The sequence below is a fragment of the Cryptomeria japonica genome, unplaced genomic scaffold, assembly GCF_030272615.1.
Source record: "Cryptomeria japonica unplaced genomic scaffold, Sugi_1.0 HiC_scaffold_394, whole genome shotgun sequence".
NCBI lineage: Eukaryota > Viridiplantae > Streptophyta > Pinopsida > Cupressales > Cupressaceae > Cryptomeria > Cryptomeria japonica.
The window spans coordinates 53,304-125,392 of NW_026729215.1; the positions used below are offsets into that span (position 1 = coordinate 53,304).

Genomic DNA, 72,089 nt, shown 5'->3' on the forward strand with positions numbered 1-72,089 from the left:
GGAACCCTAAAATTTAGATTGTGAGAGCTCAAATATTTGAGAGTACTATGTTTGCATTAATGGAGGAGTAGAATTTTCGAAAAAATCTCATCTGATCGTGACTGCAAGAGGAGAGATAGTGGTAAAATGAGAAGATCGAGAGATGATGGGCAGTGCACACATTCTGACAAAAAATGAAGAATAAAACTAATGGACAGCGGGCAGCTCCAATATTCCCAATCGTCTTGCAATGCTATCTCCTTTACTCACAATCGTTGATGCCCAAAAACAGCTCATCCAATTCATATAAGAGACGCCTTCGGCATAATAAATTCATGTACTATTTTCCCTCTTCTATAATTTCTCTCATATGAAGCATGCAATCACCATTTCTAAATAAAGCTTTTATATGATAGGATGTGGTAGTATCAATATACCATAGGGCACTACGTCACAGAACCTTTTGCACATGAAGATACCCCTAAACTTACTACTCATTTTCATATTTCTTAATCTTCTAGATTGTTAAATAGGTTCACGTATTTTATTGATGTCTATTTAATTCTTGAGATATAAGCTACTCACTATACATAATTTCTCTATTTTTTAGGCTCTCATGAAGGATTCAAATGTAAAGAATGAGTATCACATGCTAGTATGTGCCAAGGTCCATTACTCTATCTATATTAACTATTATTTGACGTCCAAGCATCTAATTTAAACGATATATTCCACATTCCATATGCTTTGAGATGTATTACTATTTTAGGATTCACATGCACGTCAATGTATGGTCAAAACATAATGGTAAAATATTTTAATCTAGTCAAACTATCCTTAGTTTTGGGTATATTATTAGAGGATGGATTAATTCAACCATATATCAAGAAATGATGCAATCTTGTCGAAATCTTGGCCCATTCTCTAATTAGCCACCCTTATTAATTTACATACACCCCCTTATATTCTATCTTATCCCGTGGATTCATGCACACATTCGTATGTATCACATTTATTATTAGATTATTCTCCATCCACACCTCAATGTCTAGGCATTTATTCTCTACATAAGTATTAGCCTTTTTTCTGTTATTGGTCAATAATGGGGCGTCCAATCAATATTGCACCATACAATACTGACCCTTGAGATTTAGCAATTTAAATTCGAATTTTTTAACTCCAAACCTTTTATTCTATCATAATTACATTTAGTACCTGTTTTATGTGATTTATTGAACATTTTGGTTTTTGAAAGAATTCAATGTGCATTTATTTAACATGCAGTCGCTTTGAGAATTCATTGAATACGAATTTGCATAAATGAAGCATTTATCATAGAAACGCTTTTGGTTGGAGCACCAAGATGAATCTATCTCCATCAAAGTTTTCATCTTGGGAAATTTGCATGCTTCTTTTCCATTTACCTAAATTGGCCAGGCTCGTGAAGCTGACCATTCCGAAGGATAACCTAGGAGAACTTGACCCTAGTGATCTACCAGGCTCCCTAATGTGATTTTAACTATTGCGAATACTTGACAATTAGTGAAGAGTTAACTTCAAGGTAAATTGACGAAAAGTGAGATTTATTAGATCAAATGTTAGGGAAGAATTTATATTCACACATATAGAACTTACGCATATCTATGGATTTGACATAAAACAATCGTGGACATGGGGAGTGATCCCTAGTTGACATGACTTTCATGCTTATCACTGATACAACTACATACCCAATTCTTAAAAGATGGATTCTTAAATTCAATTTAGATGATTTATATACTTGCATGTTCAACCACATAGATTACGCTAACTTTTATCTACTTTTTCCTTCTGGTATAAATCCTTGAGCAAAACGTTATGATAGGATATGGCAATGTGAATATATAATAGAACATTGCATATAACACTTCTGCACAAGTAAAATTGAGAAATAAGATAAATAAGAACGAGAATAAAAATAAAATTCAATTTAGATGATTTATATATGTGGATGTTCAACCACATAGATTACATTAACTTTCATGTACTTTTTCTTTCTGGTATAAATCCTTGAATAGAACTTTATGATAGGATACGGTAATGTGAATACATAATAGAGCATTGAATATAACAGTTTTGTACAAGTAAAATCTCTAAATCTTAAAAATGAATAAACTAATTAGAGCAAAATTTAAGAATGAGATAAACAAGAATGAGAATAAGTTGGAAAGCCGGATAAACCGACTAAGAATAATTATGTGTAAACTAATTTTAAATATTTTTAGAAAACTAACCCTCCGGTTACAACACGTTTTGGAATTTCGATCTGAATGGGTCCACAAAATTCAATGGGAAGAGGGAACTGGATTACGAGTTAAGTGTACGGAAATACTTAGTGAAGGTATGGACAGAAAAAAATACGATTCACTTCGAATTGCAGCAGTCTATTCTACTTCTAGAACAATTCCAGACGGGCAGAGATAGAGAAGGGGAAATTAAATAAATTCGTCTATCCTTCTAAGAGGATCGATATTGTTATGTGGACACGTCGGGGAATCTGTTGATTTTGATTTAAGGCTCCTTCTCACTCTCTCTGTGTATATATATTGCATGGAGTGGAGTAGATGAGAGCAGAAAAAGGTTTCGAGGTTTAGAAAAGAAAAAGAGAAATGGAGCGTTCAAAGCTGTTGGGTTTTGTGGTCTTGATATGCTTTACTATTCCAACGATATCATGTTCTTCGGACAGACTGTTTAGTGGTTGGCCGAAGTCTAGCAGCGATGAAAATGTAAAAATAAGGGTGAATATGACGCGCAGATCAGAGAGAGAGTTGGGTTTTTCTGAGAGATTGGGTTTGGCTGTGGATCGAAGTAAGAAGCGAATGAAGAAGATAGAGGCATTGATAAGAGGGCAATTAGACGCTGAAACGCCCGTTGAAGTAGGGGATGGAGAATTTCTGATGAGCGTTGCACTGGGAACGCCCTCTGTGAGCTTCGAAGCGATTGTGGACACGGGGAGCGATCTGATTTGGACTCAGTGCAAGCCTTGCAAGGACTGCTTCTCTCAGCCTACGCCAATCTTCGACCCCTCCAAGTCCCCCACATTTTCCACAATTCCCTGCGGTGATTCTCTTTGTGACGCCTTGGGGAGTACGCAAACCGGATGCAATCCAGATTGTACCTTTATGTATCAGTATGGCGATGGTTCCTTCACCAGCGGCGACCTGGCTTACGAGACATTGTCAATTGGGAGCAGCAAGGTTAAAGGCATTGCATTTGGATGCGGGCATGACAACGAAGGACAAGGATTCTCTCAGGGTGGTGGCCTTGTGGGACTGGGAAGAGGTGGTCTCTCCCTTATCTCACAGCTGGGTTCCAAAGCAGAGAACATGTTCTCTTACTGTCTTTTGCCCATCACCGACTCTTCTTCACAAACCAGCCCCCTCTTTTTCGGCGAGGGTGCTTCCTTGAGCGGAGGAGCCAAGACTCTCCCACTCATCAAGAGCAGTATCATTCCCACTTTCTGGTACATTCCTATTACAGGAATCACCCTCAATGGTAAGGCACTAGATATTCCTCCTGGAACTTTCGATCTGCAATCGGACGGCAGCGGAGGTATGATCATCGACTCCGGAACCACTGTTACCATCCTGGACCAGGCTGCCTACTCTCCTCTTAAGGAAGCAATTCAGTCCGCCATTGATCTCACTCCTGTAGACGGCTCTTCTACAGGTTTGGATCTTTGTTACCACACATCATCCGCTCACCTCACCTTGCCAACCCTCGTCTTCAACTTCAAAGGCGGCGTGGATTACGAGCTTCCGGCAGACAACTTTTTCATTCAGGCATCTGAAAATCTCTTGTGCCTGGCAATGTTGGGTGAACCATCGGGGAATCCTTCCATCTTCGGAAACATACAGCAGCAAAACTTCCATATCCTTTACAACAATGCTCAGAACACGCTCTCTTTCAAGCCCACTAAGTGTGATTCTCTTTAAATCATCATCTCCCTCTTCTAATTCTTCTTCTTCTCTTTTTCTGTCTCTCTCATTTCCTCTTCCTCTGTCCTTCGAATGCAATATGTGATCTCGTCTCCTGCGTCTGCCTATTGCACTGTCCGATATGCGAATCATGTAAATTTTCATCTTCGTAGCTGCTTATTTTCAGTAAAATTGTTTGGCCCCTGTTGTTCTCGGGGACCTTCATTTATGGTTCCTTATGATATGCTACACTATGTGTGTTATTTTGGCATGGAAATGAAGGTGCGATAATTGATTATCAAAATATAAATTGCGAGTTAAAACAACGACAAGAGAATTTATATAATTATAAAGCATTTGTAATGGTCTTATCTTTTCTTCAAGTCTTAAGTGTAAAATAAATTATTGTATGCCTATGAATACTTTTAATGGTATTTAACTTTAAGATCCGTGTCTGTGATTTATACATTCAAATAATACTTATTTTCAATCATGTCCGCATTTCACATTACTAAGATCAAACACAATTTAATGTAGCCTATATATAAGGTAAGGTTGTTGCTAAGAAGGTCTCTCTAATTTTCTCACAATTACTATTGTATAATTTTCTACTAGAGAAGACGAGTTCTCGAGAATTAAGAATATCATTTTGGAGCCTTTGCAATTTATTTAAAAGTGCTAATATTTAAGGCTATGCCTATATCACGATTCACGATTACCTATCAGCGCTTTATAGTGCATTCGATGACATCTTACACAAATCTTATATAGAAAACTTATTGATGGTGAATCGGGGCCTCTCATTTGAAAGGTTGCTACTACACTACAACGCACCTTAGATAATAAAATTAAATTATGTAATGTATTTGTGCTTCAGAGTATGGATGTTAGACCACACATCAATTTTCAGCCATTGATAATGTGACATGATTACTTGTTTTCAACATTTTAATAGGATTGCATTAGGTTTTGGAACTTTTTTTCGTGACCTAAAAAATTAAAATATTAGTGGACTACAACATAATAACACAATTATTGAGAAAAGTTTTGATTGCCTACAAAAAATCATAGTATCTTCACTCTTTCACCTTGTAAATCCTAACATGTTAATTTCAATTTCACATGATCTATGTTGCAGTGTCTACTTACGTATTATTATAGTCCAATGAACACAAAGGATACTAAAATCAATTATTTGAGAGAGTTGACACTTATTAGATTTTTAGATAGCCAAAAAACTTCTCAGATGAATAAAATATTGGTTGAGATAATTCTTAAATAGATATTATTATATTTATTTAAATAAACAATAATTTCTTAAAAAATATCCTTAATATAGAGGGAGAGAGAACTAATTATATATTCCAAGGAAAAAGTATTCGTAGTATTACATAGTTTACAATTGATAAAGCATTAACAAGTAAGAAACACACAATGAATAATAAATAAAACATATAAATTTAAAATAATTATTAAATCAACCTCATACTTATTTCACCTTGACAATGCAAGGAGGGTAAGAGGAGGGATGGCGGCCCAATATGCTATTCATATAGTTTCTAAGGGCATTGGACAACATCTAAACTAACATCTTAGCTTATATTTTCTTAGTTTATCCAATTGGGCGATGAAGGTGAAGAGTGGAGTGCATTTACATTTGATTAAATTCTTGTTCTAATTTCATTCTTATTATTTATTTATTATCTTGTAAAACTATTGTGCTAACTAGATAATGTGCAACCTTTGTTAAGGATTTTTCCATCTCCCTCGACCCTATCAACCACCTAAGGTGAGATGCATTTAGAGCTACAAGCGATATAAAAAATTCTATGTTTCTCAATGCTCGACAATGTATGTCACACGAGGATAATATTAGGAAGTTTTAGATTGAACCAGTTTAAACAGAGCCTCCTCTTTTCTTTTTTTATTTTATTTTGGTAATTACTCCTTCAGCAAGGCATTTAACTAGCTACAATTGCTTTGTATCCATTAATTTACTATTTTGGGTCATGAAAATAATGTATTCTAGTATAATGCCATTTCATTTTTCTTTACTTATTATTATTATTATTATTTTTCTATCGAAGATTCTTGTTGCAACGGATATAGATGCTGGAAAATATTTATTTATTATTCAATGTATAGCTAGAAAGGAAGAAGGATCATTCAATTGGGAAAGGGATAATTTTACACTCTTAACTTAAATACAATAGAGCACTACAATTATTCGGTTGGTTTACTTTTTTATGGAAGCACTCCTTATAAATCATGTATCATAGTAGAGATGTCGACATTTGAATAATTGGCCGGCACAGGCCAAACCTAATCCCAACTAACTCTTCCATCATATTGCACACGTAGACTACTTTCATATACCGTCCTAAAGAATCCCATCTCAAAGCACATAGAGGTACCATGTTTCGAGAAGTCCAATGGGAAAGTTGATCTTAGCACTCACTTGACAACATTTACTACTTTATCTATTGGCTTGATTCTTGAGGATTCTCTTCCTGCAAAAATCTTTTTCATTTCATTGAAACAAATGACATTGGATTGATTTTTCCCTTTATCTATTAATTCAATAAACTCTTTCTCATATCTTGTTAATCAATTTTTATAACGTTTAAAAAAAAATATTGGACCTAAAGTAACATTAATTGATGGTGCAGCGAAGGGGAATCCCGGACCTGCTGGATATGGGGGAGTGGTGCGTGATAATAATGGCAGGATGGTCTCGATGGTGGCCCTCTCTTTGGGTACCTAGACAAACCACTTTAGTGAGGCCTTCACAACGTATACCAATATCAAATTGGCCAAAGAGAAAGGTTTGAGAAGGGTCTTCTTGGAGTGTGACTCCCTAAACATCATTAATTGTTTAACAACTTCCTCCTCCCCTAGTTGGTCGATTAAACATATTATTGAAGATAGCCTAATGCTTCTCAGGGGATTCTACGAATTTACCATTTCACATGTCTATCGTGAAGGTAATAAGGTTGCCGATATTTAGGCCAACATTGGGGCCGACTTGCCAAGTAGGAAAGTTTGGAACATTTATGATCGGATCCCAGAGGATCTTCTTAACCTACTCCGTAATGATCATGATGCGTGCGAAGCTCAAGGGGCTTTCGGAAATGATGGAGAATGACGTCTTCCAAAGTGTCCTGGGCAAGACTTCTTCTATGAGGGGAAAGTCAAACTTTCTGGTGGCGTTTTTGATTGTTTTTGTTTAGCTCAACTCTGTTTGTGTTGCAGGTTGTTGAGAATCGGTATTTTCCAAGATTGGGGGAGATAGGAACCGTTTGGAGCCCATAGTCTATGAAAAATGATGAAATAAGGAAGCAGTATGCAAAGAACTTTCGATAAGTGTTTTTACTAGTTATATCGAGACGCTTCATGGTGCGGATGCCCTTGTTACCGAGGCCTTTGTTCATGGGTGGAAGTATGGTGTGCTCTGTGTCTATGGTATGGAGCTGGAGGTTGATGAGGAGATGGTGGATAAGGTGTCCAACATGCTATTCATATAGTTTCTAAGGGCATTGGACAACATCTAAACTAGTAGCTTAGCTTATATTTTCTTAGTTTATTCAATTGGGCGACGAAGGTGATGAGTGGAGTGCATTTACACTTGATTAAATTCTTGTTCTAATTTCATTCTTATTATTTATTTATTATCTTTTAAAACTATTGTGCTTACTAGATAATGTGCAGCCTTTGTAAAGGATTTTTCCATCTCCATTGACCCGATTAACCACCTAAGGTGAGATGCATTTAGATCTACAATGATATAAAAAATTCTTTCTTAGTGCTTGGCAATGTATGCCACATGAGGATACTATTAGGAAGTTTTAAATTGAACCAGTTTAAACATAGTCTCCTCTTTTCTCTTTTTTCTTTTATTTTGGTAATTACTCCTTCAGCAAGGCATTTAACTAGCTCCAATCGCTTAGTATCCATTAATTTACTATTTTGGGTCATGAAAATAATGTATTCTAGTATAATGCCATTTCATTTTTCTTTACTTATTATTATTATTTTTCTATCGAAGATTCTTGTCGCAACGGATATAGATGCTGGAAAATATTTATTTATTATTCAATGTATAGCTAGAAAGGAAGAAGGATCATTCAATTGGGAAAGGGATAATTTTACACTCTTAACTTAAATACAATAGAGCACTACAATTATTCAGTTGGTTTATTTTTTTATGGAAATAATCCTTATAAATTATGTATCGTAGTAGAGATTTGGACATCTGAATAATTGGCCAGCACAAGCCAAACCTAATCCCAACTAACTCTTCCACCATATTGCACACGTGGACTACTTTCATATACCGTCCTAAAGAATCCCATCTCAAAGAAAACAGAGGTACCATGTTTTGAGAAGTCCAATGGGAAAGTTGATCTTAGCACTCACTTGACAACATTTACTACTTTATCTATTGTCTTGATTCTTGATGATGCTCTTCCTGCAAAAATATTTTCCATTTCATTGAAAGAAATGACATTGGATTGATTTCTCTCTCTATCTATTAATTCAATAAACTCTTTCTCATATCTTGTTAATCAATTTTTATAACATTTAAAAAAAATATTGGACCTAAAGTAACATTAATTGATGGTGTGGCGAATGGGAATCCCAGACCTGCTGGATGTGGGGAAGTGGTGCGTGATAACAATGGCAGGATGGTCTCGACAATGGCCCTCTCTTTGGGTACCCAGACAAATCACTTTAATGAGGCCTTCACAATTTATACCAATATCAAATTGGCCAAAGAGAAAGGTTTGAGAAGGGTCTGGTTGGAGTGTGACTCCCTAAACATCATTGTTTAACGACTTCCTCCTCTCCTATTTGGTTGATTAAACATATTATTCAAGATAGCCTAATTCCTCTCAGGGGCTTCTGTGAATTTAACATTTCACATGTCTACCATGAAGGTAATAAGGTTGCGGATATTTAGGCCAACATTGGGGCCGACTTGGCAAGTAGGAAACTTTGGAACATTTATGATAAGATCCCAGTGGATCTTCTTAACCTACTCCGTAATGATTATGATGCTTGCGAAGCTCAAGGGGCTTTTGGAAATGATGGAGAATGACATCTTCCAAAGTGTCGTGGGCAAGACTTCTTTTATGAGGGGAAAGACGAACTTTCTGGTGGCTTTTTTAATTGTTTTTATATGGTTTATGTCAACTCTGTTTGTGTTGCAGGTTGTTGAGAATTAGTATTTTTTAATATTAGGGGAGATAGGAACCGTTTGGATCCCATAGTCTGCGAAAAATGACGAAATAAGGAAGCAGTATGGAAAGAACTTTCGGTAGGAGTTTTGACTAGTTATATCGAGATGCTTCATGGTGTGGATGCCCTTGTTACTGAGGCCTTTCTTAATGGGTGGAAGGATGGTTTTATCTGTGTCTATGGTATGGAGCTGGAGGTTAATGAGGAGATGGTGGCTAAGGTGTCCAAAATTCTGAACAAGGGCACCAAATTCTACAAGCATAAGAAATGTGCGATGGTGGCGATGAAAACCTTTTTCCCGCCGAAGGAAAGGGAGAAGGTGAGAAAGAATAATAATGTTGGGTGGGAGAAAAAATCACTTTCAAAGCCATGGTACGAGGTCTCAGAGGTTATCGTGCGCCGCCTCACCGTTGATGGTAAATTCTGTAGCTTACTTAGCTATCACTTTGTCATTATTAATCATTTTCGGCATCACAAGTGCATTTCCTTGGCCTTTTATTTGGTCTCATCATTGAATAATAGCATTAGGGCTCACGAGAAATGTGCATCCTCCCTTGTTCTCCATGAGGGCTTATTCCCGTTGATTATGAAGTATGCCAAGACTATCAATGTCGAGAGGAATACGAGTGCTAAAACTGGTATAGAATACAAGAAGAATGTCCATATTCATTATGGGGAAATCTCTTCTGATGAAGAGGTGGACTTCGATGGGAACGAAGTCTTTCACATTTATAACAAACAAGGACCCTCATCGTCTAAAATCCCTAACCGTACTAGCAGAAAATAAATTATTTTATCTAACGAGGAGGATGACCCTGAACATGTCCCTAATTCGGTGGACGGTAGTTCTGATGTGAAGGTTAAAAGAGTGGCCAGCGTTTCTATGTCAAGAGCTATTGACAAAACCAAAGTATTTAACAATGTCAACGAGAATTATTCTAAGCGACCGAATGCCTCTCAGATTGATTTGGACGGGCCTGCGGAGGATTAGGGTGTCAATGTTTCTATACCTACTCTTGGTGGTGGGTTTACTCCTAAGGAGATGGTTTGTCGGTCCCTGAGAATACGATTACGAATATTAACTTGAGGAATTTAAAGGATAACCAAAATGCCCAATTCACCTAGATTTTTCAAGAGATTAATAATCTCAAAGAGAAGGCCAATCCACCTAATGGGGACCTCGACAGTACTAGGTCTCGAATACGCATACCCTGGCTAATGGTATTAAAGACCTTAAGGAGGAACATGAAGAGCACATTAAGGCTTTGGAAAATGACTTATAAACATCAGCATAGTTTGAGTGTGGTGGTGGAGGTGAGTATGTCTGCCATGAACAATACTAGCATTGGTCTACGTAGACTCAATGAATAGGCTGAAGTTCTTCATTATATTTCTCAGGGCAAGTGCCCCACTGGTAGCACTGAGATGGTGAAGAAAGATAAGGTTGTGAATGCTGGTACCTGTAAGAAACTTAGGGCTCCCTCAGAGGATGTGGATGCGGATCTGGATACGAAAGAGAAGCCCCTACTTGGTCCAGCGACGAGGCTCCATAGAAAAGATAAGGGTGTGACCCGTGTTGACAACATCATTAAGAAAGTTCAGAAAATCAATGAGGATGTCATTCAGAAGAATGACAAATTGGTCAAAGTGTTGTAGTTTTGTTATGTAGAAATTCTGTATTGTTCTTGTCTGTTGTTCTATGGGGCTGCTTTTCCCTGGTTTTTATGGGTTGGTTCGCATCTGTTTTTTTGTTGGGTCCTTGAAGGTCGAGTTTTTATGATAATATTACAATAATACTAATACAATTTACATGATTTGTATAGTTTATTTCTATTTGAAAATAAAAAATTATTCTATTCTATTTACATTTTCACCATAAATTACTTGAACTATTTAAACAAATAGGTTTCTATTCAATAATATTATTATTATATATAATACATTAACAGAATAATAAGTAAATAACTTAAAACCCACTAACATAGTCATTTTAACACATACAAACATAGTAAATTTTGAAGTGTCTATAAAACCCATACAACTTTTTTAGGGTTTCGGAATTACTAGATGGTTTGATTTAGACAAATGGAAACATAAAGGTTGAGTGTACTTAGTAATTAAAAAAGGTCCCACCATTCACTTATCATGGGAAACCGTGCAACAACTAAATTGTATAGAAATAAAAAACAAGAAAATAATGACATTTATGAATTATTAAAGAGGCACACGGAACAAGTGGCAGGAACCCTAAAATTTAGATTGTGAGAGCTCAAATATTTGAGAGTACTATGTTTGCATTAATGGAGGAGTAGAATTTTCGAAAAAATCTCATCTGATCGTGACTGCAAGAGGAGAGATAGTGGTAAAATGAGAAGATCGAGAGATGATGGGTAGTGCACACATTCTGACAAAAAATGAAGAATAAAACTAATGGACAGCGGGCAGCTCCAATATTCCCAATCGTCTTGCAATGCTTTCTCCTTTACTCACAATCGTTGATGCCCAAAAACAGCTCATCCAATTCATATAAGAGACGCCTTCGGCATAATAAATTCATGTACTATTTTCCCTCTTCTATAATTTCTCTCATATGAAGCATGCAATCACCATTTCTAAATAAAGCTTTTATATGATAGGATGTGGTAGTATCAATATACCATAGGGCACTACGTCACAGAACCTTTTGCACATGAAGATACCCCTAAACTTACTACTCATTTTCATATTTCTTAATCTTCTAGATTGTTAAATAGGTTCACGTATTTTATTGATGTCTATTTAATTCTTGAGATATAAGCTACTCACTATACATAATTTCTCTATTTTTTAGGCTCTCATGAAGGATTCAAATGTAAAGAATGAGTATCACATGCTAGTATGTGCCAAGGTCCATTACTCTATCTATATTAACTATTATTTGACGTCCAAGCATCTAATTTAAACGATATATTCCACATTCCATATGCTTTGAGATGTATTACTATTTTAGGATTCACATGCACGTCAATGTATGGTCAAAACATAATGGTAAAATATTTTAATCTAGTCAAACTATCCTTAGTTTTGGGTATATTATTAGAGGATGGATTAATTCAACCATATATCAAGAAATGATGCAATCTTGTCGAAATCTTGGCCCATTCTCTAATTAGCCACCCTTATTAATTTACATACACCCCCTTATATTCTATCTTATCCCGTGGATTCATGCACACATTCGTATGTATCACATTTATTATTAGATTATTCTCCATCCACACCTCAATGTCTAGGCATTTATTCTCTACATAAGTATTAGCCTTTTTTCTGTTATTGGTCAATAATGGGGCGTCCAATCAATATTGCACCATACAATACTGACCCTTGAGATTTAGCAATTTAAATTCGAATTTTTTAACTCCAAACCTTTTATTCTATCATAATTACATTTAGTACCTGTTTTATGTGATTTATTGAACATTTTGGTTTTTGAAAGAATTCAATGTGCATTTATTTAACATGCAGTCGCTTTGAGAATTCATTGAATACGAATTTGCATAAATGAAACATTTATCATAGAAACGCTTTTGGTTGGAGCACCAAGATGAATCTATCTCCATCAAAGTTTTCATCTTGGGAAATTTGCATGCTTCTTTTCCATTTACCTAAATTGGCCAGGCTCGTGAAGCCGACCATTCCGAAGGATAACCTAGGAGAACTTGACCCTAGTGATCTACCAGGCTCCCTAATGTGATTTTAACTATTGCGAATACTTGACAATTAGTGAAGAGTTAACTTCAAGGTAAATTGACGAAAAGTGAGATTTATTAGATCAAATGTTAGGGAAGAATTTATATTCACACATATAGAACTTACGCATATCTATGGATTTGACATAAAACAATCGTGGACATGGGGAGTGATCCCTAGTTGACATGACTTTCATGCTTATCACTGATACAACTACATACCCAATTCTTAAAAGATGGATTCTTAAATTCAATTTAGATGATTTATATACTTGCATGTTCAACCACATAGATTACGCTAACTTTTATCTACTTTTTCCTTCTGGTATAAATCCTTGAGCAAAACGTTATGATAGGATATGGCAATGTGAATATATAATAGAACATTGCATATAACACTTCTGCACAAGTAAAATTGAGAAATAAGATAAATAAGAACGAGAATAAAAATAAAATTCAATTTAGATGATTTATATATGTGGATGTTCAACCACATAGATTACATTAACTTTCATGTACTTTTTCTTTCTGGTATAAATCCTTGAATAGAACTTTATGATAGGATACGGTAATGTGAATACATAATAGAGCATTGAATATAACAGTTTTGTACAAGTAAAATCTCTAAATCTTAAAAATGAATAAACTAATTAGAGCAAAATTTAAGAATGAGATAAACAAGAATGAGAATAAGTTGGAAAGCCGGATAAACCGACTAAGAATAATTATGTGTAAACTAATTTTAAATATTTTTAGAAAACTAACCCTCCGGTTACAACACGTTTTGGAATTTCGATCTGAATGGGTCCACAAAATTCAATGGGAAGAGGGAACTGGATTACGAGTTAAGTGTACGGAAATACTTAGTGAAGGTATGGACAGAAAAAAATACGATTCACTTCGAATTGCAGCAGTCTATTCTACTTCTAGAACAATTCCAGACGGGCAGAGATAGAGAAGGGGAAATTAAATAAATTCGTCTATCCTTCTAAGAGGATCGATATTGTTATGTGGACACGTCGGGGAATCTGTTGATTTTGATTTAAGGCTCCTTCTCACTCTCTCTGTGTATATATATTGCATGGAGTGGAGTAGATGAGAGCAGAAAAAGGTTTCGAGGTTTAGAAAAGAAAAAGAGAAATGGAGCGTTCAAAGCTGTTGGGTTTTGTGGTCTTGATATGCTTTACTATTCCAACGATATCATGTTCTTCGGACAGACTGTTTAGTGGTTGGCCGAAGTCTAGCAGCGATGAAAATGTAAAAATAAGGGTGAATATGACGCGCAGATCAGAGAGAGAGTTGGGTTTTTCTGAGAGATTGGGTTTGGCTGTGGATCGAAGTAAGAAGCGAATGAAGAAGATAGAGGCATTGATAAGAGGGCAATTAGACGCTGAAACGCCCGTTGAAGTAGGGGATGGAGAATTTCTGATGAGCGTTGCACTGGGAACGCCCTCTGTGAGCTTCGAAGCGATTGTGGACACGGGGAGCGATCTGATTTGGACTCAGTGCAAGCCTTGCAAGGACTGCTTCTCTCAGCCTACGCCAATCTTCGACCCCTCCAAGTCCCCCACATTTTCCACAATTCCCTGCGGTGATTCTCTTTGTGACGCCTTGGGGAGTACGCAAACCGGATGCAATCCAGATTGTACCTTTATGTATCAGTATGGCGATGGTTCCTTCACCAGCGGCGACCTGGCTTACGAGACATTGTCAATTGGGAGCAGCAAGGTTAAAGGCATTGCATTTGGATGCGGGCATGACAACGAAGGACAAGGATTCTCTCAGGGTGGTGGCCTTGTGGGACTGGGAAGAGGTGGTCTCTCCCTTATCTCACAGCTGGGTTCCAAAGCAGAGAACATGTTCTCTTACTGTCTTTTGCCCATCACCGACTCTTCTTCACAAACCAGCCCCCTCTTTTTCGGCGAGGGTGCTTCCTTGAGCGGAGGAGCCAAGACTCTCCCACTCATCAAGAGCAGTATCATTCCCACTTTCTGGTACATTCCTATTACAGGAATCACCCTCAATGGTAAGGCACTAGATATTCCTCCTGGAACTTTCGATCTGCAATCGGACGGCAGCGGAGGTATGATCATCGACTCCGGAACCACTGTTACCATCCTGGACCAGGCTGCCTACTCTCCTCTTAAGGAAGCAATTCAGTCCGCCATTGATCTCACTCCTGTAGACGGCTCTTCTACAGGTTTGGATCTTTGTTACCACACATCATCCGCTCACCTCACCTTGCCAACCCTCGTCTTCAACTTCAAAGGCGGCGTGGATTACGAGCTTCCGGCAGACAACTTTTTCATTCAGGCATCTGAAAATCTCTTGTGCCTGGCAATGTTGGGTGAACCATCGGGGAATCCTTCCATCTTCGGAAACATACAGCAGCAAAACTTCCATATCCTTTACAACAATGCTCAGAACACGCTCTCTTTCAAGCCCACTAAGTGTGATTCTCTTTAAATCATCATCTCCCTCTTCTAATTCTTCTTCTTCTCTTTTTCTGTCTCTCTCATTTCCTCTTCCTCTGTCCTTCGAATGCAATATGTGATCTCGTCTCCTGCGTCTGCCTATTGCACTGTCCGATATGCGAATCATGTAAATTTTCATCTTCGTAGCTGCTTATTTTCAGTAAAATTGTTTGGCCCCTGTTGTTCTCGGGGACCTTCATTTATGGTTCCTTATGATATGCTACACTATGTGTGTTATTTTGGCATGGAAATGAAGGTGCGATAATTGATTATCAAAATATAAATTGCGAGTTAAAACAACGACAAGAGAATTTATATAATTATAAAGCATTTGTAATGGTCTTATCTTTTCTTCAAGTCTTAAGTGTAAAATAAATTATTGTATGCCTATGAATATTTTTAATGGTATTTAACTTTAAGATCCGTGTCTGTGATTTATACATTCAAATAATACTTATTTTCAATCATGTCCGCATTTCACATTACTAAGATCAAACACAATTTAATGTAGCCTATATATAAGGTAAGGTTGTTGCTAAGAAGGTCTCTCTAATTTTCTCACAATTACTATTGTATAATTTTCTACTAGAGAAGACGAGTTCTCGAGAATTAAGAATATCATTTTGGAGCCTTTGCAATTTATTTAAAAGTGCTAATATTTAAGGCTATGCCTATATCACGATTCACGATTACCTATCAGCGCTTTATAGTGCATTCGATGACATCTTACACAAATCTTATATAGAAAACTTATTGATGGTGAATCGGGGCCTCTCATTTGAAAGGTTGCTACTACACTACAACGCACCTTAGATAATAAAATTAAATTATGTAATGTATTTGTGCTTCAGAGTATGGATGTTAGACCACACATCAATTTTCAGCCATTGATAATGTGACATGATTACTTGTTTTCAACATTTTAATAGGATTGCATTAGGTTTTGGAACTTTTTTTCGTGACCTAAAAAATTAAAATATTAGTGGACTACAACATAATAACACAATTATTGAGAAAAGTTTTGATTGCCTACAAAAAATCATAGTATCTTCACTCTTTCACCTTGTAAATCCTAACATGTTAATTTCAATTTCACATGATCTATGTTGCAGTGTCTACTTACGTATTATTATAGTCCAATGAACACAAAGGATACTAAAATCAATTATTTGAGAGAGTTGACACTTATTAGATTTTTAGATAGCCAAAAAACTTCTCAGATGAATAAAATATTGGTTGAGATAATTCTTAAATAGATATTATTATATTTATTTAAATAAACAATAATTTCTTAAAAAATATCCTTAATATAGAGGGAGAGAGAACTAATTATATATTCCAAGGAAAAAGTATTCGTAGTATTACATAGTTTACAATTGATAAAGCATTAACAAGTAAGAAACACACAATGAATAATAAATAAAACATATAAATTTAAAATAATTATTAAATCAACCTCATACTTATTTCACCTTGACAATGCAAGGAGGGTAAGAGGAGGGATGGCGGCCCAATATGCTATTCATATAGTTTCTAAGGGCATTGGACAACATCTAAACTAACATCTTAGCTTATATTTTCTTAGTTTATCCAATTGGGCGATGAAGGTGAAGAGTGGAGTGCATTTACATTTGATTAAATTCTTGTTCTAATTTCATTCTTATTATTTATTTATTATCTTGTAAAACTATTGTGCTAACTAGATAATGTGCAACCTTTGTTAAGGATTTTTCCATCTCCCTCGACCCTATCAACCACCTAAGGTGAGATGCATTTAGAGCTACAAGCGATATAAAAAATTCTATGTTTCTCAATGCTCGACAATGTATGTCACACGAGGATAATATTAGGAAGTTTTAGATTGAACCAGTTTAAACAGAGCCTCCTCTTTTCTTTTTTTATTTTATTTTGGTAATTACTCCTTCAGCAAGGCATTTAACTAGCTACAATTGCTTTGTATCCATTAATTTACTATTTTGGGTCATGAAAATAATGTATTCTAGTATAATGCCATTTCATTTTTCTTTACTTATTATTATTATTATTATTTTTCTATCGAAGATTCTTGTTGCAACGGATATAGATGCTGGAAAATATTTATTTATTATTCAATGTATAGCTAGAAAGGAAGAAGGATCATTCAATTGGGAAAGGGATAATTTTACACTCTTAACTTAAATACAATAGAGCACTACAATTATTCGGTTGGTTTACTTTTTTATGGAAGCACTCCTTATAAATCATGTATCATAGTAGAGATGTCGACATTTGAATAATTGGCCGGCACAGGCCAAACCTAATCCCAACTAACTCTTCCATCATATTGCACACGTAGACTACTTTCATATACCGTCCTAAAGAATCCCATCTCAAAGCACATAGAGGTACCATGTTTCGAGAAGTCCAATGGGAAAGTTGATCTTAGCACTCACTTGACAACATTTACTACTTTATCTATTGGCTTGATTCTTGAGGATTCTCTTCCTGCAAAAATCTTTTTCATTTCATTGAAACAAATGACATTGGATTGATTTTTCCCTTTATCTATTAATTCAATAAACTCTTTCTCATATCTTGTTAATCAATTTTTATAACGTTTAAAAAAAAATATTGGACCTAAAGTAACATTAATTGATGGTGCAGCGAAGGGGAATCCCGGACCTGCTGGATATGGGGGAGTGGTGCGTGATAATAATGGCAGGATGGTCTCGATGGTGGCCCTCTCTTTGGGTACCTAGACAAACCACTTTAGTGAGGCCTTCACAACGTATACCAATATCAAATTGGCCAAAGAGAAAGGTTTGAGAAGGGTCTTCTTGGAGTGTGACTCCCTAAACATCATTAATTGTTTAACAACTTCCTCCTCCCCTAGTTGGTCGATTAAACATATTATTGAAGATAGCCTAATGCTTCTCAGGGGATTCTACGAATTTACCATTTCACATGTCTATCGTGAAGGTAATAAGGTTGCCGATATTTAGGCCAACATTGGGGCCGACTTGCCAAGTAGGAAAGTTTGGAACATTTATGATCGGATCCCAGAGGATCTTCTTAACCTACTCCGTAATGATCATGATGCGTGCGAAGCTCAAGGGGCTTTCGGAAATGATGGAGAATGACGTCTTCCAAAGTGTCCTGGGCAAGACTTCTTCTATGAGGGGAAAGTCAAACTTTCTGGTGGCGTTTTTGATTGTTTTTGTTTAGCTCAACTCTGTTTGTGTTGCAGGTTGTTGAGAATCGGTATTTTCCAAGATTGGGGGAGATAGGAACCGTTTGGAGCCCATAGTCTATGAAAAATGATGAAATAAGGAAGCAGTATGCAAAGAACTTTCGATAAGTGTTTTTACTAGTTATATCGAGACGCTTCATGGTGCGGATGCCCTTGTTACCGAGGCCTTTGTTCATGGGTGGAAGTATGGTGTGCTCTGTGTCTATGGTATGGAGCTGGAGGTTGATGAGGAGATGGTGGATAAGGTGTCCAACATGCTATTCATATAGTTTCTAAGGGCATTGGACAACATCTAAACTAGTAGCTTAGCTTATATTTTCTTAGTTTATTCAATTGGGCGACGAAGGTGATGAGTGGAGTGCATTTACACTTGATTAAATTCTTGTTCTAATTTCATTCTTATTATTTATTTATTATCTTTTAAAACTATTGTGCTTACTAGATAATGTGCAGCCTTTGTAAAGGATTTTTCCATCTCCATTGACCCGATTAACCACCTAAGGTGAGATGCATTTAGATCTACAATGATATAAAAAATTCTTTCTTAGTGCTTGGCAATGTATGCCACATGAGGATACTATTAGGAAGTTTTAAATTGAACCAGTTTAAACATAGTCTCCTCTTTTCTCTTTTTTCTTTTATTTTGGTAATTACTCCTTCAGCAAGGCATTTAACTAGCTCCAATCGCTTAGTATCCATTAATTTACTATTTTGGGTCATGAAAATAATGTATTCTAGTATAATGCCATTTCATTTTTCTTTACTTATTATTATTATTTTTCTATCGAAGATTCTTGTCGCAACGGATATAGATGCTGGAAAATATTTATTTATTATTCAATGTATAGCTAGAAAGGAAGAAGGATCATTCAATTGGGAAAGGGATAATTTTACACTCTTAACTTAAATACAATAGAGCACTACAATTATTCAGTTGGTTTATTTTTTTATGGAAATAATCCTTATAAATTATGTATCGTAGTAGAGATTTGGACATCTGAATAATTGGCCAGCACAAGCCAAACCTAATCCCAACTAACTCTTCCACCATATTGCACACGTGGACTACTTTCATATACCGTCCTAAAGAATCCCATCTCAAAGAAAACAGAGGTACCATGTTTTGAGAAGTCCAATGGGAAAGTTGATCTTAGCACTCACTTGACAACATTTACTACTTTATCTATTGTCTTGATTCTTGATGATGCTCTTCCTGCAAAAATATTTTCCATTTCATTGAAAGAAATGACATTGGATTGATTTCTCTCTCTATCTATTAATTCAATAAACTCTTTCTCATATCTTGTTAATCAATTTTTATAACATTTAAAAAAAATATTGGACCTAAAGTAACATTAATTGATGGTGTGGCGAATGGGAATCCCAGACCTGCTGGATGTGGGGAAGTGGTGCGTGATAACAATGGCAGGATGGTCTCGACAATGGCCCTCTCTTTGGGTACCCAGACAAATCACTTTAATGAGGCCTTCACAATTTATACCAATATCAAATTGGCCAAAGAGAAAGGTTTGAGAAGGGTCTGGTTGGAGTGTGACTCCCTAAACATCATTGTTTAACGACTTCCTCCTCTCCTATTTGGTTGATTAAACATATTATTCAAGATAGCCTAATTCCTCTCAGGGGCTTCTGTGAATTTAACATTTCACATGTCTACCATGAAGGTAATAAGGTTGCGGATATTTAGGCCAACATTGGGGCCGACTTGGCAAGTAGGAAACTTTGGAACATTTATGATAAGATCCCAGTGGATCTTCTTAACCTACTCCGTAATGATTATGATGCTTGCGAAGCTCAAGGGGCTTTTGGAAATGATGGAGAATGACATCTTCCAAAGTGTCGTGGGCAAGACTTCTTTTATGAGGGGAAAGACGAACTTTCTGGTGGCTTTTTTAATTGTTTTTATATGGTTTATGTCAACTCTGTTTGTGTTGCAGGTTGTTGAGAATTAGTATTTTTTAATATTAGGGGAGATAGGAACCGTTTGGATCCCATAGTCTGCGAAAAATGACGAAATAAGGAAGCAGTATGGAAAGAACTTTCGGTAGGAGTTTTGACTAGTTATATCGAGATGCTTCATGGTGTGGATGCCCTTGTTACTGAGGCCTTTCTTAATGGGTGGAAGGATGGTTTTATCTGTGTCTATGGTATGGAGCTGGAGGTTAATGAGGAGATGGTGGCTAAGGTGTCCAAAATTCTGAACAAGGGCACCAAATTCTACAAGCATAAGAAATGTGCGATGGTGGCGATGAAAACCTTTTTCCCGCCGAAGGAAAGGGAGAAGGTGAGAAAGAATAATAATGTTGGGTGGGAGAAAAAATCACTTTCAAAGCCATGGTACGAGGTCTCAGAGGTTATCGTGCGCCGCCTCACCGTTGATGGTAAATTCTGTAGCTTACTTAGCTATCACTTTGTCATTATTAATCATTTTCGGCATCACAAGTGCATTTCCTTGGCCTTTTATTTGGTCTCATCATTGAATAATAGCATTAGGGCTCACGAGAAATGTGCATCCTCCCTTGTTCTCCATGAGGGCTTATTCCCGTTGATTATGAAGTATGCCAAGACTATCAATGTCGAGAGGAATACGAGTGCTAAAACTGGTATAGAATACAAGAAGAATGTCCATATTCATTATGGGGAAATCTCTTCTGATGAAGAGGTGGACTTCGATGGGAACGAAGTCTTTCACATTTATAACAAACAAGGACCCTCATCGTCTAAAATCCCTAACCGTACTAGCAGAAAATAAATTATTTTATCTAACGAGGAGGATGACCCTGAACATGTCCCTAATTCGGTGGACGGTAGTTCTGATGTGAAGGTTAAAAGAGTGGCCAGCGTTTCTATGTCAAGAGCTATTGACAAAACCAAAGTATTTAACAATGTCAACGAGAATTATTCTAAGCGACCGAATGCCTCTCAGATTGATTTGGACGGGCCTGCGGAGGATTAGGGTGTCAATGTTTCTATACCTACTCTTGGTGGTGGGTTTACTCCTAAGGAGATGGTTTGTCGGTCCCTGAGAATACGATTACGAATATTAACTTGAGGAATTTAAAGGATAACCAAAATGCCCAATTCACCTAGATTTTTCAAGAGATTAATAATCTCAAAGAGAAGGCCAATCCACCTAATGGGGACCTCGACAGTACTAGGTCTCGAATACGCATACCCTGGCTAATGGTATTAAAGACCTTAAGGAGGAACATGAAGAGCACATTAAGGCTTTGGAAAATGACTTATAAACATCAGCATAGTTTGAGTGTGGTGGTGGAGGTGAGTATGTCTGCCATGAACAATACTAGCATTGGTCTACGTAGACTCAATGAATAGGCTGAAGTTCTTCATTATATTTCTCAGGGCAAGTGCCCCACTGGTAGCACTGAGATGGTGAAGAAAGATAAGGTTGTGAATGCTGGTACCTGTAAGAAACTTAGGGCTCCCTCAGAGGATGTGGATGCAGATCTGGATACGAAAGAGAAGCCCCTACTTGGTCCAGCGACGAGGCTCCATAGAAAAGATAAGGGTGTGACCCGTGTTGACAACATCATTAAGAAAGTTCACAAAATCAATGAGGATGTCATTCAGAAGAATGACAAATTGGTCAAAGTGTTGTAGTTTTGTTATGTAGAAATTCTGTATTGTTCTTGTCTGTTGTTCTATGGGGCTGCTTTTCCCTGGTTTTTATGGGTTGGTTCGCATCTGTTTTTTTGTTGGGTCCTTGAAGGTCGAGTTTTTATGATAATATTACAATAATACTAATACAATTTACATGATTTGTATAGTTTATTTCTATTTGAAAATAAAAAATTATTCTATTCTATTTACATTTTCACCATAAATTACTTGAACTATTTAAACAAATAGGTTTCTATTCAATAATATTATTATTATATATAATACATTAACAGAATAATAAGTAAATAACTTAAAACCCACTAACATAGTCATTTTAACACATACAAACATAGTAAATTTTGAAGTGTCTATAAAACCCATACAACTTTTTTAGGGTTTCGGAATTACTAGATGGTTTGATTTAGACAAATGGAAACATAAAGGTTGAGTGTACTTAGTAATTAAAAAAGGTCCCACCATTCACTTATCATGGGAAACCGTGCAACAACTAAATTGTATAGAAATAAAAAACAAGAAAATAATGACATTTATGAATTATTAAAGAGGCACACGGAACAAGTGGCAGGAACCCTAAAATTTAGATTGTGAGAGCTCAAATATTTGAGAGTACTATGTTTGCATTAATGGAGGAGTAGAATTTTCGAAAAAATCTCATCTGATCGTGACTGCAAGAGGAGAGATAGTGGTAAAATGAGAAGATCGAGAGATGATGGGCAGTGCACACATTCTGACAAAAAATGAAGAATAAAACTAATGGACAGCGGGCAGCTCCAATATTCCCAATCGTCTTGCAATGCTTTCTCCTTTACTCACAATCGTTGATGCCCAAAAACAGCTCATCCAATTCATATAAGAGACGCCTTCGGCATAATAAATTCATGTACTATTTTCCCTCTTCTATAATTTCTCTCATATGAAGCATGCAATCACCATTTCTAAATAAAGCTTTTATATGATAGGATGTGGTAGTATCAATATACCATAGGGCACTACGTCACAGAACCTTTTGCACATGAAGATACCCCTAAACTTACTACTCATTTTCATATTTCTTAATCTTCTAGATTGTTAAATAGGTTCACGTATTTTATTGATGTCTATTTAATTCTTGAGATATAAGCTACTCACTATACATAATTTCTCTATTTTTTAGGCTCTCATGAAGGATTCAAATGTAAAGAATGAGTATCACATGCTAGTATGTGCCAAGGTCCATTACTCTATCTATATTAACTATTATTTGACGTCCAAGCATCTAATTTAAACGATATATTCCACATTCCATATGCTTTGAGATGTATTACTATTTTAGGATTCACATGCACGTCAATGTATGGTCAAAACATAATGGTAAAATATTTTAATCTAGTCAAACTATCCTTAGTTTTGGGTATATTATTAGAGGATGGATTAATTCAACCATATATCAAGAAATGATGCAATCTTGTCGAAATCTTGGCCCATTCTCTAATTAGCCACCCTTATTAATTTACATACACCCCCTTATATTCTATCTTATCCCGTGGATTCATGCACACATTCGTATGTATCACATTTATTATTAGATTATTCTCCATCCACACCTCAATGTCTAGGCATTTATTCTCTACATAAGTATTAGCCTTTTTTCTGTTATTGGTCAATAATGGGGCGTCCAATCAATATTGCACCATACAATACTGACCCTTGAGATTTAGCAATTTAAATTCGAATTTTTTAACTCCAAACCTTTTATTCTATCATAATTACATTTAGTACCTGTTTTATGTGATTTATTGAACATTTTGGTTTTTGAAAGAATTCAATGTGCATTTATTTAACATGCAGTCGCTTTGAGAATTCATTGAATACGAATTTGCATAAATGAAACATTTATCATAGAAACGCTTTTGGTTGGAGCACCAAGATGAATCTATCTCCATCAAAGTTTTCATCTTGGGAAATTTGCATGCTTCTTTTCCATTTACCTAAATTGGCCAGGCTCGTGAAGCCGACCATTCCGAAGGATAACCTAGGAGAACTTGACCCTAGTGATCTACCAGGCTCCCTAATGTGATTTTAACTATTGCGAATACTTGACAATTAGTGAAGAGTTAACTTCAAGGTAAATTGACGAAAAGTGAGATTTATTAGATCAAATGTTAGGGAAGAATTTATATTCACACATATAGAACTTACGCATATCTATGGATTTGACATAAAACAATCGTGGACATGGGGAGTGATCCCTAGTTGACATGACTTTCATGCTTATCACTGATACAACTACATACCCAATTCTTAAAAGATGGATTCTTAAATTCAATTTAGATGATTTATATACTTGCATGTTCAACCACATAGATTACGCTAACTTTTATCTACTTTTTCCTTCTGGTATAAATCCTTGAGCAAAACGTTATGATAGGATATGGCAATGTGAATATATAATAGAACATTGCATATAACACTTCTGCACAAGTAAAATTGAGAAATAAGATAAATAAGAACGAGAATAAAAATAAAATTCAATTTAGATGATTTATATATGTGGATGTTCAACCACATAGATTACATTAACTTTCATGTACTTTTTCTTTCTGGTATAAATCCTTGAATAGAACTTTATGATAGGATACGGTAATGTGAATACATAATAGAGCATTGAATATAACAGTTTTGTACAAGTAAAATCTCTAAATCTTAAAAATGAATAAACTAATTAGAGCAAAATTTAAGAATGAGATAAACAAGAATGAGAATAAGTTGGAAAGCCGGATAAACCGACTAAGAATAATTATGTGTAAACTAATTTTAAATATTTTTAGAAAACTAACCCTCCGGTTACAACACGTTTTGGAATTTCGATCTGAATGGGTCCACAAAATTCAATGGGAAGAGGGAACTGGATTACGAGTTAAGTGTACGGAAATACTTAGTGAAGGTATGGACAGAAAAAAATACGATTCACTTCGAATTGCAGCAGTCTATTCTACTTCTAGAACAATTCCAGACGGGCAGAGATAGAGAAGGGGAAATTAAATAAATTCGTCTATCCTTCTAAGAGGATCGATATTGTTATGTGGACACGTCGGGGAATCTGTTGATTTTGATTTAAGGCTCCTTCTCACTCTCTCTGTGTATATATATTGCATGGAGTGGAGTAGATGAGAGCAGAAAAAGGTTTCGAGGTTTAGAAAAGAAAAAGAGAAATGGAGCGTTCAAAGCTGTTGGGTTTTGTGGTCTTGATATGCTTTACTATTCCAACGATATCATGTTCTTCGGACAGACTGTTTAGTGGTTGGCCGAAGTCTAGCAGCGATGAAAATGTAAAAATAAGGGTGAATATGACGCGCAGATCAGAGAGAGAGTTGGGTTTTTCTGAGAGATTGGGTTTGGCTGTGGATCGAAGTAAGAAGCGAATGAAGAAGATAGAGGCATTGATAAGAGGGCAATTAGACGCTGAAACGCCCGTTGAAGTAGGGGATGGAGAATTTCTGATGAGCGTTGCACTGGGAACGCCCTCTGTGAGCTTCGAAGCGATTGTGGACACGGGGAGCGATCTGATTTGGACTCAGTGCAAGCCTTGCAAGGACTGCTTCTCTCAGCCTACGCCAATCTTCGACCCCTCCAAGTCCCCCACATTTTCCACAATTCCCTGCGGTGATTCTCTTTGTGACGCCTTGGGGAGTACGCAAACCGGATGCAATCCAGATTGTACCTTTATGTATCAGTATGGCGATGGTTCCTTCACCAGCGGCGACCTGGCTTACGAGACATTGTCAATTGGGAGCAGCAAGGTTAAAGGCATTGCATTTGGATGCGGGCATGACAACGAAGGACAAGGATTCTCTCAGGGTGGTGGCCTTGTGGGACTGGGAAGAGGTGGTCTCTCCCTTATCTCACAGCTGGGTTCCAAAGCAGAGAACATGTTCTCTTACTGTCTTTTGCCCATCACCGACTCTTCTTCACAAACCAGCCCCCTCTTTTTCGGCGAGGGTGCTTCCTTGAGCGGAGGAGCCAAGACTCTCCCACTCATCAAGAGCAGTATCATTCCCACTTTCTGGTACATTCCTATTACAGGAATCACCCTCAATGGTAAGGCACTAGATATTCCTCCTGGAACTTTCGATCTGCAATCGGACGGCAGCGGAGGTATGATCATCGACTCCGGAACCACTGTTACCATCCTGGACCAGGCTGCCTACTCTCCTCTTAAGGAAGCAATTCAGTCCGCCATTGATCTCACTCCTGTAGACGGCTCTTCTACAGGTTTGGATCTTTGTTACCACACATCATCCGCTCACCTCACCTTGCCAACCCTCGTCTTCAACTTCAAAGGCGGCGTGGATTACGAGCTTCCGGCAGACAACTTTTTCATTCAGGCATCTGAAAATCTCTTGTGCCTGGCAATGTTGGGTGAACCATCGGGGAATCCTTCCATCTTCGGAAACATACAGCAGCAAAACTTCCATATCCTTTACAACAATGCTCAGAACACGCTCTCTTTCAAGCCCACTAAGTGTGATTCTCTTTAAATCATCATCTCCCTCTTCTAATTCTTCTTCTTCTCTTTTTCTGTCTCTCTCATTTCCTCTTCCTCTGTCCTTCGAATGCAATATGTGATCTCGTCTCCTGCGTCTGCCTATTGCACTGTCCGATATGCGAATCATGTAAATTTTCATCTTCGTAGCTGCTTATTTTCAGTAAAATTGTTTGGCCCCTGTTGTTCTCGGGGACCTTCATTTATGGTTCCTTATGATATGCTACACTATGTGTGTTATTTTGGCATGGAAATGAAGGTGCGATAATTGATTATCAAAATATAAATTGCGAGTTAAAACAACGACAAGAGAATTTATATAATTATAAAGCATTTGTAATGGTCTTATCTTTTCTTCAAGTCTTAAGTGTAAAATAAATTATTGTATGCCTATGAATATTTTTAATGGTATTTAACTTTAAGATCCGTGTCTGTGATTTATACATTCAAATAATACTTATTTTCAATCATGTCCGCATTTCACATTACTAAGATCAAACACAATTTAATGTAGCCTATATATAAGGTAAGGTTGTTGCTAAGAAGGTCTCTCTAATTTTCTCACAATTACTATTGTATAATTTTCTACTAGAGAAGACGAGTTCTCGAGAATTAAGAATATCATTTTGGAGCCTTTGCAATTTATTTAAAAGTGCTAATATTTAAGGCTATGCCTATATCACGATTCACGATTACCTATCAGCGCTTTATAGTGCATTCGATGACATCTTACACAAATCTTATATAGAAAACTTATTGATGGTGAATCGGGGCCTCTCATTTGAAAGGTTGCTACTACACTACAACGCACCTTAGATAATAAAATTAAATTATGTAATGTATTTGTGCTTCAGAGTATGGATGTTAGACCACACATCAATTTTCAGCCATTGATAATGTGACATGATTACTTGTTTTCAACATTTTAATAGGATTGCATTAGGTTTTGGAACTTTTTTTCGTGACCTAAAAAATTAAAATATTAGTGGACTACAACATAATAACACAATTATTGAGAAAAGTTTTGATTGCCTACAAAAAATCATAGTATCTTCACTCTTTCACCTTGTAAATCCTAACATGTTAATTTCAATTTCACATGATCTATGTTGCAGTGTCTACTTACGTATTATTATAGTCCAATGAACACAAAGGATACTAAAATCAATTATTTGAGAGAGTTGACACTTATTAGATTTTTAGATAGCCAAAAAACTTCTCAGATGAATAAAATATTGGTTGAGATAATTCTTAAATAGATATTATTATATTTATTTAAATAAACAATAATTTCTTAAAAAATATCCTTAATATAGAGGGAGAGAGAACTAATTATATATTCCAAGGAAAAAGTATTCGTAGTATTACATAGTTTACAATTGATAAAGCATTAACAAGTAAGAAACACACAATGAATAATAAATAAAACATATAAATTTAAAATAATTATTAAATCAACCTCATACTTATTTCACCTTGACAATGCAAGGAGGGTAAGAGGAGGGATGGCGGCCCAATATGCTATTCATATAGTTTCTAAGGGCATTGGACAACATCTAAACTAACATCTTAGCTTATATTTTCTTAGTTTATCCAATTGGGCGATGAAGGTGAAGAGTGGAGTGCATTTACATTTGATTAAATTCTTGTTCTAATTTCATTCTTATTATTTATTTATTATCTTGTAAAACTATTGTGCTAACTAGATAATGTGCAACCTTTGTTAAGGATTTTTCCATCTCCCTCGACCCTATCAACCACCTAAGGTGAGATGCATTTAGAGCTACAAGCGATATAAAAAATTCTATGTTTCTCAATGCTCGACAATGTATGTCACACGAGGATAATATTAGGAAGTTTTAGATTGAACCAGTTTAAACAGAGCCTCCTCTTTTCTTTTTTTATTTTATTTTGGTAATTACTCCTTCAGCAAGGCATTTAACTAGCTACAATTGCTTTGTATCCATTAATTTACTATTTTGGGTCATGAAAATAATGTATTCTAGTATAATGCCATTTCATTTTTCTTTACTTATTATTATTATTATTATTTTTCTATCGAAGATTCTTGTTGCAACGGATATAGATGCTGGAAAATATTTATTTATTATTCAATGTATAGCTAGAAAGGAAGAAGGATCATTCAATTGGGAAAGGGATAATTTTACACTCTTAACTTAAATACAATAGAGCACTACAATTATTCGGTTGGTTTACTTTTTTATGGAAGCACTCCTTATAAATCATGTATCATAGTAGAGATGTCGACATTTGAATAATTGGCCGGCACAGGCCAAACCTAATCCCAACTAACTCTTCCATCATATTGCACACGTAGACTACTTTCATATACCGTCCTAAAGAATCCCATCTCAAAGCACATAGAGGTACCATGTTTCGAGAAGTCCAATGGGAAAGTTGATCTTAGCACTCACTTGACAACATTTACTACTTTATCTATTGGCTTGATTCTTGAGGATTCTCTTCCTGCAAAAATCTTTTTCATTTCATTGAAACAAATGACATTGGATTGATTTTTCCCTTTATCTATTAATTCAATAAACTCTTTCTCATATCTTGTTAATCAATTTTTATAACGTTTAAAAAAAAATATTGGACCTAAAGTAACATTAATTGATGGTGCAGCGAAGGGGAATCCCGGACCTGCTGGATATGGGGGAGTGGTGCGTGATAATAATGGCAGGATGGTCTCGATGGTGGCCCTCTCTTTGGGTACCTAGACAAACCACTTTAGTGAGGCCTTCACAACGTATACCAATATCAAATTGGCCAAAGAGAAAGGTTTGAGAAGGGTCTTCTTGGAGTGTGACTCCCTAAACATCATTAATTGTTTAACAACTTCCTCCTCCCCTAGTTGGTCGATTAAACATATTATTGAAGATAGCCTAATGCTTCTCAGGGGATTCTACGAATTTACCATTTCACATGTCTATCGTGAAGGTAATAAGGTTGCCGATATTTAGGCCAACATTGGGGCCGACTTGCCAAGTAGGAAAGTTTGGAACATTTATGATCGGATCCCAGAGGATCTTCTTAACCTACTCCGTAATGATCATGATGCGTGCGAAGCTCAAGGGGCTTTCGGAAATGATGGAGAATGACGTCTTCCAAAGTGTCCTGGGCAAGACTTCTTCTATGAGGGGAAAGTCAAACTTTCTGGTGGCGTTTTTGATTGTTTTTGTTTAGCTCAACTCTGTTTGTGTTGCAGGTTGTTGAGAATCGGTATTTTCCAAGATTGGGGGAGATAGGAACCGTTTGGAGCCCATAGTCTATGAAAAATGATGAAATAAGGAAGCAGTATGCAAAGAACTTTCGATAAGTGTTTTTACTAGTTATATCGAGACGCTTCATGGTGCGGATGCCCTTGTTACCGAGGCCTTTGTTCATGGGTGGAAGTATGGTGTGCTCTGTGTCTATGGTATGGAGCTGGAGGTTGATGAGGAGATGGTGGATAAGGTGTCCAACATGCTATTCATATAGTTTCTAAGGGCATTGGACAACATCTAAACTAGTAGCTTAGCTTATATTTTCTTAGTTTATTCAATTGGGCGACGAAGGTGATGAGTGGAGTGCATTTACACTTGATTAAATTCTTGTTCTAATTTCATTCTTATTATTTATTTATTATCTTTTAAAACTATTGTGCTTACTAGATAATGTGCAGCCTTTGTAAAGGATTTTTCCATCTCCATTGACCCGATTAACCACCTAAGGTGAGATGCATTTAGATCTACAATGATATAAAAAATTCTTTCTTAGTGCTTGGCAATGTATGCCACATGAGGATACTATTAGGAAGTTTTAAATTGAACCAGTTTAAACATAGTCTCCTCTTTTCTCTTTTTTCTTTTATTTTGGTAATTACTCCTTCAGCAAGGCATTTAACTAGCTCCAATCGCTTAGTATCCATTAATTTACTATTTTGGGTCATGAAAATAATGTATTCTAGTATAATGCCATTTCATTTTTCTTTACTTATTATTATTATTTTTCTATCGAAGATTCTTGTCGCAACGGATATAGATGCTGGAAAATACTTATTTATTATTCAATGTATAGCTAGAAAGGAAGAAGGATCATTCAATTGGGAAAGGGATAATTTTACACTCTTAACTTAAATACAATAGAGCACTACAATTATTCAGTTGGTTTATTTTTTTATGGAAATAATCCTTATAAATTATGTATCGTAGTAGAGATTTGGACATCTGAATAATTGGCCAGCACAAGCCAAACCTAATCCCAACTAACTCTTCCACCATATTGCACACGTGGACTACTTTCATATACCGTCCTAAAGAATCCCATCTCAAAGAAAACAGAGGTACCATGTTTTGAGAAGTCCAATGGGAAAGTTGATCTTAGCACTCACTTGACAACATTTACTACTTTATCTATTGTCTTGATTCTTGATGATGCTCTTCCTGCAAAAATATTTTCCATTTCATTGAAAGAAATGACATTGGATTGATTTCTCTCTCTATCTATTAATTCAATAAACTCTTTCTCATATCTTGTTAATCAATTTTTATAACATTTAAAAAAAATATTGGACCTAAAGTAACATTAATTGATGGTGTGGCGAATGGGAATCCCAGACCTGCTGGATGTGGGGAAGTGGTGCGTGATAACAATGGCAGGATGGTCTCGACAATGGCCCTCTCTTTGGGTACCCAGACAAATCACTTTAATGAGGCCTTCACAATTTATACCAATATCAAATTGGCCAAAGAGAAAGGTTTGAGAAGGGTCTGGTTGGAGTGTGACTCCCTAAACATCATTGTTTAACGACTTCCTCCTCTCCTATTTGGTTGATTAAACATATTATTCAAGATAGCCTAATTCCTCTCAGGGGCTTCTGTGAATTTAACATTTCACATGTCTACCATGAAGGTAATAAGGTTGCGGATATTTAGGCCAACATTGGGGCCGACTTGGCAAGTAGGAAACTTTGGAACATTTATGATAAGATCCCAGTGGATCTTCTTAACCTACTCCGTAATGATTATGATGCTTGCGAAGCTCAAGGGGCTTTTGGAAATGATGGAGAATGACATCTTCCAAAGTGTCGTGGGCAAGACTTCTTTTATGAGGGGAAAGACGAACTTTCTGGTGGCTTTTTTAATTGTTTTTATATGGTTTATGTCAACTCTGTTTGTGTTGCAGGTTGTTGAGAATTAGTATTTTTTAATATTAGGGGAGATAGGAACCGTTTGGATCCCATAGTCTGCGAAAAATGACGAAATAAGGAAGCAGTATGGAAAGAACTTTCGGTAGGAGTTTTGACTAGTTATATCGAGATGCTTCATGGTGTGGATGCCCTTGTTACTGAGGCCTTTCTTAATGGGTGGAAGGATGGTTTTATCTGTGTCTATGGTATGGAGCTGGAGGTTAATGAGGAGATGGTGGCTAAGGTGTCCAAAATTCTGAACAAGGGCACCAAATTCTACAAGCATAAGAAATGTGCGATGGTGGCGATGAAAACCTTTTTCCCGCCGAAGGAAAGGGAGAAGGTGAGAAAGAATAATAATGTTGGGTGGGAGAAAAAATCACTTTCAAAGCCATGGTACGAGGTCTCAGAGGTTATCGTGCGCCGCCTCACCGTTGATGGTAAATTCTGTAGCTTACTTAGCTATCACTTTGTCATTATTAATCATTTTCGGCATCACAAGTGCATTTCCTTGGCCTTTTATTTGGTCTCATCATTGAATAATAGCATTAGGGCTCACGAGAAATGTGCATCCTCCCTTGTTCTCCATGAGGGCTTATTCCCGTTGATTATGAAGTATGCCAAGACTATCAATGTCGAGAGGAATACGAGTGCTAAAACTGGTATAGAATACAAGAAGAATGTCCATATTCATTATGGGGAAATCTCTTCTGATGAAGAGGTGGACTTCGATGGGAACGAAGTCTTTCACATTTATAACAAACAAGGACCCTCATCGTCTAAAATCCCTAACCGTACTAGCAGAAAATAAATTATTTTATCTAACGAGGAGGATGACCCTGAACATGTCCCTAATTCGGTGGACGGTAGTTCTGATGTGAAGGTTAAAAGAGTGGCCAGCGTTTCTATGTCAAGAGCTATTGACAAAACCAAAGTATTTAACAATGTCAACGAGAATTATTCTAAGCGACCGAATGCCTCTCAGATTGATTTGGACGGGCCTGCGGAGGATTAGGGTGTCAATGTTTCTATACCTACTCTTGGTGGTGGGTTTACTCCTAAGGAGATGGTTTGTCGGTCCCTGAGAATACGATTACGAATATTAACTTGAGGAATTTAAAGGATAACCAAAATGCCCAATTCACCTAGATTTTTCAAGAGATTAATAATCTCAAAGAGAAGGCCAATCCACCTAATGGGGACCTCGACAGTACTAGGTCTCGAATACGCATACCCTGGCTAATGGTATTAAAGACCTTAAGGAGGAACATGAAGAGCACATTAAGGCTTTGGAAAATGACTTATAAACATCAGCATAGTTTGAGTGTGGTGGTGGAGGTGAGTATGTCTGCCATGAACAATACTAGCATTGGTCTACGTAGACTCAATGAATAGGCTGAAGTTCTTCATTATATTTCTCAGGGCAAGTGCCCCACTGGTAGCACTGAGATGGTGAAGAAAGATAAGGTTGTGAATGCTGGTACCTGTAAGAAACTTAGGGCTCCCTCAGAGGATGTGGATGCAGATCTGGATACGAAAGAGAAGCCCCTACTTGGTCCAGCGACGAGGCTCCATAGAAAAGATAAGGGTGTGACCCGTGTTGACAACATCATTAAGAAAGTTCACAAAATCAATGAGGATGTCATTCAGAAGAATGACAAATTGGTCAAAGTGTTGTAGTTTTGTTATGTAGAAATTCTGTATTGTTCTTGTCTGTTGTTCTATGGGGCTGCTTTTCCCTGGTTTTTATGGGTTGGTTCGCATCTGTTTTTTTGTTGGGTCCTTGAAGGTCGAGTTTTTATGATAATATTACAATAATACTAATACAATTTACATGATTTGTATAGTTTATTTCTATTTGAAAATAAAAAATTATTCTATTCTATTTACATTTTCACCATAAATTACTTGAACTATTTAAACAAATAGGTTTCTATTCAATAATATTATTATTATATATAATACATTAACAGAATAATAAGTAAATAACTTAAAACCCACTAACATAGTCATTTTAACACATACAAACATAGTAAATTTTGAAGTGTCTATAAAACCCATACAACTTTTTTAGGGTTTCGGAATTACTAGATGGTTTGATTTAGACAAATGGAAACATAAAGGTTGAGTGTACTTAGTAATTAAAAAAGGTCCCACCATTCACTTATCATGGGAAACCGTGCAACAACTAAATTGTATAGAAATAAAAAACAAGAAAATAATGACATTTATGAATTATTAAAGAGGCACACGGAACAAGTGGCAGGAACCCTAAAATTTAGATTGTGAGAGCTCAAATATTTGAGAGTACTATGTTTGCATTAATGGAGGAGTAGAATTTTCGAAAAAATCTCATCTGATCGTGACTGCAAGAGGAGAGATAGTGGTAAAATGAGAAGATCGAGAGATGATGGGCAGTGCACACATTCTGACAAAAAATGAAGAATAAAACTAATGGACAGCGGGCAGCTCCAATATTCCCAATCGTCTTGCAATGCTGTCTCCTTTACTCACAATCGTTGATGCCCAAAAACAGCTCATCCAATTCATATAAGAGACGCCTTCGGCATAATAAATTCATGTACTATTTTCCCTCTTCTATAATTTCTCTCATATGAAGCATGCAATCACCATTTCTAAATAAAGCTTTTATATGATAGGATGTGGTAGTATCAATATACCATAGGGCACTACGTCACAGAACCTTTTGCACATGAAGATACCCCTAAACTTACTACTCATTTTCATATTTCTTAATCTTCTAGATTGTTAAATAGGTTCACGTATTTTATTGATGTCTATTTAATTCTTGAGATATAAGCTACTCACTATACATAATTTCTCTATTTTTTAGGCTCTCATGAAGGATTCAAATGTAAAGAATGAGTATCACATGCTAGTATGTGCCAAGGTCCATTACTCTATCTATATTAACTATTATTTGACGTCCAAGCATCTAATTTAAACGATATATTCCACATTCCATATGCTTTGAGATGTATTACTATTTTAGGATTCACATGCACGTCAATGTATGGTCAAAACATAATGGTAAAATATTTTAATCTAGTCAAACTATCCTTAGTTTTGGGTATATTATTAGAGGATGGATTAATTCAACCATATATCAAGAAATGATGCAATCTTGTCGAAATCTTGGCCCATTCTCTAATTAGCCACCCTTATTAATTTACATACACCCCCTTATATTCTATCTTATCCCGTGGATTCATGCACACATTCGTATGTATCACATTTATTATTAGATTATTCTCCATCCACACCTCAATGTCTAGGCATTTATTCTCTACATAAGTATTAGCCTTTTTTCTGTTATTGGTCAATAATGGGGCGTCCAATCAATATTGCACCATACAATACTGACCCTTGAGATTTAGCAATTTAAATTCGAATTTTTTAACTCCAAACCTTTTATTCTATCATAATTACATTTAGTACCTGTTTTATGTGATTTATTGAACATTTTGGTTTTTGAAAGAATTCAATGTGCATTTATTTAACATGCAGTCGCTTTGAGAATTCATTGAATACGAATTTGCATAAATGAAACATTTATCATAGAAACGCTTTTGGTTGGAGCACCAAGATGAATCTATCTCCATCAAAGTTTTCATCTTGGGAAATTTGCATGCTTCTTTTCCATTTACCTAAATTGGCCAGGCTCGTGAAGCCGACCATTCCGAAGGATAACCTAGGAGAACTTGACCCTAGTGATCTACCAGGCTCCCTAATGTGATTTTAACTATTGCGAATACTTGACAATTAGTGAAGAGTTAACTTCAAGGTAAATTGACGAAAAGTGAGATTTATTAGATCAAATGTTAGGGAAGAATTTATATTCACACATATAGAACTTACGCATATCTATGGATTTGACATAAAACAATCGTGGACATGGGGAGTGATCCCTAGTTGACATGACTTTCATGCTTATCACTGATACAACTACATACCCAATTCTTAAAAGATGGATTCTTAAATTCAATTTAGATGATTTATATACTTGCATGTTCAACCACATAGATTACGCTAACTTTTATCTACTTTTTCCTTCTGGTATAAATCCTTGAGCAAAACGTTATGATAGGATATGGCAATGTGAATATATAATAGAACATTGCATATAACACTTCTGCACAAGTAAAATTGAGAAATAAGATAAATAAGAACGAGAATAAAAATAAAATTCAATTTAGATGATTTATATATGTGGATGTTCAACCACATAGATTACATTAACTTTCATGTACTTTTTCTTTCTGGTATAAATCCTTGAATAGAACTTTATGATAGGATACGGTAATGTGAATACATAATAGAGCATTGAATATAACAGTTTTGTACAAGTAAAATCTCTAAATCTTAAAAATGAATAAACTAATTAGAGCAAAATTTAAGAATGAGATAAACAAGAATGAGAATAAGTTGGAAAGCCGGATAAACCGACTAAGAATAATTATGTGTAAACTAATTTTAAATATTTTTAGAAAACTAACCCTCCGGTTACAACACGTTTTGGAATTTCGATCTGAATGGGTCCACAAAATTCAATGGGAAGAGGGAACTGGATTACGAGTTAAGTGTACGGAAATACTTAGTGAAGGTATGGACAGAAAAAAATACGATTCACTTCGAATTGCAGCAGTCTATTCTACTTCTAGAACAATTCCAGGCGGGCAGAGATAGAGAAGGGGAAATTAAATAAATTCGTCTATCCTTCTAAGAGGATCGATATTGTTATGTGGACACGTCGGGGAATCTGTTGATTTTGATTTAAGGCTCCTTCTCACTCTCTCTGTGTATATATATTGCATGGAGTGGAGTAGATGAGAGCAGAAAAAGGTTTCGAGGTTTAGAAAAGAAAAAGAGAAATGGAGCGTTCAAAGCTGTTGGGTTTTGTGGTCTTGATATGCTTTACTATTCCAACGATATCATGTTCTTCGGACAGACTGTTTAGTGGTTGGCCGAAGTCTAGCAGCGATGAAAATGTAAAAATAAGGGTGAATATGACGCGCAGATCAGAGAGAGAGTTGGGTTTTTCTGAGAGATTGGGTTTGGCTGTGGATCGAAGTAAGAAGCGAATGAAGAAGATAGAGGCATTGATAAGAGGGCAATTAGACGCTGAAACGCCCGTTGAAGTAGGGGATGGAGAATTTCTGATGAGCGTTGCACTGGGAACGCCCTCTGTGAGCTTCGAAGCGATTGTGGACACGGGGAGCGATCTGATTTGGACTCAGTGCAAGCCTTGCAAGGACTGCTTCTCTCAGCCTACGCCAATCTTCGACCCCTCCAAGTCCCCCACATTTTCCACAATTCCCTGCGGTGATTCTCTTTGTGACGCCTTGGGGAGTACGCAAACCGGATGCAATCCAGATTGTACCTTTATGTATCAGTATGGCGATGGTTCCTTCACCAGCGGCGACCTGGCTTACGAGACATTGTCAATTGGGAGCAGCAAGGTTAAAGGCATTGCATTTGGATGCGGGCATGACAACGAAGGACAAGGATTCTCTCAGGGTGGTGGCCTTGTGGGACTGGGAAGAGGTGGTCTCTCCCTTATCTCACAGCTGGGTTCCAAAGCAGAGAACATGTTCTCTTACTGTCTTTTGCCCATCACCGACTCTTCTTCACAAACCAGCCCCCTCTTTTTCGGCGAGGGTGCTTCCTTGAGCGGAGGAGCCAAGACTCTCCCACTCATCAAGAGCAGTATCATTCCCACTTTCTGGTACATTCCTATTACAGGAATCACCCTCAATGGTAAGGCACTAGATATTCCTCCTGGAACTTTCGATCTGCAATCGGACGGCAGCGGAGGTATGATCATCGACTCCGGAACCACTGTTACCATCCTGGACCAGGCTGCCTACTCTCCTCTTAAGGAAGCAATTCAGTCCGCCATTGATCTCACTCCTGTAGACGGCTCTTCTACAGGTTTGGATCTTTGTTACCACACATCATCCGCTCACCTCACCTTGCCAACCCTCGTCTTCAACTTCAAAGGCGGCGTGGATTACGAGCTTCCGGCAGACAACTTTTTCATTCAGGCATCTGAAAATCTCTTGTGCCTGGCAATGTTGGGTGAACCATCGGGGAATCCTTCCATCTTCGGAAACATACAGCAGCAAAACTTCCATATCCTTTACAACAATGCTCAGAACACGCTCTCTTTCAAGCCCACTAAGTGTGATTCTCTTTAAATCATCATCTCCCTCTTCTAATTCTTCTTCTTCTCTTTTTCTGTCTCTCTCATTTCCTCTTCCTCTGTCCTTCGAATGCAATATGTGATCTCGTCTCCTGCGTCTGCCTATTGCACTGTCCGATATGCGAATCATGTAAATTTTCATCTTCGTAGCTGCTTATTTTCAGTAAAATTGTTTGGCCCCTGTTGTTCTCGGGGACCTTCATTTATGGTTCCTTATGATATGCTACACTATGTGTGTTATTTTGGCATGGAAATGAAGGTGCGATAATTGATTATCAAAATATAAATTGCGAGTTAAAACAACGACAAGAGAATTTATATAATTATAAAGCATTTGTAATGGTCTTATCTTTTCTTCAAGTCTTAAGTGTAAAATAAATTATTGTATGCCTATGAATATTTTTAATGGTATTTAACTTTAAGATCCGTGTCTGTGATTTATACATTCAAATAATACTTATTTTCAATCATGTCCGCATTTCACATTACTAAGATCAAACACAATTTAATGTAGCCTATATATAAGGTAAGGTTGTTGCTAAGAAGGTCTCTCTAATTTTCTCACAATTACTATTGTATAATTTTCTACTAGAGAAGACGAGTTCTCGAGAATTAAGAATATCATTTTGGAGCCTTTGCAATTTATTTAAAAGTGCTAATATTTAAGGCTATGCCTATATCACGATTCACGATTACCTATCAGCGCTTTATAGTGCATTCGATGACATCTTACACAAATCTTATATAGAAAACTTATTGATGGTGAATCGGGGCCTCTCATTTGAAAGGTTGCTACTACACTACAACGCACCTTAGATAATAAAATTAAATTATGTAATGTATTTGTGCTTCAGAGTATGGATGTTAGACCACACATCAATTTTCAGCCATTGATAATGTGACATGATTACTTGTTTTCAACATTTTAATAGGATTGCATTAGGTTTTGGAACTTTTTTTCGTGACCTAAAAAATTAAAATATTAGTGGACTACAACATAATAACACAATTATTGAGAAAAGTTTTGATTGCCTACAAAAAATCATAGTATCTTCACTCTTTCACCTTGTAAATCCTAACATGTTAATTTCAATTTCACATGATCTATGTTGCAGTGTCTACTTACGTATTATTATAGTCCAATGAACACAAAGGATACTAAAATCAATTATTTGAGAGAGTTGACACTTATTAGATTTTTAGATAGCCAAAAAACTTCTCAGATGAATAAAATATTGGTTGAGATAATTCTTAAATAGATATTATTATATTTATTTAAATAAACAATAATTTCTTAAAAAATATCCTTAATATAGAGGGAGAGAGAACTAATTATATATTCCAAGGAAAAAGTATTCGTAGTATTACATAGTTTACAATTGATAAAGCATTAACAAGTAAGAAACACACAATGAATAATAAATAAAACATATAAATTTAAAATAATTATTAAATCAACCTCATACTTATTTCACCTTGACAATGCAAGGAGGGTAAGAGGAGGGATGGCGGCCCAATATGCTATTCATATAGTTTCTAAGGGCATTGGACAACATCTAAACTAACATCTTAGCTTATATTTTCTTAGTTTATCCAATTGGGCGATGAAGGTGAAGAGTGGAGTGCATTTACATTTGATTAAATTCTTGTTCTAATTTCATTCTTATTATTTATTTATTATCTTGTAAAACTATTGTGCTAACTAGATAATGTGCAACCTTTGTTAAGGATTTTTCCATCTCCCTCGACCCTATCAACCACCTAAGGTGAGATGCATTTAGAGCTACAAGCGATATAAAAAATTCTATGTTTCTCAATGCTCGACAATGTATGTCACACGAGGATAATATTAGGAAGTTTTAGATTGAACCAGTTTAAACAGAGCCTCCTCTTTTCTTTTTTTATTTTATTTTGGTAATTACTCCTTCAGCAAGGCATTTAACTAGCTACAATTGCTTTGTATCCATTAATTTACTATTTTGGGTCATGAAAATAATGTATTCTAGTATAATGCCATTTCATTTTTCTTTACTTATTATTATTATTATTATTTTTCTATCGAAGATTCTTGTTGCAACGGATATAGATGCTGGAAAATATTTATTTATTATTCAATGTATAGCTAGAAAGGAAGAAGGATCATTCAATTGGGAAAGGGATAATTTTACACTCTTAACTTAAATACAATAGAGCACTACAATTATTCGGTTGGTTTACTTTTTTATGGAAGCACTCCTTATAAATCATGTATCATAGTAGAGATGTCGACATTTGAATAATTGGCCGGCACAGGCCAAACCTAATCCCAACTAACTCTTCCATCATATTGCACACGTAGACTACTTTCATATACCGTCCTAAAGAATCCCATCTCAAAGCACATAGAGGTACCATGTTTCGAGAAGTCCAATGGGAAAGTTGATCTTAGCACTCACTTGACAACATTTACTACTTTATCTATTGGCTTGATTCTTGAGGATTCTCTTCCTGCAAAAATCTTTTTCATTTCATTGAAACAAATGACATTGGATTGATTTTTCCCTTTATCTATTAATTCAATAAACTCTTTCTCATATCTTGTTAATCAATTTTTATAACGTTTAAAAAAAAATATTGGACCTAAAGTAACATTAATTGATGGTGCAGCGAAGGGGAATCCCGGACCTGCTGGATATGGGGGAGTGGTGCGTGATAATAATGGCAGGATGGTCTCGATGGTGGCCCTCTCTTTGGGTACCTAGACAAACCACTTTAGTGAGGCCTTCACAACGTATACCAATATCAAATTGGCCAAAGAGAAAGGTTTGAGAAGGGTCTTCTTGGAGTGTGACTCCCTAAACATCATTAATTGTTTAACAACTTCCTCCTCCCCTAGTTGGTCGATTAAACATATTATTGAAGATAGCCTAATGCTTCTCAGGGGATTCTACGAATTTACCATTTCACATGTCTATCGTGAAGGTAATAAGGTTGCCGATATTTAGGCCAACATTGGGGCCGACTTGCCAAGTAGGAAAGTTTGGAACATTTATGATCGGATCCCAGAGGATCTTCTTAACCTACTCCGTAATGATCATGATGCGTGCGAAGCTCAAGGGGCTTTCGGAAATGATGGAGAATGACGTCTTCCAAAGTGTCCTGGGCAAGACTTCTTCTATGAGGGGAAAGTCAAACTTTCTGGTGGCGTTTTTGATTGTTTTTGTTTAGCTCAACTCTGTTTGTGTTGCAGGTTGTTGAGAATCGGTATTTTCCAAGATTGGGGGAGATAGGAACCGTTTGGAGCCCATAGTCTATGAAAAATGATGAAATAAGGAAGCAGTATGCAAAGAACTTTCGATAAGTGTTTTTACTAGTTATATCGAGACGCTTCATGGTGCGGATGCCCTTGTTACCGAGGCCTTTGTTCATGGGTGGAAGTATGGTGTGCTCTGTGTCTATGGTATGGAGCTGGAGGTTGATGAGGAGATGGTGGATAAGGTGTCCAACATGCTATTCATATAGTTTCTAAGGGCATTGGACAACATCTAAACTAGTAGCTTAGCTTATATTTTCTTAGTTTATTCAATTGGGCGACGAAGGTGATGAGTGGAGTGCATTTACACTTGATTAAATTCTTGTTCTAATTTCATTCTTATTATTTATTTATTATCTTTTAAAACTATTGTGCTTACTAGATAATGTGCAGCCTTTGTAAAGGATTTTTCCATCTCCATTGACCCGATTAACCACCTAAGGTGAGATGCATTTAGATCTACAATGATATAAAAAATTCTTTCTTAGTGCTTGGCAATGTATGCCACATGAGGATACTATTAGGAAGTTTTAAATTGAACCAGTTTAAACATAGTCTCCTCTTTTCTCTTTTTTCTTTTATTTTGGTAATTACTCCTTCAGCAAGGCATTTAACTAGCTCCAATCGCTTAGTATCCATTAATTTACTATTTTGGGTCATGAAAATAATGTATTCTAGTATAATGCCATTTCATTTTTCTTTACTTATTATTATTATTTTTCTATCGAAGATTCTTGTCGCAACGGATATAGATGCTGGAAAATACTTATTTATTATTCAATGTATAGCTAGAAAGGAAGAAGGATCATTCAATTGGGAAAGGGATAATTTTACACTCTTAACTTAAATACAATAGAGCACTACAATTATTCAGTTGGTTTATTTTTTTATGGAAATAATCCTTATAAATTATGTATCGTAGTAGAGATTTGGACATCTGAATAATTGGCCAGCACAAGCCAAACCTAATCCCAACTAACTCTTCCACCATATTGCACACGTGGACTACTTTCATATACCGTCCTAAAGAATCCCATCTCAAAGAAAACAGAGGTACCATGTTTTGAGAAGTCCAATGGGAAAGTTGATCTTAGCACTCACTTGACAACATTTACTACTTTATCTATTGTCTTGATTCTTGATGATGCTCTTCCTGCAAAAATATTTTCCATTTCATTGAAAGAAATGACATTGGATTGATTTCTCTCTCTATCTATTAATTCAATAAACTCTTTCTCATATCTTGTTAATCAATTTTTATAACATTTAAAAAAAATATTGGACCTAAAGTAACATTAATTGATGGTGTGGCGAATGGGAATCCCAGACCTGCTGGATGTGGGGAAGTGGTGCGTGATAACAATGGCAGGATGGTCTCGACAATGGCCCTCTCTTTGGGTACCCAGACAAATCACTTTAATGAGGCCTTCACAATTTATACCAATATCAAATTGGCCAAAGAGAAAGGTTTGAGAAGGGTCTGGTTGGAGTGTGACTCCCTAAACATCATTGTTTAACGACTTCCTCCTCTCCTATTTGGTTGATTAAACATATTATTCAAGATAGCCTAATTCCTCTCAGGGGCTTCTGTGAATTTAACATTTCACATGTCTACCATGAAGGTAATAAGGTTGCGGATATTTAGGCCAACATTGGGGCCGACTTGGCAAGTAGGAAACTTTGGAACATTTATGATAAGATCCCAGTGGATCTTCTTAACCTACTCCGTAATGATTATGATGCTTGCGAAGCTCAAGGGGCTTTTGGAAATGATGGAGAATGACATCTTCCAAAGTGTCGTGGGCAAGACTTCTTTTATGAGGGGAAAGACGAACTTTCTGGTGGCTTTTTTAATTGTTTTTATATGGTTTATGTCAACTCTGTTTGTGTTGCAGGTTGTTGAGAATTAGTATTTTTTAATATTAGGGGAGATAGGAACCGTTTGGATCCCATAGTCTGCGAAAAATGACGAAATAAGGAAGCAGTATGGAAAGAACTTTCGGTAGGAGTTTTGACTAGTTATATCGAGATGCTTCATGGTGTGGATGCCCTTGTTACTGAGGCCTTTCTTAATGGGTGGAAGGATGGTTTTATCTGTGTCTATGGTATGGAGCTGGAGGTTAATGAAGAGATGGTGGCTAAGGTGTCCAAAATTCTGAACAAGGGCACCAAATTCTACAAGCATAAGAAATGTGCGATGGTGGCGATGAAAACCTTTTTCCCGCCGAAGGAAAGGGAGAAGGTGAGAAAGAATAATAATGTTGGGTGGGAGAAAAAATCACTTTCAAAGCCATGGTACGAGGTCTCAGAGGTTATCGTGCGCCGCCTCACCGTTGATGGTAAATTCTGTAGCTTACTTAGCTATCACTTTGTCATTATTAATCATTTTCGGCATCACAAGTGCATTTCCTTGGCCTTTTATTTGGTCTCATCATTGAATAATAGCATTAGGGCTCACGAGAAATGTGCATCCTCCCTTGTTCTCCATGAGGGCTTATTCCCGTTGATTATGAAGTATGCCAAGACTATCAATGTCGAGAGGAATACGAGTGCTAAAACTGGTATAGAATACAAGAAGAATGTCCATATTCATTATGGGGAAATCTCTTCTGATGAAGAGGTGGACTTCGATGGGAACGAAGTCTTTCACATTTATAACAAACAAGGACCCTCATCGTCTAAAATCCCTAACCGTACTAGCAGAAAATAAATTATTTTATCTAACGAGGAGGATGACCCTGAACATGTCCCTAATTCGGTGGACGGTAGTTCTGATGTGAAGGTTAAAAGAGTGGCCAGCGTTTCTATGTCAAGAGCTATTGACAAAACCAAAGTATTTAACAATGTCAACGAGAATTATTCTAAGCGACCGAATGCCTCTCAGATTGATTTGGACGGGCCTGCGGAGGATTAGGGTGTCAATGTTTCTATACCTACTCTTGGTGGTGGGTTTACTCCTAAGGAGATGGTTTGTCGGTCCCTGAGAATACGATTACGAATATTAACTTGAGGAATTTAAAGGATAACCAAAATGCCCAATTCACCTAGATTTTTCAAGAGATTAATAATCTCAAAGAGAAGGCCAATCCACCTAATGGGGACCTCGACAGTACTAGGTCTCGAATACGCATACCCTGGCTAATGGTATTAAAGACCTTAAGGAGGAACATGAAGAGCACATTAAGGCTTTGGAAAATGACTTATAAACATCAGCATAGTTTGAGTGTGGTGGTGGAGGTGAGTATGTCTGCCATGAACAATACTAGCATTGGTCTACGTAGACTCAATGAATAGGCTGAAGTTCTTCATTATATTTCTCAGGGCAAGTGCCCCACTGGTAGCACTGAGATGGTGAAGAAAGATAAGGTTGTGAATGCTGGTACCTGTAAGAAACTTAGGGCTCCCTCAGAGGATGTGGTTGCGGATCTGGATACGAAAGAGAAGCCCCTACTTGGTCCAGCGACGAGGCTCCATAGAAAAGATAAGGGTGTGACCCGTGTTGACAACATCATTAAGAAAGTTCAGAAAATCAATGAGGATGTCATTCAGAAGAATGACAAATTGGTCAAAGTGTTGTAGTTTTGTTATGTAGAAATTCTGTATTGTTCTTGTCTGTTGTTCTATGGGGCTGCTTTTCCCTGGTTTTTATGGGTTGGTTCGCATCTGTTTTTTTGTTGGGTCCTTGAAGGTCGAGTTTTTATGATAATATTACAATAATACTAATACAATTTACATGATTTGTATAGTTTATTTCTATTTGAAAATAAAAAATTATTCTATTCTATTTACATTTTCACCATAAATTACTTGAACTATTTAAACAAATAGGTTTCTATTCAATAATATTATTATTATATATAATACATTAACAGAATAATAAGTAAATAACTTAAAACCCACTAACATAGTCATTTTAACACATACAAACATAGTAAATTTTGAAGTGTCTATAAAACCCATACAACTTTTTTAGGGTTTCGGAATTACTAGATGGTTTGATTTAGACAAATGGAAACATAAAGGTTGAGTGTACTTAGTAATTAAAAAAGGTCCCACCATTCACTTATCATGGGAAACCGTGCAACAACTAAATTGTATAGAAATAAAAAACAAGAAAATCATGACATTTATGAATTATTAAAGAGGCACACGGAACAAGTGGCAGGAACCCTAAAATTTAGATTGTGAGAGCTCAAATATTTGAGAGTACTATGTTTGCATTAATGGAGGAGTAGAATTTTCGAAAAAATCTCATCTGATCGTGACTGCAAGAGGAGAGATAGTGGTAAAATGAGAAGATCGAGAGATGATGGGCAGTGCACACATTCTGACAAAAAATGAAGAATAAAACTAATGGACAGCGGGCAGCTCCAATATTCCCAATCGTCTTGCAATGCTGTCTCCTTTACTCACAATCGTTGATGCCCAAAAACAGCTCATCCAATTCATATAAGAGACGCCTTCGGCATAATAAATTCATGTACTATTTTCCCTCTTCTATAATTTCTCTCATATGAAGCATGCAATCACCATTTCTAAATAAAGCTTTTATATGATAGGATGTGGTAGTATCAATATACCATAGGGCACTACGTCACAGAACCTTTTGCACATGAAGATACCCCTAAACTTACTACTCATTTTCATATTTCTTAATCTTCTAGATTGTTAAATAGGTTCACGTATTTTATTGATGTCTATTTAATTCTTGAGATATAAGCTACTCACTATACATAATTTCTCTATTTTTTAGGCTCTCATGAAGGATTCAAATGTAAAGAATGAGTATCACATGCTAGTATGTGCCAAGGTCCATTACTCTATCTATATTAACTATTATTTGACGTCCAAGCATCTAATTTAAACGATATATTCCACATTCCATATGCTTTGAGATGTATTACTATTTTAGGATTCACATGCACGTCAATGTATGGTCAAAACATAATGGTAAAATATTTTAATCTAGTCAAACTATCCTTAGTTTTGGGTATATTATTAGAGGATGGATTAATTCAACCATATATCAAGAAATGATGCAATCTTGTCGAAATCTTGGCCCATTCTCTAATTAGCCACCCTTATTAATTTACATACACCCCCTTATATTCTATCTTATCCCGTGGATTCATGCACACATTCGTATGTATCACATTTATTATTAGATTATTCTCCATCCACACCTCAATGTCTAGGCATTTATTCTCTACATAAGTATTAGCCTTTTTTCTGTTATTGGTCAATAATGGGGCGTCCAATCAATATTGCACCATACAATACTGACCCTTGAGATTTAGCAATTTAAATTCGAATTTTTTAACTCCAAACCTTTTATTCTATCATAATTACATTTAGTACCTGTTTTATGTGATTTATTGAACATTTTGGTTTTTGAAAGAATTCAATGTGCATTTATTTAACATGCAGTCGCTTTGAGAATTCATTGAATACGAATTTGCATAAATGAAACATTTATCATAGAAACGCTTTTGGTTGGAGCACCAAGATGAATCTATCTCCATCAAAGTTTTCATCTTGGGAAATTTGCATGCTTCTTTTCCATTTACCTAAATTGGCCAGGCTCGTGAAGCCGACCATTCCGAAGGATAACCTAGGAGAACTTGACCCTAGTGATCTACCAGGCTCCCTAATGTGATTTTAACTATTGCGAATACTTGACAATTAGTGAAGAGTTAACTTCAAGGTAAATTGACGAAAAGTGAGATTTATTAGATCAAATGTTAGGGAAGAATTTATATTCACACATATAGAACTTACGCATATCTATGGATTTGACATAAAACAATCGTGGACATGGGGAGTGATCCCTAGTTGACATGACTTTCATGCTTATCACTGATACAACTACATACCCAATTCTTAAAAGATGGATTCTTAAATTCAATTTAGATGATTTATATACTTGCATGTTCAACCACATAGATTACGCTAACTTTTATCTACTTTTTCCTTCTGGTATAAATCCTTGAGCAAAACGTTATGATAGGATATGGCAATGTGAATATATAATAGAACATTGCATATAACACTTCTGCACAAGTAAAATTGAGAAATAAGATAAATAAGAACGAGAATAAAAATAAAATTCAATTTAGATGATTTATATATGTGGATGTTCAACCACATAGATTACATTAACTTTCATGTACTTTTTCTTTCTGGTATAAATCCTTGAATAGAACTTTATGATAGGATACGGTAATGTGAATACATAATAGAGCATTGAATATAACAGTTTTGTACAAGTAAAATCTCTAAATCTTAAAAATGAATAAACTAATTAGAGCAAAATTTAAGAATGAGATAAACAAGAATGAGAATAAGTTGGAAAGCCGGATAAACCGACTAAGAATAATTATGTGTAAACTAATTTTAAATATTTTTAGAAAACTAACCCTCCGGTTACAACACGTTTTGGAATTTCGATCTGAATGGGTCCACAAAATTCAATGGGAAGAGGGAACTGGATTACGAGTTAAGTGTACGGAAATACTTAGTGAAGGTATGGACAGAAAAAAATACGATTCACTTCGAATTGCAGCAGTCTATTCTACTTCAAGAACAATTCCAGGCGGGCAGAGATAGAGAAGGGGAAATTAAATAAATTCGTCTATCCTTCTAAGAGGATCGATATTGTTATGTGGACACGTCGGGGAATCTGTTGATTTTGATTTAAGGCTCCTTCTCACTCTCTCTGTGTATATATATTGCATGGAGTGGAGTAGATGAGAGCAGAAAAAGGTTTCGAGGTTTAGAAAAGAAAAAGAGAAATGGAGCGTTCAAAGCTGTTGGGTTTTGTGGTCTTGATATGCTTTACTATTCCAACGATATCATGTTCTTCGGACAGACTGTTTAGTGGTTGGCCGAAGTCTAGCAGCGATGAAAATGTAAAAATAAGGGTGAATATGACGCGCAGATCAGAGAGAGAGTTGGGTTTTTCTGAGAGATTGGGTTTGGCTGTGGATCGAAGTAAGAAGCGAATGAAGAAGATAGAGGCATTGATAAGAGGGCAATTAGACGCTGAAACGCCCGTTGAAGTAGGGGATGGAGAATTTCTGATGAGCGTTGCACTGGGAACGCCCTCTGTGAGCTTCGAAGCGATTGTGGACACGGGGAGCGATCTGATTTGGACTCAGTGCAAGCCTTGCAAGGACTGCTTCTCTCAGCCTACGCCAATCTTCGACCCCTCCAAGTCCCCCACATTTTCCACAATTCCCTGCGGTGATTCTCTTTGTGACGCCTTGGGGAGTACGCAAACCGGATGCAATCCAGATTGTACCTTTATGTATCAGTATGGCGATGGTTCCTTCACCAGCGGCGACCTGGCTTACGAGACATTGTCAATTGGGAGCAGCAAGGTTAAAGGCATTGCATTTGGATGCGGGCATGACAACGAAGGACAAGGATTCTCTCAGGGTGGTGGCCTTGTGGGACTGGGAAGAGGTGGTCTCTCCCTTATCTCACAGCTGGGTTCCAAAGCAGAGAACATGTTCTCTTACTGTCTTTTGCCCATCACCGACTCTTCTTCACAAACCAGCCCCCTCTTTTTCGGCGAGGGTGCTTCCTTGAGCGGAGGAGCCAAGACTCTCCCACTCATCAAGAGCAGTATCATTCCCACTTTCTGGTACATTCCTATTACAGGAATCACCCTCAATGGTAAGGCACTAGATATTCCTCCTGGAACTTTCGATCTGCAATCGGACGGCAGCGGAGGTATGATCATCGACTCCGGAACCACTGTTACCATCCTGGACCAGGCTGCCTACTCTCCTCTTAAGGAAGCAATTCAGTCCGCCATTGATCTCACTCCTGTAGACGGCTCTTCTACAGGTTTGGATCTTTGTTACCACACATCATCCGCTCACCTCACCTTGCCAACCCTCGTCTTCAACTTCAAAGGCGGCGTGGATTACGAGCTTCCGGCAGACAACTTTTTCATTCAGGCATCTGAAAATCTCTTGTGCCTGGCAATGTTGGGTGAACCATCGGGGAATCCTTCCATCTTCGGAAACATACAGCAGCAAAACTTCCATATCCTTTACAACAATGCTCAGAACACGCTCTCTTTCAAGCCCACTAAGTGTGATTCTCTTTAAATCATCATCTCCCTCTTCTAATTCTTCTTCTTCTCTTTTTCTGTCTCTCTCATTTCCTCTTCCTCTGTCCTTCGAATGCAATATGTGATCTCGTCTCCTGCGTCTGCCTATTGCACTGTCCGATATGCGAATCATGTAAATTTTCATCTTCGTAGCTGCTTATTTTCAGTAAAATTGTTTGGCCCCTGTTGTTCTCGGGGACCTTCATTTATGGTTCCTTATGATATGCTACACTATGTGTGTTATTTTGGCATGGAAATGAAGGTGCGATAATTGATTATCAAAATATAAATTGCGAGTTAAAACAACGACAAGAGAATTTATATAATTATAAAGCATTTGTAATGGTCTTATCTTTTCTTCAAGTCTTAAGTGTAAAATAAATTATTGTATGCCTATGAATATTTTTAATGGTATTTAACTTTAAGATCCGTGTCTGTGATTTATACATTCAAATAATACTTATTTTCAATCATGTCCGCATTTCACATTACTAAGATCAAACACAATTTAATGTAGCCTATATATAAGGTAAGGTTGTTGCTAAGAAGGTCTCTCTAATTTTCTCACAATTACTATTGTATAATTTTCTACTAGAGAAGACGAGTTCTCGAGAATTAAGAATATCATTTTGGAGCCTTTGCAATTTATTTAAAAGTGCTAATATTTAAGGCTATGCCTATATCACGATTCACGATTACCTATCAGCGCTTTATAGTGCATTCGATGACATCTTACACAAATCTTATATAGAAAACTTATTGATGGTGAATCGGGGCCTCTCATTTGAAAGGTTGCTACTACACTACAACGCACCTTAGATAATAAAATTAAATTATGTAATGTATTTGTGCTTCAGAGTATGGATGTTAGACCACACATCAATTTTCAGCCATTGATAATGTGACATGATTACTTGTTTTCAACATTTTAATAGGATTGCATTAGGTTTTGGAACTTTTTTTCGTGACCTAAAAAATTAAAATATTAGTGGACTACAACATAATAACACAATTATTGAGAAAAGTTTTGATTGCCTACAAAAAATCATAGTATCTTCACTCTTTCACCTTGTAAATCCTAACATGTTAATTTCAATTTCACATGATCTATGTTGCAGTGTCTACTTACGTATTATTATAGTCCAATGAACACAAAGGATACTAAAATCAATTATTTGAGAGAGTTGACACTTATTAGATTTTTAGATAGCCAAAAAACTTCTCAGATGAATAAAATATTGGTTGAGATAATTCTTAAATAGATATTATTATATTTATTTAAATAAACAATAATTTCTTAAAAAATATCCTTAATATAGAGGGAGAGAGAACTAATTATATATTCCAAGGAAAAAGTATTCGTAGTATTACATAGTTTACAATTGATAAAGCATTAACAAGTAAGAAACACACAATGAATAATAAATAAAACATATAAATTTAAAATAATTATTAAATCAACCTCATACTTATTTCACCTTGACAATGCAAGGAGGGTAAGAGGAGGGATGGCGGCCCAATATGCTATTCATATAGTTTCTAAGGGCATTGGACAACATCTAAACTAACATCTTAGCTTATATTTTCTTAGTTTATCCAATTGGGCGATGAAGGTGAAGAGTGGAGTGCATTTACATTTGATTAAATTCTTGTTCTAATTTCATTCTTATTATTTATTTATTATCTTGTAAAACTATTGTGCTAACTAGATAATGTGCAACCTTTGTTAAGGATTTTTCCATCTCCCTCGACCCTATCAACCACCTAAGGTGAGATGCATTTAGAGCTACAAGCGATATAAAAAATTCTATGTTTCTCAATGCTCGACAATGTATGTCACACGAGGATAATATTAGGAAGTTTTAGATTGAACCAGTTTAAACAGAGCCTCCTCTTTTCTTTTTTTATTTTATTTTGGTAATTACTCCTTCAGCAAGGCATTTAACTAGCTACAATTGCTTTGTATCCATTAATTTACTATTTTGGGTCATGAAAATAATGTATTCTAGTATAATGCCATTTCATTTTTCTTTACTTATTATTATTATTATTATTTTTCTATCGAAGATTCTTGTTGCAACGGATATAGATGCTGGAAAATATTTATTTATTATTCAATGTATAGCTAGAAAGGAAGAAGGATCATTCAATTGGGAAAGGGATAATTTTACACTCTTAACTTAAATACAATAGAGCACTACAATTATTCGGTTGGTTTACTTTTTTATGGAAGCACTCCTTATAAATCATGTATCATAGTAGAGATGTCGACATTTGAATAATTGGCCGGCACAGGCCAAACCTAATCCCAACTAACTCTTCCATCATATTGCACACGTAGACTACTTTCATATACCGTCCTAAAGAATCCCATCTCAAAGCACATAGAGGTACCATGTTTCGAGAAGTCCAATGGGAAAGTTGATCTTAGCACTCACTTGACAACATTTACTACTTTATCTATTGGCTTGATTCTTGAGGATTCTCTTCCTGCAAAAATCTTTTTCATTTCATTGAAACAAATGACATTGGATTGATTTTTCCCTTTATCTATTAATTCAATAAACTCTTTCTCATATCTTGTTAATCAATTTTTATAACGTTTAAAAAAAAATATTGGACCTAAAGTAACATTAATTGATGGTGCAGCGAAGGGGAATCCCGGACCTGCTGGATATGGGGGAGTGGTGCGTGATAATAATGGCAGGATGGTCTCGATGGTGGCCCTCTCTTTGGGTACCTAGACAAACCACTTTAGTGAGGCCTTCACAACGTATACCAATATCAAATTGGCCAAAGAGAAAGGTTTGAGAAGGGTCTTCTTGGAGTGTGACTCCCTAAACATCATTAATTGTTTAACAACTTCCTCCTCCCCTAGTTGGTCGATTAAACATATTATTGAAGATAGCCTAATGCTTCTCAGGGGATTCTACGAATTTACCATTTCACATGTCTATCGTGAAGGTAATAAGGTTGCCGATATTTAGGCCAACATTGGGGCCGACTTGCCAAGTAGGAAAGTTTGGAACATTTATGATCGGATCCCAGAGGATCTTCTTAACCTACTCCGTAATGATCATGATGCGTGCGAAGCTCAAGGGGCTTTCGGAAATGATGGAGAATGACGTCTTCCAAAGTGTCCTGGGCAAGACTTCTTCTATGAGGGGAAAGTCAAACTTTCTGGTGGCGTTTTTGATTGTTTTTGTTTAGCTCAACTCTGTTTGTGTTGCAGGTTGTTGAGAATCGGTATTTTCCAAGATTGGGGGAGATAGGAACCGTTTGGAGCCCATAGTCTATGAAAAATGATGAAATAAGGAAGCAGTATGCAAAGAACTTTCGATAAGTGTTTTTACTAGTTATATCGAGACGCTTCATGGTGCGGATGCCCTTGTTACCGAGGCCTTTGTTCATGGGTGGAAGTATGGTGTGCTCTGTGTCTATGGTATGGAGCTGGAGGTTGATGAGGAGATGGTGGATAAGGTGTCCAACATGCTATTCATATAGTTTCTAAGGGCATTGGACAACATCTAAACTAGTAGCTTAGCTTATATTTTCTTAGTTTATTCAATTGGGCGACGAAGGTGATGAGTGGAGTGCATTTACACTTGATTAAATTCTTGTTCTAATTTCATTCTTATTATTTATTTATTATCTTTTAAAACTATTGTGCTTACTAGATAATGTGCAGCCTTTGTAAAGGATTTTTCCATCTCCATTGACCCGATTAACCACCTAAGGTGAGATGCATTTAGATCTACAATGATATAAAAAATTCTTTCTTAGTGCTTGGCAATGTATGCCACATGAGGATACTATTAGGAAGTTTTAAATTGAACCAGTTTAAACATAGTCTCCTCTTTTCTCTTTTTTCTTTTATTTTGGTAATTACTCCTTCAGCAAGGCATTTAACTAGCTCCAATCGCTTAGTATCCATTAATTTACTATTTTGGGTCATGAAAATAATGTATTCTAGTATAATGCCATTTCATTTTTCTTTACTTATTATTATTATTTTTCTATCGAAGATTCTTGTCGCAACGGATATAGATGCTGGAAAATACTTATTTATTATTCAATGTATAGCTAGAAAGGAAGAAGGATCATTCAATTGGGAAAGGGATAATTTTACACTCTTAACTTAAATACAATAGAGCACTACAATTATTCAGTTGGTTTATTTTTTTATGGAAATAATCCTTATAAATTATGTATCGTAGTAGAGATTTGGACATCTGAATAATTGGCCAGCACAAGCCAAACCTAATCCCAACTAACTCTTCCACCATATTGCACACGTGGACTACTTTCATATACCGTCCTAAAGAATCCCATCTCAAAGAAAACAGAGGTACCATGTTTTGAGAAGTCCAATGGGAAAGTTGATCTTAGCACTCACTTGACAACATTTACTACTTTATCTATTGTCTTGATTCTTGATGATGCTCTTCCTGCAAAAATATTTTCCATTTCATTGAAAGAAATGACATTGGATTGATTTCTCTCTCTATCTATTAATTCAATAAACTCTTTCTCATATCTTGTTAATCAATTTTTATAACATTTAAAAAAAATATTGGACCTAAAGTAACATTAATTGATGGTGTGGTGAATGGGAATCCCAGACCTGCTGGATGTGGGGAAGTGGTGCGTGATAACAATGGCAGGATGGTCTCGACAATGGCCCTCTCTTTGGGTACCCAGACAAATCACTTTAATGAGGCCTTCACAATTTATACCAATATCAAATTGGCCAAAGAGAAAGGTTTGAGAAGGGTCTGGTTGGAGTGTGACTCCCTAAACATCATTGTTTAACGACTTCCTCCTCTCCTATTTGGTTGATTAAACATATTATTCAAGATAGCCTAATTCCTCTCAGGGGCTTCTGTGAATTTAACATTTCACATGTCTACCATGAAGGTAATAAGGTTGCGGATATTTAGGCCAACATTGGGGCCGACTTGGCAAGTAGGAAACTTTGGAACATTTATGATAAGATCCCAGTGGATCTTCTTAACCTACTCCGTAATGATTATGATGCTTGCGAAGCTCAAGGGGCTTTTGGAAATGATGGAGAATGACATCTTCCAAAGTGTCGTGGGCAAGACTTCTTTTATGAGGGGAAAGACGAACTTTCTGGTGGCTTTTTTAATTGTTTTTATATGGTTTATGTCAACTCTGTTTGTGTTGCAGGTTGTTGAGAATTAGTATTTTTTAATATTAGGGGAGATAGGAACCGTTTGGATCCCATAGTCTGCGAAAAATGACGAAATAAGGAAGCAGTATGGAAAGAACTTTCGGTAGGAGTTTTGACTAGTTATATCGAGATGCTTCATGGTGTGGATGCCCTTGTTACTGAGGCCTTTCTTAATGGGTGGAAGGATGGTTTTATCTGTGTCTATGGTATGGAGCTGGAGGTTAATGAGGAGATGGTGGCTAAGGTGTCCAAAATTCTGAACAAGGGCACCAAATTCTACAAGCATAAGAAATGTGCGATGGTGGCGATGAAAACCTTTTTCCCGCCGAAGGAAAGGGAGAAGGTGAGAAAGAATAATAATGTTGGGTGGGAGAAAAAATCACTTTCAAAGCCATGGTACGAGGTCTCAGAGGTTATCGTGCGCCGCCTCACCGTTGATGGTAAATTCTGTAGCTTACTTAGCTATCACTTTGTCATTATTAATCATTTTCGGCATCACAAGTGCATTTCCTTGGCCTTTTATTTGGTCTCATCATTGAATAATAGCATTAGGGCTCACGAGAAATGTGCATCCTCCCTTGTTCTCCATGAGGGCTTATTCCCGTTGATTATGAAGTATGCCAAGACTATCAATGTCGAGAGGAATACGAGTGCTAAAACTGGTATAGAATACAAGAAGAATGTCCATATTCATTATGGGGAAATCTCTTCTGATGAAGAGGTGGACTTCGATGGGAACGAAGTCTTTCACATTTATAACAAACAAGGACCCTCATCGTCTAAAATCCCTAACCGTACTAGCAGAAAATAAATTATTTTATCTAACGAGGAGGATGACCCTGAACATGTCCCTAATTCGGTGGACGGTAGTTCTGATGTGAAGGTTAAAAGAGTGGCCAGCGTTTCTATGTCAAGAGCTATTGACAAAACCAAAGTATTTAACAATGTCAACGAGAATTATTCTAAGCGACCGAATGCCTCTCAGATTGATTTGGACGGGCCTGCGGAGGATTAGGGTGTCAATGTTTCTATACCTACTCTTGGTGGTGGGTTTACTCCTAAGGAGATGGTTTGTCGGTCCCTGAGAATACGATTACGAATATTAACTTGAGGAATTTAAAGGATAACCAAAATGCCCAATTCACCTAGATTTTTCAAGAGATTAATAATCTCAAAGAGAAGGCCAATCCACCTAATGGGGACCTCGACAGTACTAGGTCTCGAATACGCATACCCTGGCTAATGGTATTAAAGACCTTAAGGAGGAACATGAAGAGCACATTAAGGCTTTGGAAAATGACTTATAAACATCAGCATAGTTTGAGTGTGGTGGTGGAGGTGAGTATGTCTGCCATGAACAATACTAGCATTGGTCTACGTAGACTCAATGAATAGGCTGAAGTTCTTCATTATATTTCTCAGGGCAAGTGCCCCACTGGTAGCACTGAGATGGTGAAGAAAGATAAGGTTGTGAATGCTGGTACCTGTAAGAAACTTAGGGCTCCCTCAGAGGATGTGGATGCGGATCTGGATACGAAAGAGAAGCCCCTACTTGGTCCAGCGACGAGGCTCCATAGAAAAGATAAGGGTGTGACCCGTGTTGACAACATCATTAAGAAAGTTCAGAAAATCAATGAGGATGTCATTCAGAAGAATGACAAATTGGTCAAAGTGTTGTAGTTTTGTTATGTAGAAATTCTGTATTGTTCTTGTCTGTTGTTCTATGGGGCTGCTTTTCCCTGGTTTTTATGGGTTGGTTCGCATCTGTTTTTTTGTTGGGTCCTTGAAGGTCGAGTTTTTATGATAATATTACAATAATACTAATACAATTTACATGATTTGTATAGTTTATTTCTATTTGAAAATAAAAAATTATTCTATTCTATTTACATTTTCACCATAAATTACTTGAACTATTTAAACAAATAGGTTTCTATTCAATAATATTATTATTATATATAATACATTAACAGAATAATAAGTAAATAACTTAAAACCCACTAACATAGTCATTTTAACACATACAAACATAGTAAATTTTGAAGTGTCTATAAAACCCATACAACTTTTTTAGGGTTTCGGAATTACTAGATGGTTTGATTTAGACAAATGGAAACATAAAGGTTGAGTGTACTTAGTAATTAAAAAAGGTCCCACCATTCACTTATCATGGGAAACCGTGCAACAACTAAATTGTATAGAAATAAAAAACAAGAAAATAATGACATTTATGAATTATTAAAGAGGCACACGGAACAAGTGGCAGGAACCCTAAAATTTAGATTGTGAGAGCTCAAATATTTGAGAGTACTATGTTTGCATTAATGGAGGAGTAGAATTTTCGAAAAAATCTCATCTGATCGTGACTGCAAGAGGAGAGATAGTGGTAAAATGAGAAGATCGAGAGATGATGGGCAGTGCACACATTCTGACAAAAAATGAAGAATAAAACTAATGGACAGCGGGCAGCTCCAATATTCCCAATCGTCTTGCAATGCTGTCTCCTTTACTCACAATCGTTGATGCCCAAAAACAGCTCATCCAATTCATATAAGAGACGCCTTCGGCATAATAAATTCATGTACTATTTTCCCTCTTCTATAATTTCTCTCATATGAAGCATGCAATCACCATTTCTAAATAAAGCTTTTATATGATAGGATGTGGTAGTATCAATATACCATAGGGCACTACGTCACAGAACCTTTTGCACATGAAGATACCCCTAAACTTACTACTCATTTTCATATTTCTTAATCTTCTAGATTGTTAAATAGGTTCACGTATTTTATTGATGTCTATTTAATTCTTGAGATATAAGCTACTCACTATACATAATTTCTCTATTTTTTAGGCTCTCATGAAGGATTCAAATGTAAAGAATGAGTATCACATGCTAGTATGTGCCAAGGTCCATTACTCTATCTATATTAACTATTATTTGACGTCCAAGCATCTAATTTAAACGATATATTCCACATTCCATATGCTTTGAGATGTATTACTATTTTAGGATTCACATGCACGTCAATGTATGGTCAAAACATAATGGTAAAATATTTTAATCTAGTCAAACTATCCTTAGTTTTGGGTATATTATTAGAGGATGGATTAATTCAACCATATATCAAGAAATGATGCAATCTTGTCGAAATCTTGGCCCATTCTCTAATTAGCCACCCTTATTAATTTACATACACCCCCTTATATTCTATCTTATCCCGTGGATTCATGCACACATTCGTATGTATCACATTTATTATTAGATTATTCTCCATCCACACCTCAATGTCTAGGCATTTATTCTCTACATAAGTATTAGCCTTTTTTCTGTTATTGGTCAATAATGGGGCGTCCAATCAATATTGCACCATACAATACTGACCCTTGAGATTTAGCAATTTAAATTCGAATTTTTTAACTCCAAACCTTTCATTCTATCATAATTACATTTAGTACCTGTTTTATGTGATTTATTGAACATTTTGGTTTTTGAAAGAATTCAATGTGCATTTATTTAACATGCAGTCGCTTTGAGAATTCATTGAATACGAATTTGCATAAATGAAACATTTATCATAGAAACGCTTTTGGTTGGAGCACCAAGATGAATCTATCTCCATCAAAGTTTTCATCTTGGGAAATTTGCATGCTTCTTTTCCATTTACCTAAATTGGCCAGGCTCGTGAAGCCGACCATTCCGAAGGATAACCTAGGAGAACTTGACCCTAGTGATCTACCAGGCTCCCTAATGTGATTTTAACTATTGCGAATACTTGACAATTAGTGAAGAGTTAACTTCAAGGTAAATTGACGAAAAGTGAGATTTATTAGATCAAATGTTAGGGAAGAATTTATATTCACACATATAGAACTTACGCATATCTATGGATTTGACATAAAACAATCGTGGACATGGGGAGTGATCCCTAGTTGACATGACTTTCATGCTTATCACTGATACAACTACATACCCAATTCTTAAAAGATGGATTCTTAAATTCAATTTAGATGATTTATATACTTGCATGTTCAACCACATAGATTACGCTAACTTTTATCTACTTTTTCCTTCTGGTATAAATCCTTGAGCAAAACGTTATGATAGGATATGGCAATGTGAATATATAATAGAACATTGCATATAACACTTCTGCACAAGTAAAATTGAGAAATAAGATAAATAAGAACGAGAATAAAAATAAAATTCAATTTAGATGATTTATATATGTGGATGTTCAACCACATAGATTACATTAACTTTCATGTACTTTTTCTTTCTGGTATAAATCCTTGAATAGAACTTTATGATAGGATACGGTAATGTGAATACATAATAGAGCATTGAATATAACAGTTTTGTACAAGTAAAATCTCTAAATCTTAAAAATGAATAAACTAATTAGAGCAAAATTTAAGAATGAGATAAACAAGAATGAGAATAAGTTGGAAAGCCGGATAAACCGACTAAGAATAATTATGTGTAAACTAATTTTAAATATTTTTAGAAAACTAACCCTCCGGTTACAACACGTTTTGGAATTTCGATCTGAATGGGTCCACAAAATTCAATGGGAAGAGGGAACTGGATTACGAGTTAAGTGTACGGAAATACTTAGTGAAGGTATGGACAGAAAAAAATACGATTCACTTCGAATTGCAGCAGTCTATTCTACTTCTAGAACAATTCCAGGCGGGCAGAGATAGAGAAGGGGAAATTAAATAAATTCGTCTATCCTTCTAAGAGGATCGATATTGTTATGTGGACACGTCGGGGAATCTGTTGATTTTGATTTAAGGCTCCTTCTCACTCTCTCTGTGTATATATATTGCATGGAGTGGAGTAGATGAGAGCAGAAAAAGGTTTCGAGGTTTAGAAAAGAAAAAGAGAAATGGAGCGTTCAAAGCTGTTGGGTTTTGTGGTCTTGATATGCTTTACTATTCCAACGATATCATGTTCTTCGGACAGACTGTTTAGTGGTTGGCCGAAGTCTAGCAGCGATGAAAATGTAAAAATAAGGGTGAATATGACGCGCAGATCAGAGAGAGAGTTGGGTTTTTCTGAGAGATTGGGTTTGGCTGTGGATCGAAGTAAGAAGCGAATGAAGAAGATAGAGGCATTGATAAGAGGGCAATTAGACGCTGAAACGCCCGTTGAAGTAGGGGATGGAGAATTTCTGATGAGCGTTGCACTGGGAACGCCCTCTGTGAGCTTCGAAGCGATTGTGGACACGGGGAGCGATCTGATTTGGACTCAGTGCAAGCCTTGCAAGGACTGCTTCTCTCAGCCTACGCCAATCTTCGACCCCTCCAAGTCCCCCACATTTTCCACAATTCCCTGCGGTGATTCTCTTTGTGACGCCTTGGGGAGTACGCAAACCGGATGCAATCCAGATTGTACCTTTATGTATCAGTATGGCGATGGTTCCTTCACCAGCGGCGACCTGGCTTACGAGACATTGTCAATTGGGAGCAGCAAGGTTAAAGGCATTGCATTTGGATGCGGGCATGACAACGAAGGACAAGGATTCTCTCAGGGTGGTGGCCTTGTGGGACTGGGAAGAGGTGGTCTCTCCCTTATCTCACAGCTGGGTTCCAAAGCAGAGAACATGTTCTCTTACTGTCTTTTGCCCATCACCGACTCTTCTTCACAAACCAGCCCCCTCTTTTTCGGCGAGGGTGCTTCCTTGAGCGGAGGAGCCAAGACTCTCCCACTCATCAAGAGCAGTATCATTCCCACTTTCTGGTACATTCCTATTACAGGAATCACCCTCAATGGTAAGGCACTAGATATTCCTCCTGGAACTTTCGATCTGCAATCGGACGGCAGCGGAGGTATGATCATCGACTCCGGAACCACTGTTACCATCCTGGACCAGGCTGCCTACTCTCCTCTTAAGGAAGCAATTCAGTCCGCCATTGATCTCACTCCTGTAGACGGCTCTTCTACAGGTTTGGATCTTTGTTACCACACATCATCCGCTCACCTCACCTTGCCAACCCTCGTCTTCAACTTCAAAGGCGGCGTGGATTACGAGCTTCCGGCAGACAACTTTTTCATTCAGGCATCTGAAAATCTCTTGTGCCTGGCAATGTTGGGTGAACCATCGGGGAATCCTTCCATCTTCGGAAACATACAGCAGCAAAACTTCCATATCCTTTACAACAATGCTCAGAACACGCTCTCTTTCAAGCCCACTAAGTGTGATTCTCTTTAAATCATCATCTCCCTCTTCTAATTCTTCTTCTTCTCTTTTTCTGTCTCTCTCATTTCCTCTTCCTCTGTCCTTCGAATGCAATATGTGATCTCGTCTCCTGCGTCTGCCTATTGCACTGTCCGATATGCGAATCATGTAAATTTTCATCTTCGTAGCTGCTTATTTTCAGTAAAATTGTTTGGCCCCTGTTGTTCTCGGGGACCTTCATTTATGGTTCCTTATGATATGCTACACTATGTGTGTTATTTTGGCATGGAAATGAAGGTGCGATAATTGATTATCAAAATATAAATTGCGAGTTAAAACAACGACAAGAGAATTTATATAATTATAAAGCATTTGTAATGGTCTTATCTTTTCTTCAAGTCTTAAGTGTAAAATAAATTATTGTATGCCTATGAATATTTTTAATGGTATTTAACTTTAAGATCCGTGTCTGTGATTTATACATTCAAATAATACTTATTTTCAATCATGTCCGCATTTCACATTACTAAGATCAAACACAATTTAATGTAGCCTATATATAAGGTAAGGTTGTTGCTAAGAAGGTCTCTCTAATTTTCTCACAATTACTATTGTATAATTTTCTACTAGAGAAGACGAGTTCTCGAGAATTAAGAATATCATTTTGGAGCCTTTGCAATTTATTTAAAAGTGCTAATATTTAAGGCTATGCCTATATCACGATTCACGATTACCTATCAGCGCTTTATAGTGCATTCGATGACATCTTACACAAATCTTATATAGAAAACTTATTGATGGTGAATCGGGGCCTCTCATTTGAAAGGTTGCTACTACACTACAACGCACCTTAGATAATAAAATTAAATTATGTAATGTATTTGTGCTTCAGAGTATGGATGTTAGACCACACATCAATTTTCAGCCATTGATAATGTGACATGATTACTTGTTTTCAACATTTTAATAGGATTGCATTAGGTTTTGGAACTTTTTTTCGTGACCTAAAAAATTAAAATATTAGTGGACTACAACATAATAACACAATTATTGAGAAAAGTTTTGATTGCCTACAAAAAATCATAGTATCTTCACTCTTTCACCTTGTAAATCCTAACATGTTAATTTCAATTTCACATGATCTATGTTGCAGTGTCTACTTACGTATTATTATAGTCCAATGAACACAAAGGATACTAAAATCAATTATTTGAGAGAGTTGACACTTATTAGATTTTTAGATAGCCAAAAAACTTCTCAGATGAATAAAATATTGGTTGAGATAATTCTTAAATAGATATTATTATATTTATTTAAATAAACAATAATTTCTTAAAAAATATCCTTAATATAGAGGGAGAGAGAACTAATTATATATTCCAAGGAAAAAGTATTCGTAGTATTACATAGTTTACAATTGATAAAGCATTAACAAGTAAGAAACACACAATGAATAATAAATAAAACATATAAATTTAAAATAATTATTAAATCAACCTCATACTTATTTCACCTTGACAATGCAAGGAGGGTAAGAGGAGGGATGGCGGCCCAATATGCTATTCATATAGTTTCTAAGGGCATTGGACAACATCTAAACTAACATCTTAGCTTATATTTTCTTAGTTTATCCAATTGGGCGATGAAGGTGAAGAGTGGAGTGCATTTACATTTGATTAAATTCTTGTTCTAATTTCATTCTTATTATTTATTTATTATCTTGTAAAACTATTGTGCTAACTAGATAATGTGCAACCTTTGTTAAGGATTTTTCCATCTCCCTCGACCCTATCAACCACCTAAGGTGAGATGCATTTAGAGCTACAAGCGATATAAAAAATTCTATGTTTCTCAATGCTCGACAATGTATGTCACACGAGGATAATATTAGGAAGTTTTAGATTGAACCAGTTTAAACAGAGCCTCCTCTTTTCTTTTTTTATTTTATTTTGGTAATTACTCCTTCAGCAAGGCATTTAACTAGCTACAATTGCTTTGTATCCATTAATTTACTATTTTGGGTCATGAAAATAATGTATTCTAGTATAATGCCATTTCATTTTTCTTTACTTATTATTATTATTATTATTTTTCTATCGAAGATTCTTGTTGCAACGGATATAGATGCTGGAAAATATTTATTTATTATTCAATGTATAGCTAGAAAGGAAGAAGGATCATTCAATTGGGAAAGGGATAATTTTACACTCTTAACTTAAATACAATAGAGCACTACAATTATTCGGTTGGTTTACTTTTTTATGGAAGCACTCCTTATAAATCATGTATCATAGTAGAGATGTCGACATTTGAATAATTGGCCGGCACAGGCCAAACCTAATCCCAACTAACTCTTCCATCATATTGCACACGTAGACTACTTTCATATACCGTCCTAAAGAATCCCATCTCAAAGCACATAGAGGTACCATGTTTCGAGAAGTCCAATGGGAAAGTTGATCTTAGCACTCACTTGACAACATTTACTACTTTATCTATTGGCTTGATTCTTGAGGATTCTCTTCCTGCAAAAATCTTTTTCATTTCATTGAAACAAATGACATTGGATTGATTTTTCCCTTTATCTATTAATTCAATAAACTCTTTCTCATATCTTGTTAATCAATTTTTATAACGTTTAAAAAAAAATATTGGACCTAAAGTAACATTAATTGATGGTGCAGCGAAGGGGAATCCCGGACCTGCTGGATATGGGGGAGTGGTGCGTGATAATAATGGCAGGATGGTCTCGATGGTGGCCCTCTCTTTGGGTACCTAGACAAACCACTTTAGTGAGGCCTTCACAACGTATACCAATATCAAATTGGCCAAAGAGAAAGGTTTGAGAAGGGTCTTCTTGGAGTGTGACTCCCTAAACATCATTAATTGTTTAACAACTTCCTCCTCCCCTAGTTGGTCGATTAAACATATTATTGAAGATAGCCTAATGCTTCTCAGGGGATTCTACGAATTTACCATTTCACATGTCTATCGTGAAGGTAATAAGGTTGCCGATATTTAGGCCAACATTGGGGCCGACTTGCCAAGTAGGAAAGTTTGGAACATTTATGATCGGATCCCAGAGGATCTTCTTAACCTACTCCGTAATGATCATGATGCGTGCGAAGCTCAAGGGGCTTTCGGAAATGATGGAGAATGACGTCTTCCAAAGTGTCCTGGGCAAGACTTCTTCTATGAGGGGAAAGTCAAACTTTCTGGTGGCGTTTTTGATTGTTTTTGTTTAGCTCAACTCTGTTTGTGTTGCAGGTTGTTGAGAATCGGTATTTTCCAAGATTGGGGGAGATAGGAACCGTTTGGAGCCCATAGTCTATGAAAAATGATGAAATAAGGAAGCAGTATGCAAAGAACTTTCGATAAGTGTTTTTACTAGTTATATCGAGACGCTTCATGGTGCGGATGCCCTTGTTACCGAGGCCTTTGTTCATGGGTGGAAGTATGGTGTGCTCTGTGTCTATGGTATGGAGCTGGAGGTTGATGAGGAGATGGTGGATAAGGTGTCCAACATGCTATTCATATAGTTTCTAAGGGCATTGGACAACATCTAAACTAGTAGCTTAGCTTATATTTTCTTAGTTTATTCAATTGGGCGACGAAGGTGATGAGTGGAGTGCATTTACACTTGATTAAATTCTTGTTCTAATTTCATTCTTATTATTTATTTATTATCTTTTAAAACTATTGTGCTTACTAGATAATGTGCAGCCTTTGTAAAGGATTTTTCCATCTCCATTGACCCGATTAACCACCTAAGGTGAGATGCATTTAGATCTACAATGATATAAAAAATTCTTTCTTAGTGCTTGGCAATGTATGCCACATGAGGATACTATTAGGAAGTTTTAAATTGAACCAGTTTAAACATAGTCTCCTCTTTTCTCTTTTTTCTTTTATTTTGGTAATTACTCCTTCAGCAAGGCATTTAACTAGCTCCAATCGCTTAGTATCCATTAATTTACTATTTTGGGTCATGAAAATAATGTATTCTAGTATAATGCCATTTCATTTTTCTTTACTTATTATTATTATTTTTCTATCGAAGATTCTTGTCGCAACGGATATAGATGCTGGAAAATACTTATTTATTATTCAATGTATAGCTAGAAAGGAAGAAGGATCATTCAATTGGGAAAGGGATAATTTTACACTCTTAACTTAAATACAATAGAGCACTACAATTATTCAGTTGGTTTATTTTTTTATGGAAATAATCCTTATAAATTATGTATCGTAGTAGAGATTTGGACATCTGAATAATTGGCCAGCACAAGCCAAACCTAATCCCAACTAACTCTTCCACCATATTGCACACGTGGACTACTTTCATATACCGTCCTAAAGAATCCCATCTCAAAGAAAACAGAGGTACCATGTTTTGAGAAGTCCAATGGGAAAGTTGATCTTAGCACTCACTTGACAACATTTACTACTTTATCTATTGTCTTGATTCTTGATGATGCTCTTCCTGCAAAAATATTTTCCATTTCATTGAAAGAAATGACATTGGATTGATTTCTCTCTCTATCTATTAATTCAATAAACTCTTTCTCATATCTTGTTAATCAATTTTTATAACATTTAAAAAAAATATTGGACCTAAAGTAACATTAATTGATGGTGTGGCGAATGGGAATCCCAGACCTGCTGGATGTGGGGAAGTGGTGCGTGATAACAATGGCAGGATGGTCTCGACAATGGCCCTCTCTTTGGGTACCCAGACAAATCACTTTAATGAGGCCTTCACAATTTATACCAATATCAAATTGGCCAAAGAGAAAGGTTTGAGAAGGGTCTGGTTGGAGTGTGACTCCCTAAACATCATTGTTTAACGACTTCCTCCTCTCCTATTTGGTTGATTAAACATATTATTCAAGATAGCCTAATTCCTCTCAGGGGCTTCTGTGAATTTAACATTTCACATGTCTACCATGAAGGTAATAAGGTTGCGGATATTTAGGCCAACATTGGGGCCGACTTGGCAAGTAGGAAACTTTGGAACATTTATGATAAGATCCCAGTGGATCTTCTTAACCTACTCCGTAATGATTATGATGCTTGCGAAGCTCAAGGGGCTTTTGGAAATGATGGAGAATGACATCTTCCAAAGTGTCGTGGGCAAGACTTCTTTTATGAGGGGAAAGACGAACTTTCTGGTGGCTTTTTTAATTGTTTTTATATGGTTTATGTCAACTCTGTTTGTGTTGCAGGTTGTTGAGAATTAGTATTTTTTAATATTAGGGGAGATAGGAACCGTTTGGATCCCATAGTCTGCGAAAAATGACGAAATAAGGAAGCAGTATGGAAAGAACTTTCGGTAGGAGTTTTGACTAGTTATATCGAGATGCTTCATGGTGTGGATGCCCTTGTTACTGAGGCCTTTCTTAATGGGTGGAAGGATGGTTTTATCTGTGTCTATGGTATGGAGCTGGAGGTTAATGAGGAGATGGTGGCTAAGGTGTCCAAAATTCTGAACAAGGGCACCAAATTCTACAAGCATAAGAAATGTGCGATGGTGGCGATGAAAACCTTTTTCCCGCCGAAGGAAAGGGAGAAGGTGAGAAAGAATAATAATGTTGGGTGGGAGAAAAAATCACTTTCAAAGCCATGGTACGAGGTCTCAGAGGTTATCGTGCGCCGCCTCACCGTTGATGGTAAATTCTGTAGCTTACTTAGCTATCACTTTGTCATTATTAATCATTTTCGGCATCACAAGTGCATTTCCTTGGCCTTTTATTTGGTCTCATCATTGAATAATAGCATTAGGGCTCACGAGAAATGTGCATCCTCCCTTGTTCTCCATGAGGGCTTATTCCCGTTGATTATGAAGTATGCCAAGACTATCAATGTCGAGAGGAATACGAGTGCTAAAACTGGTATAGAATACAAGAAGAATGTCCATATTCATTATGGGGAAATCTCTTCTGATGAAGAGGTGGACTTCGATGGGAACGAAGTCTTTCACATTTATAACAAACAAGGACCCTCATCGTCTAAAATCCCTAACCGTACTAGCAGAAAATAAATTATTTTATCTAACGAGGAGGATGACCCTGAACATGTCCCTAATTCGGTGGACGGTAGTTCTGATGTGAAGGTTAAAAGAGTGGCCAGCGTTTCTATGTCAAGAGCTATTGACAAAACCAAAGTATTTAACAATGTCAACGAGAATTATTCTAAGCGACCGAATGCCTCTCAGATTGATTTGGACGGGCCTGCGGAGGATTAGGGTGTCAATGTTTCTATACCTACTCTTGGTGGTGGGTTTACTCCTAAGGAGATGGTTTGTCGGTCCCTGAGAATACGATTACGAATATTAACTTGAGGAATTTAAAGGATAACCAAAATGCCCAATTCACCTAGATTTTTCAAGAGATTAATAATCTCAAAGAGAAGGCCAATCCACCTAATGGGGACCTCGACAGTACTAGGTCTCGAATACGCATACCCTGGCTAATGGTATTAAAGACCTTAAGGAGGAACATGAAGAGCACATTAAGGCTTTGGAAAATGACTTATAAACATCAGCATAGTTTGAGTGTGGTGGTGGAGGTGAGTATGTCTGCCATGAACAATACTAGCATTGGTCTACGTAGACTCAATGAATAGGCTGAAGTTCTTCATTATATTTCTCAGGGCAAGTGCCCCACTGGTAGCACTGAGATGGTGAAGAAAGATAAGGTTGTGAATGCTGGTACCTGTAAGAAACTTAGGGCTCCCTCAGAGGATGTGGATGCGGATCTGGATACGAAAGAGAAGCCCCTACTTGGTCCAGCGACGAGGCTCCATAGAAAAGATAAGGGTGTGACCCGTGTTGACAACATCATTAAGAAAGTTCAGAAAATCAATGAGGATGTCATTCAGAAGAATGACAAATTGGTCAAAGTGTTGTAGTTTTGTTATGTAGAAATTCTGTATTGTTCTTGTCTGTTGTTCTATGGGGCTGCTTTTCCCTGGTTTTTATGGGTTGGTTCGCATCTGTTTTTTTGTTGGGTCCTTGAAGGTCGAGTTTTTATGATAATATTACAATAATACTAATACAATTTACATGATTTGTATAGTTTATTTCTATTTGAAAATAAAAAATTATTCTATTCTATTTACATTTTCACCATAAATTACTTGAACTATTTAAACAAATAGGTTTCTATTCAATAATATTATTATTATATATAATACATTAACAGAATAATAAGTAAATAACTTAAAACCCACTAACATAGTCATTTTAACACATACAAACATAGTAAATTTTGAAGTGTCTATAAAACCCATACAACTTTTTTAGGGTTTCGGAATTACTAGATGGTTTGATTTAGACAAATGGAAACATAAAGGTTGAGTGTACTTAGTAATTAAAAAAGGTCCCACCATTCACTTATCATGGGAAACCGTGCAACAACTAAATTGTATAGAAATAAAAAACAAGAAAATAATGACATTTATGAATTATTAAAGAGGCACACGGAACAAGTGGCAGGAACCCTAAAATTTAGATTGTGAGAGCTCAAATATTTGAGAGTACTATGTTTGCATTAATGGAGGAGTAGAATTTTCGAAAAAATCTCATCTGATCGTGACTGCAAGAGGAGAGATAGTGGTAAAATGAGAAGATCGAGAGATGATGGGCAGTGCACACATTCTGACAAAAAATGAAGAATAAAACTAATGGACAGCGGGCAGCTCCAATATTCCCAATCGTCTTGCAATGCTGTCTCCTTTACTCACAATCGTTGATGCCCAAAAACAGCTCATCCAATTCATATAAGAGACGCCTTCGGCATAATAAATTCATGTACTATTTTCCCTCTTCTATAATTTCTCTCATATGAAGCATGCAATCACCATTTCTAAATAAAGCTTTTATATGATAGGATGTGGTAGTATCAATATACCATAGGGCACTACGTCACAGAACCTTTTGCACATGAAGATACCCCTAAACTTACTACTCATTTTCATATTTCTTAATCTTCTAGATTGTTAAATAGGTTCACGTATTTTATTGATGTCTATTTAATTCTTGAGATATAAGCTACTCACTATACATAATTTCTCTATTTTTTAGGCTCTCATGAAGGATTCAAATGTAAAGAATGAGTATCACATGCTAGTATGTGCCAAGGTCCATTACTCTATCTATATTAACTATTATTTGACGTCCAAGCATCTAATTTAAACGATATATTCCACATTCCATATGCTTTGAGATGTATTACTATTTTAGGATTCACATGCACGTCAATGTATGGTCAAAACATAATGGTAAAATATTTTAATCTAGTCAAACTATCCTTAGTTTTGGGTATATTATTAGAGGATGGATTAATTCAACCATATATCAAGAAATGATGCAATCTTGTCGAAATCTTGGCCCATTCTCTAATTAGCCACCCTTATTAATTTACATACACCCCCTTATATTCTATCTTATCCCGTGGATTCATGCACACATTCGTATGTATCACATTTATTATTAGATTATTCTCCATCCACACCTCAATGTCTAGGCATTTATTCTCTACATAAGTATTAGCCTTTTTTCTGTTATTGGTCAATAATGGGGCGTCCAATCAATATTGCACCATACAATACTGACCCTTGAGATTTAGCAATTTAAATTCGAATTTTTTAACTCCAAACCTTTCATTCTATCATAATTACATTTAGTACCTGTTTTATGTGATTTATTGAACATTTTGGTTTTTGAAAGAATTCAATGTGCATTTATTTAACATGCAGTCGCTTTGAGAATTCATTGAATACGAATTTGCATAAATGAAACATTTATCATAGAAACGCTTTTGGTTGGAGCACCAAGATGAATCTATCTCCATCAAAGTTTTCATCTTGGGAAATTTGCATGCTTCTTTTCCATTTACCTAAATTGGCCAGGCTCGTGAAGCCGACCATTCCGAAGGATAACCTAGGAGAACTTGACCCTAGTGATCTACCAGGCTCCCTAATGTGATTTTAACTATTGCGAATACTTGACAATTAGTGAAGAGTTAACTTCAAGGTAAATTGACGAAAAGTGAGATTTATTAGATCAAATGTTAGGGAAGAATTTATATTCACACATATAGAACTTACGCATATCTATGGATTTGACATAAAACAATCGTGGACATGGGGAGTGATCCCTAGTTGACATGACTTTCATGCTTATCACTGATACAACTACATACCCAATTCTTAAAAGATGGATTCTTAAATTCAATTTAGATGATTTATATACTTGCATGTTCAACCACATAGATTACGCTAACTTTTATCTACTTTTTCCTTCTGGTATAAATCCTTGAGCAAAACGTTATGATAGGATATGGCAATGTGAATATATAATAGAACATTGCATATAACACTTCTGCACAAGTAAAATTGAGAAATAAGATAAATAAGAACGAGAATAAAAATAAAATTCAATTTAGATGATTTATATATGTGGATGTTCAACCACATAGATTACATTAACTTTCATGTACTTTTTCTTTCTGGTATAAATCCTTGAATAGAACTTTATGATAGGATACGGTAATGTGAATACATAATAGAGCATTGAATATAACAGTTTTGTACAAGTAAAATCTCTAAATCTTAAAAATGAATAAACTAATTAGAGCAAAATTTAAGAATGAGATAAACAAGAATGAGAATAAGTTGGAAAGCCGGATAAACCGACTAAGAATAATTATGTGTAAACTAATTTTAAATATTTTTAGAAAACTAACCCTCCGGTTACAACACGTTTTGGAATTTCGATCTGAATGGGTCCACAAAATTCAATGGGAAGAGGGAACTGGATTACGAGTTAAGTGTACGGAAATACTTAGTGAAGGTATGGACAGAAAAAAATACGATTCACTTCGAATTGCAGCAGTCTATTCTACTTCTAGAACAATTCCAGGCGGGCAGAGATAGAGAAGGGGAAATTAAATAAATTCGTCTATCCTTCTAAGAGGATCGATATTGTTATGTGGACACGTCGGGGAATCTGTTGATTTTGATTTAAGGCTCCTTCTCACTCTCTCTGTGTATATATATTGCATGGAGTGGAGTAGATGAGAGCAGAAAAAGGTTTCGAGGTTTAGAAAAGAAAAAGAGAAATGGAGCGTTCAAAGCTGTTGGGTTTTGTGGTCTTGATATGCTTTACTATTCCAACGATATCATGTTCTTCGGACAGACTGTTTAGTGGTTGGCCGAAGTCTAGCAGCGATGAAAATGTAAAAATAAGGGTGAATATGACGCGCAGATCAGAGAGAGAGTTGGGTTTTTCTGAGAGATTGGGTTTGGCTGTGGATCGAAGTAAGAAGCGAATGAAGAAGATAGAGGCATTGATAAGAGGGCAATTAGACGCTGAAACGCCCGTTGAAGTAGGGGATGGAGAATTTCTGATGAGCGTTGCACTGGGAACGCCCTCTGTGAGCTTCGAAGCGATTGTGGACACGGGGAGCGATCTGATTTGGACTCAGTGCAAGCCTTGCAAGGACTGCTTCTCTCAGCCTACGCCAATCTTCGACCCCTCCAAGTCCCCCACATTTTCCACAATTCCCTGCGGTGATTCTCTTTGTGACGCCTTGGGGAGTACGCAAACCGGATGCAATCCAGATTGTACCTTTATGTATCAGTATGGCGATGGTTCCTTCACCAGCGGCGACCTGGCTTACGAGACATTGTCAATTGGGAGCAGCAAGGTTAAAGGCATTGCATTTGGATGCGGGCATGACAACGAAGGACAAGGATTCTCTCAGGGTGGTGGCCTTGTGGGACTGGGAAGAGGTGGTCTCTCCCTTATCTCACAGCTGGGTTCCAAAGCAGAGAACATGTTCTCTTACTGTCTTTTGCCCATCACCGACTCTTCTTCACAAACCAGCCCCCTCTTTTTCGGCGAGGGTGCTTCCTTGAGCGGAGGAGCCAAGACTCTCCCACTCATCAAGAGCAGTATCATTCCCACTTTCTGGTACATTCCTATTACAGGAATCACCCTCAATGGTAAGGCACTAGATATTCCTCCTGGAACTTTCGATCTGCAATCGGACGGCAGCGGAGGTATGATCATCGACTCCGGAACCACTGTTACCATC

General features: G+C 36.5%; 7 protein-coding genes across 7 annotated transcripts in view; all 7 read left to right on the forward strand.

The window, feature by feature from the left end:
• The first annotated feature begins 2,627 nt into the window (after positions 1-2,627).
• On the forward strand, positions 2,628-3,953 carry LOC131871327 (aspartic proteinase nepenthesin-1-like). The gene has a single exon (XM_059215945.1). The coding sequence runs from the start codon at positions 2,628-2,630 to the stop codon at positions 3,951-3,953; it is 1,326 nt and encodes a 441-aa protein (XP_059071928.1).
• Positions 3,954-14,041: 10,088 nt separating this feature from the next.
• On the forward strand, positions 14,042-15,367 carry LOC131871328 (aspartic proteinase nepenthesin-1-like). Its single transcript, XM_059215946.1, has one exon. It carries the CDS (start codon positions 14,042-14,044, stop codon positions 15,365-15,367), a length of 1,326 nt encoding a protein of 441 aa, XP_059071929.1.
• A 10,088-nt stretch (positions 15,368-25,455) lies between these two features.
• On the forward strand, positions 25,456-26,781 carry LOC131871329 (aspartic proteinase nepenthesin-1-like). Its single transcript, XM_059215947.1, has one exon. It carries the CDS (start codon positions 25,456-25,458, stop codon positions 26,779-26,781), a length of 1,326 nt encoding a protein of 441 aa, XP_059071930.1.
• Positions 26,782-36,869: 10,088 nt separating this feature from the next.
• Positions 36,870-38,195, forward strand: LOC131871330 (aspartic proteinase nepenthesin-1-like). The gene has a single exon (XM_059215948.1). It carries the CDS (start codon positions 36,870-36,872, stop codon positions 38,193-38,195), a length of 1,326 nt encoding a protein of 441 aa, XP_059071931.1.
• A 10,088-nt stretch (positions 38,196-48,283) lies between these two features.
• Positions 48,284-49,609, forward strand: LOC131871331 (aspartic proteinase nepenthesin-1-like). Its single transcript, XM_059215949.1, has one exon. It carries the CDS (start codon positions 48,284-48,286, stop codon positions 49,607-49,609), a length of 1,326 nt encoding a protein of 441 aa, XP_059071932.1.
• A 10,088-nt stretch (positions 49,610-59,697) lies between these two features.
• On the forward strand, positions 59,698-61,023 carry LOC131871332 (aspartic proteinase nepenthesin-1-like). The gene has a single exon (XM_059215950.1). It carries the CDS (start codon positions 59,698-59,700, stop codon positions 61,021-61,023), a length of 1,326 nt encoding a protein of 441 aa, XP_059071933.1.
• Positions 61,024-71,111: 10,088 nt separating this feature from the next.
• LOC131871333 (aspartic proteinase nepenthesin-1-like) overlaps positions 71,112-72,089 on the forward strand; it is a 1,326-nt gene continuing 348 nt past the window's right edge. The window contains exon 1 of the mRNA XM_059215951.1: positions 71,112-72,089. This exon is cut by the window's right edge and continues 348 nt beyond it. Within this exon, the coding sequence (XP_059071934.1) occupies positions 71,112-72,089 (978 nt within the window).

What these genes read in the sequence shown, in the direction of transcription:
- LOC131871332 (XM_059215950.1), top strand. Translation starts at nt 59,698, where the DNA reads ATGGAGCGTTCAAAGCTGTTGGGTTTTGTGGTCTTGATATGCTTTACT.
- LOC131871331 (XM_059215949.1), top strand. Translation starts at nt 48,284, where the DNA reads ATGGAGCGTTCAAAGCTGTTGGGTTTTGTGGTCTTGATATGCTTTACT.
- LOC131871328 (XM_059215946.1), top strand. Translation starts at nt 14,042, where the DNA reads ATGGAGCGTTCAAAGCTGTTGGGTTTTGTGGTCTTGATATGCTTTACT.
- LOC131871330 (XM_059215948.1), top strand. Translation starts at nt 36,870, where the DNA reads ATGGAGCGTTCAAAGCTGTTGGGTTTTGTGGTCTTGATATGCTTTACT.
- LOC131871327 (XM_059215945.1), top strand. Translation starts at nt 2,628, where the DNA reads ATGGAGCGTTCAAAGCTGTTGGGTTTTGTGGTCTTGATATGCTTTACT.
- LOC131871329 (XM_059215947.1), top strand. Translation starts at nt 25,456, where the DNA reads ATGGAGCGTTCAAAGCTGTTGGGTTTTGTGGTCTTGATATGCTTTACT.